Source organism: Schistocerca piceifrons, chromosome 1 (assembly GCF_021461385.2).
Source record: "Schistocerca piceifrons isolate TAMUIC-IGC-003096 chromosome 1, iqSchPice1.1, whole genome shotgun sequence".
Lineage (NCBI taxonomy): Eukaryota > Metazoa > Arthropoda > Insecta > Orthoptera > Acrididae > Schistocerca > Schistocerca piceifrons.
In genome coordinates, this window is record NC_060138.1 from 560,110,115 (window position 1) to 560,182,203 (window position 72,089).

Consider the following 72,089-nt stretch of genomic DNA (forward strand, 5'->3'; position numbering starts at 1 on the left):
GTAAAATTCGGAGGCAGTGGTGTTACGGTGTGGTCCTGTTTTTCGTGGAGGGGGCTTGCACCCCTTGTTGTCTTGCGTGGCACTACCACAGCACAGGCCTACATTGATGTTATAAGCACCTTCTTGCTTCCCACAGTCGAAGAGCAATTCGTGGATGGCGATTGCATCTTTCAACATGATCGAGAACCAGTTCCTAACGCATGGCCTTAGGCGGAGAGGTTATACGACAATAACATTTGTGCCATGGAGTGGCCTGCACAGAGACCTGACCTGAATCCTATAGAACATCTTTGAGATGTTTTGGAACGCCGACTTCGTGACAGGCCTCACCGACCGATATCGAACTAGAGTGCAGCACTCCGTCAAGAATGGGCTGCCATTCCCAAGAAGCCTTCCCGCTCCTGTCTGAACGTATGCCGGCGAGAGTGGAAGCCGTCATCAAGGCTAAGGGTGGGCCAACACCATACTGAATTCCAGCATTACTGATGGATGACGCCCCGAACTTGTAAGTCATTTTCAGCCAAGTGTCCGGATACTTTTGATCATATAGTGTATGTAGTAATAGGGTTGCCATCGATCTTTGTATACAGCTTAGTTCAGGTGGAGCCACTCAACTGGTTTTGTCCATAGCCTTGCTGTCTCATTTTACCCGGGTATGTCATTACAGCCTGAATTCCTCTGCGTCATGCCTCTGAACTAGCGTCACCTAAATGCCAAGAGTATGCCATCTTTCCACCTTTGAAAATACCAGGTCACATAGAGAAAATGTATCTCCCTTTCGAAATCGATCTTTAATGCCATTAGTACTTCCAGAACCTCACTCAAATTCAGTCCAATTCATTAATCGTTCTTCTGAAGATTTTTGAGCACAAAGATATTCCTCTTCCTTTTTCTCAGATTTACTCAATTAATAATTGTCCTTCTATTCATTTAAATGATCTTTAGCGCATTTGTCATGATAGACATTAAGCAGACAGACCTTAAGCACAAATACTATTGAAACAAATAATTTCTCGACACAGGTTTAAATATTCGTTAATGGCATCTTCTGTATAGTTTTACTTGTGTTCATAACACATTTTCACACGATTGACGCAATAAGAATAAGTCTGATTACTGTAACGTATATCTTTCAAATTAATACAATTAGGCATATAGCTGATACTGATTTGAAATCACACAAAACGTTTTCATTTTCTCTTTTACAGTGTAATCAACATATTTTTAACAACGATCAAAGGCCGCTATCCCAATGACGACGTCTTGTAGCTTGGCATGGTCGTCAGCTTGAGGCGAACAGGCACTAGCCTCCAAAGATGCCACACCTTGCTCTATCAAGGCTGCTGTCGTCGCTCCAGTGTCCTCGAACTTACGTAACAGAATGAGCAACAACGCACAGTGCACACTCTTTTTAACAAAAACCCTACACATTACAGACGTAGCTATTCTTAAAATTAATATCAATATATCTTAACTGTATCCTCATTAACATCAATATCACGTAATTTAAATACACAGTGTACGTACAACTAACCATACATCGTAACGCGGACTGAAGAAAGCTACTGCTGACATCCAGGATGTGCTATATTCCTTTATGAATATCAGCACAGAGTCTATCTCCTCGACTTAAGGAATCACATCCTGCAGAGTAGTAAACTGGTAAGTCGTATAAGACAAAGTGTACATTGGTGAAGTATCGAACATATAACAAAACCAACTAGCGCTCCATGTAAGACATTCTTGAAAGCTATTTAGACGACTTTGATTTGACTTCCGTTCCTCCACCGTGTCTGAGCACTATCTGTAATTACTTATTTCAATGCACTAAGAGGATTTTCCTACTTTCTGGACTCCTGCTTTTACTTCATCCTGATTCATGGTTTATGATTTCTATTTATCTACTTTTCTGCCAAACTCTCTATGCATCACCTCAGTTTTCCCAATGATTTGCATAACATATTCCAGGCGCTTCAGTCCGGAGCCGCGCTGCTGCTACGGTCGCAGGTTCGAATCCTGCCTCGGGCATGGATGTGGGTGATGTCTTAGGTTAGTTAGGTTTAAGTAGTTCTAAGTCTAGGGGACTGATGACCTCAGATGTTAAGTCCCATAGTGCTTAGAGCCGTTTGACCCATTTTTCGACCGAGCGAGGTGGCGCAGTGGTTAGACACTGGACTCGCATTCGGGAGGACGACGGTTCAATCCCGCGTATGGTCATCCTGATTTAGGTTTTCCGTGATTTCCCTAAACCGCTTCAGGCAAATGCCGGGATGGTTCCTTTCAAAGGGCATGGCCGACTTCCTTCCCCGTCCTTCCCTAATCCGATGAGACCGATGACCTCGCTGTCTGGTCTCCTTCCCCAAAAACAACCAACCAACCCATTTTTCGCATTACATATTCTTGCTGTTGTACTGCTACCATTATCATTACATACGCGACCATTTTCCAAATGAGCACATTCTATAATCGCTTGTAAGGAATCCAGTAACATGTTAGTCACTGAAGATCGCATACAACATAAATAACGTATCAGGTGGTTGAAATATATGTTTTTGTGCGTAAACATCACAGAGACAATTAAATTTCTTTCAGCTATGGCGCTTCTCTAACCGGTCATTATGAGTACCAAGCTGAATGAGACTGCTCAACATTCAACTAAAAATCGGAAAATGAAATGAAATTAGTAAGAGAATAAGCTGTTGCTTGAATAAATTAAGGAAAGTCTTTGCTATATCGTGCTGCAGACTTAATTTTATTTTCTGGTATTCCATACAACACAGAGTAGTTGAACCGAGATTTGTGCCTCAAGTCAACAGTTCCAAATATGTGTTTGAGCTCACCAGAGCTGAAGACACGAGGAGGTAAAGGAAATGGATATTTAAGACAAAATATGTATGCGAAATTTCGAGATTAAACGTTTGTAGATGATTATTGTCACTAAAATAGGGTTTTATTTTATTGAGCTTTATTATTTGTCACGTCAGGTATTTAAAATTTTTTATTATAACTTTTAAACAGTTCGCAACAAATTTATAACAGTCTCTGGTACATTTCCAACATCACAAATACGTTTCAGAATCAGTTATTTCTTTGTTCACAGTCAACTTTCTAAATATCTGTAATGGAGGAGAATGCCCTTTTCCACTTTCAGTAAAGCGTGATGCGCTACTCTTGTTACATCCTTCAATTATTTATCAGGCAACAGAATGTCTAAGATCACCCGCAAGTTGATGAAGTCCGACCATATTCTTTCAGCACACTACTATTTTCTAGCTGCAACGTAAACGGAGTATTGGTGGTCAGATATTGACACACTCATGATCTCGCTACGAATCGTCAAAATATACAGAATTCTGTGCGGCCAACAGAAAATTCTCTCATTCTGCAGCTAATCTATTTTCTTAAAATGCAGGGAGTAATTGCAATCTGTGGTGTCAATGTTGATCTAGAGCATTGCCTCTTCCGCAATTACGGCCAAGCAGCTTCTGTTAAATAAGCTAAGTTCTATACCGTCTTTCCTTCAGCTTAAATAATAGTTCCCCTATGTTACTTCATTTATATCCTGTGGAACAGTTGACTCTTGGACTGCATTACGTTAAGCCACAATCAATGATTCTTTGTGAAACGTATTTCGTGTTTCCTATCTCGGTGAAATACGAGGAACTGTTTCTAAACACCATCAGAACCCTGGTACTTTATTGCTGATCATTTTTAGAATGGTCCAGAAATCAAGTAGTGCTATTTCTATTCTATGTTCCACACCAAAGCCCCTCTAAGTGCACCAGACTACAGTGGACACAGAGGGCTGGTTCGCAGGAGGCCTCAGAGCCTGTTACGGTGGAAATGGACCACGCTGACGTCATCAGAGGCACTTAGTGTGTGGCGAGGGCGTCAGGTGCACCACGACTCAAAGGCCGGGCGCACACACACTCTCTGATGACCCATTTGTAGCACCGGCCGCTAGTCACAGTCCGTGTGGGTGCGAGAGGGAGCCATATAGCAGAGCACTTACCTGTTAAACGCTGCCACACCGCATCGACTATTTTGTCGATTATTGAAAAACGCGAGTATTTATCAATATCAGTACATGCCCCTCCCTACCTCCTTCTCCTGTTCCAGTAGCGAGTGATACGTATGGAGGGTTACCGTCACTCAACCAATGCGCATGTTCGGATCCCTCTGATTCCACTCTCACAATTATTTCGTAACACCCACGTGGCGGAAAGTTATACTCTACATCGCTCATCCTGAAGCACACGCCGACAACAGTAACGCGCTTCGTGGTGCACGAAGACTCCCTTCGCTCGTCTCATTTGGCTGAGTGTCATTTTAGTGGTGGTTAAACTGAGTTGTAAGGTTCTGTGCAGCTCACCTATTATGTGATACAAAATGCCTCACCGCATGTGCCGCATCCTAATGGAGGACACTCCTGGTTAAGAAGATGCCCTCAACTGCAATGTACACATTCGTTGTCTTTCTCCATTCATGCAGCCACTTATTTTTTATAGATTTGTCACGTATCTTCGTCAAAATAAATGTGTGTGTAGTACAGTCGTCAATGAGGCTGTCATACAAGCCGATACGCGTCATAACCTAAAGTTAGATGTCACTGTGTTGTAGCTTCCAAACACATGAATATGAAATACAAGTACTGATATTATCATGTTGTCTTTATTAATTGGCATAAACTACATCCGTCACAGCTGAATTACTCCTTGAAGTTCATACTGTGGCCACAGCCTCGCATTTCATTGTTTATTGCGATCCACTCGTCGGCGCGACCCCCATGCTTTTGGAGAGATTTATGATCGGTCACCGATGTTGAATTCTCTCTCTCCTCTGTTTTCTTTCTTGTCCATTAATCATCAGTATGAAAGGAAACCCCACTGTCGGGCACTGAAGTACACGCAACAGTCGACCGCCCGCCCTTTTCATCCTCAGTCATTCACCATAGCAAGCAGTATGGAAGGGCATGGGGTCAGTTCTGACCGTTGTCGACTTCCGACCTTGGATCCTCCATCTCTCAGTCAAACAATTCCGCAGTCAGCATCATGAAACGGAGTGCACCGCGGCACAGTACTCCCACAAAGGACGGGGTCCGTCGCGTTGTCACTCGACTACAGAGTGAGACTAATCATCAACGGAAACAGAGATATAGTTCTTCATTTAACATGCACACCGTACACTGAACGTTTAAGGGAAGTTGGTGGAATGCTTTCGGTGTAATGTCCCTACCACGACGAAATCACAAGAATACTGACGTTCACTTTGGACAAGGAGACCCTGGAAAGTGGCAGCGTCCATTAGAAACGACATTCGTGTTTATCAACCTAATTAGGCCTATAGCGTAACATCCTTTGACGCAGGTACATTAAAAGTGGAGAGTAAGTTCATCTGACAACAATTAGTCTTATTAAATGGTGAAATAAAAGAATTTACCTCCAGTAATTTATGAACACCTCAAGTCGTCTTACACAACGGATAGACACATACTCTGCCGGAAAAAGATTTATTACCCCTGGAAAGAGGACGTCGATTACGATCCGTGGGCGGCGTATGGCACCTGAGGGATAGTACAAACAATACAGTAATAATAGTTTCAACATCGTTCGCCAACAAATACCGTAGTGGCACAGCCACCAGAATGCCATCTCTGTCTATCCTTTAATAAGAAATGCTGACAGCTAGAAGGCTCAGTGCGGTGGAAAGTGTGAGGCAAGATGACAACTACCCATAGAGAAGCCTATAGCCAACTGAGAGCTTGAAGTGGGTCAATTTGTGGCCTTCCGATTTCGGTGTGGTCCTTTCGAAAGATCGCCACACAAATTGGATCTGCTGCGTCAGTTGTGCAAAGATGCTGGTGTCAGTGGACACGTAAACATTCTCATAGCTGTAGACGGTGCACAGACGCCCGCCAAAATTGTCGAACTGTAAGGGGAGCAGTGGCATATTTTACAGGTACCACAGCTCAGATAAGAAACACTTGTTAGCCCAGACATGACAACACAAACTGTTGCGGACCGGTTATTAGCAGAGAGATTACAGGCACACATCTGTAGTCCGTGTTCCACTAACGCCACAGCATTGACGTGAACGGACCGACTGGTGTCCAAGAGGCTCACTTGGAAGATGGAATGGAACTGTGGCCTTCAGCGATGAAAGCACATTCTGCCTACAGGCAAGTGATGGTTGTTTGCACGTACGACGTAGACCTGGTGAGCGCCGTCTCGTAGACTGCATTTGTCAAAGACGAACTGGCCCCATCGCAGGTCTTATGGTCTGAGGTTGGACAGGCTACAACTCTCGTTCGCCCTCGGTGTTTCTGGAGACAATGCTAAGCAGACCTCGGTACGTGCAGAATGTTGTTAGACCCATCATTTTGGCGTTATAGCAACAGGAAAGAGACATGTTGTTCGAACCTGATAATCCGCTCCCATACACTGTAACTCAAGGTGCTTTGCAAGACATGCGGCAGCTTCCATTGCCAGCACGATTTCCGGATTTGTTTAAAATCGAGCACTTGAGGGATATGATGGAACGAGAAATGACTCGCCCGATTCACTAAACAGCTACTCCTAAAGAACTGCCAAACGTGCGACGGTACTCACCGTCTGTACGATCGACTGGATGCAGAATCAGTGCGTTCATTCCTGCCTGTCGATGCTACACCACGTTCGGATATGTATGTTTCAGCATGGGTCGACGGAACCTGTGCTATTGACCTCTAAATGTAATCATTTGATGTCCTCCATATGCACTATTGCAACAGTATATATTGAGTGGATTTGAAAACTCTAAAGGAGTATTCTAATTTTCTTCCCAGCAGTGTGCTTTCGACACATACAGCTGGGAAAACATTTGGACCATGGTATCAGTAAGTCGCACTTAAACCTATGATCAAACCACCCGATAGACACACGCTATACAAATCTTGTCTTTTCTTCTTCACAAGCACCACAAGTTGCTGTGCAGACTGCAGTACTTCTCTCTGTCATGAATTGTGCTTAGCGAATGTTTATCAGGTTTCCGCTGAATGAAAAAGAAATTAACTGCCATTCCTACATCTACGTATACCGTTGAGCCAAGACATTATGACCATGCTTAATATGGCGTTGAACCAGTTTTTGGGTGCTACAGTGCAGCGATATTATTTGTCATGCATTCGACAAGTTCATTGGTAGGTTTTCAGGGGTATGACGCATCTGATGGTAACACATACGCCACGCAATTCCCGCAAATAGCGGGGCAGTCGTTTGAGTGTGCGGAGCTGGTGTCAGACAGCGGTCGTGTTCTATCGGGTTCAGAACAGACAGATTTGGTTGCCAACACACCAACGTGAGTTCACAAACCACTTTAGTACGATTCTGTTCGTATGACAAGATCAGTTATCTTGCTGGGGTACACCGATTCTGCGAAGGAGACATAAAGCAAGAAAGATTGTAGGTAGTCTGCATTAATATTCACGTAGCCCATAGCTGTCCTTGAATTACTACCAGATGTCCCATTGAGAACCAGATGATAATTCCCTGTTCCAGATACAGTCCATATCAACCTACGTCTGTCAGGCCGTCCATGTTGCGAGCAGCCTATCCCTCGGACTGTGTGTTATCCGGACACACTGATCTGGCGTTAAAAAAAATTGATTAGTTTAACTAGGTGACTTCTTTTTATTGATAAACAGCCCAGTTTCTATTATCCGAAGCACAACGCAATTGAAGTATATGGTTGTGTTGGATCAACGTGTGATCATGTACAGGTCGTTTGATCCGGAACACCATGTTCCACAGTACGCGAAGAACGACGTATTTCGACACATTGCTTGCTCCAGTATTTTGCTCTGTCCTAAGAGTTGCCGCACATCCGCCCCAGTTCTACCTTACAAAGCAGACAGTACTACAATCATTATATTATGTAATAACTCATTGACGTCCCACATCTTGTCACGAATTCGTAGTTTCAGAGTGCTTCAATAACTTTCCATACATGCTCACAACAGTAGTATATTAACAGCCGACCAGCTTCGCTTCTTCCGAGTGCCTCTTTAAGTGCCAGGCCATAGCAATCCACCCCTTGTCAGAGTTTTATAGTGGTCAGGGGATTCCCCTGTTCGCGATACTTTTTTTGAGTCTTCAGTCTTCCGAGTTGTTTGATGCGGAACACCACGAATTCATATCCTCTGCGACGTCTTCATCTTAGAGTAAGACTTGCAACCTACGTCCTCAATTATGTGCTGGATGTATTCCAGTCTCTGTCTTCCTCAACAGTTTTTGCCCTCTATATCTCCTTCTAGTACAATGGAAGAAATTCCATGATGTCTTAGCAGATGTCCTATCATTCTCTCCCTTCTCATTGGCACTGTTTTCCACACATTCCTTTCCTCTCCGATTCTGCGCAGATTCCTCTCATTCCGTACCTTGTCAGTCCATCTAATTTTCAAAATTCGCCTGTAGCACCACACATGAAATGCATCGATTCTCTTCTGTTCCGGTTTTCCCACAGCCCATGTTTCAGTAGTGTACAAGGCGGTGCTCCAAACGTACAATCTGAGGAATTTCCTCGTCTAATTAAGTCCTATGTTTTATGCCGGTAGGCTTCTCTTGTCTTAGAATGCCCTCTTTGTCAGTGATAGTCTGCTTTTGATGTCCTCCTTTTTCCACCCGTCATAGGTTATTTTGCTGTTTAACGAGCAGAATACCTTAACTTCAACTACTTCGTGACCATCGGCCATGATGTTAAGTTTCTAGCGGCTGTCATTTCTACTGCTTTTCATTACTTCCGTCTTTCTTAGATTAACTCTCAACCCATATTCTGTTCTCTATAGACTGTTCATTCCATTCAGCACATCATGCAATTCCTCTTGACTTTTACTCAGCATATGATCATTGATATCCCTTCACCTTGAGTTTAAATTCCACTCCTGAACCTTCCTTTCATTTCCATCATTGCGTCTTCTGATGTACAGATTGAACATTAGGGGCGAAAGGCTGTATTACTATCTTGCACTTTTTTAATTTTTCCCTTTCGTCCACCCTTATTATACACTCTTCGTTTTTGTACATATTGTATTTAACCGTTCCTTCCGATAGCTTACTCCAATTTTTCTCAGAATTTCGAACATCTTACACCTTTTTACACTGTCGAACGCTTTTAACAGGTCGACAAATCCTATGAATGGTCTTGATTTTTCTTTAGTCTTGCTTCCATCATCGACCGCAAAGTTGTAATTGCCTCTCTGGTGCCTTTACCTTTCCTAAAGCCAAATTGATCGTCATCTAACACATCCTCAATTTTCCTTTCCATTCTTCCGTGTATTATTCTTGTTAGCAACTTGATGCTGCCTTGGTTTTTCTTGCGGTCTTCAGAATTGTGTGGATGATATTTCTCCGGAAGTCAGATGGTATGTCGCTAGACTCCTATATTCCGCACACCAACGTGAACAGCCATTTAGAAATTCTGGTGCAACGTCACCTATCCCTTCTGCCTTATTTAAATTTAAGTCCTCCAAAACTCTCTTGAATTCTGATTCTAATACTGGATCCCCTGTTGTTGTTGTGGTCTTCAGTCCTGAGACTGGTTTGATGCAGCTCTCCATGCTACTCTATCCTGTGCAAGCTTTTTCATCTCCCAGTACCTACTGCAACCTACATCCTTCTGAATCTGCTTAGTGTATTCATCTCTTGGTCTCCCTCTACGATTTTTACCCTCCACGCTGCCCTCCAATACTAAATTGGTGATCCCTTGATGCCTCAGAACATGTCCTACCAACCGATCCCTTCTTCTGGTCAAGTTGTGCCACAAACTTCTCTTCTCCCCAATCCTATTCAATACTTCCTCATTAGTTATGTGATCTACCTATCTAATCTTCAGCATTCTTCTGTAGCACCACATTTCGAAAGCTTCTATTATCTTCTTGTCCAAACTATTTATCGTCCATGTTTCACTTCCATACATGGCTACACTCCATACGAAGACTTTCAGAAATGACATCCTGACACTTAAATCAATACAGGATGTTAACAAATTTCTCTTCTTCAGAAACGCTTTCCTTGCCATTACCAGCCTACATCTTATATCCTCTCTACTTCGACCATCATCAGTTATGTTGCTCCCCAAACAGCAAAACTCCTTTACTACTTTAAGTGTCTCATTTCCTAATCTAATTCCCTCAGCATCACCCGACTTAATTAGACTACATTCCATTATCCTTGTTTTGCTTTTGTTGATGTTCATCTTATATCCTCCTTTCAAGACACTGTCCATTCCATTACAGTAAAGCTGCATGCCCTCGGGAAAAATTACGGCTGTAGTTTCCCCTTGCTTTCAGCCGTTCGCAGTACCAGCACAGCAAGGCCGTTTTGGTTATTGTTACAAGGCCAGATCAGTCAATCGTCCAGACTGTTGCCCTTGCAACTACTGAAAAGGCTGCTGCCCCTCTTCAGGAACCACGCGTTTGTCTGGCCTCTCAACAGATACCCCTCCGTTGTGGTTGCACCTACGGTACGGCTATCTGTATCGCTGAGGCACGCAAGCCTCCCCACCAACTGGATCCCCTATCTTCTCTAAATCGTCTCTTGTTTCTTCTTTTTTCGCATCAAAAAAACCTTCTTCCACTTAGAGGCCTTCAATGAACTCTTTCTACCTCTCCGCTATCTCCTCTGCAGTTAACAGTGGAATTCCCGTTGTGCTTTTGGCGTTAAAACCCTCCCTTTTAATTTCAACAAGGGTTATTTTGTCTTTCCTATGTGGTGAGTCAGTTCTTCCGACAGTTGTATCTTTTTAGATTTCTTCATATATTTCTTATAGCCATTTCGTCTTAGCTTTCTGGCACTTCATATTGTTGTCATTCCTCAGCAATTGCCGGCCGTTGTGGACGAGCGGTTCTAGGCGCTTCAGTCCGGAACCGCGTTGCTGCTACGGTCGCAGATTCGAATCCTGCCTCGGGCATGGATTTGTGTGATGTCCTTAGGTTAGTTAGGTTTAAGTAGTTCTAAGTGTAGGGGACTAATGACCTCAGATGTTAAGTCCCATAGTGCTTTGAGCCATTTCAACCATTTTGAGCCCGCAGCTCATGTATCCATGAACATTTTTATACTTGATTCTTTCATCGAACTTTTTTTTTTTTTTTGTTATTCAGTCTTTTTCTCATGGGCACCTCCCCTTTGCCAGTTCCTCCCGGAAATCCGAATGGAGGACTGCCAATGACCAAGTACCAAAATGTAATCGTGAGGATCTTTTGACTGCATTGACGTAGAAGATTAAATTTTTTCTACCCTCGTGGCATAAGAGACGTTAGTATGTGAATTGACTTTCAGTATCCATCAAGACATTTCTTCAATCACAAGCCACATGTCCTGAGATGCACGTCATGTGTCTTTGGTGGAGTGGTTTTCATTGCCTTCTGGATCGTGACGCCTTTGATCATTGCTGATTATTCTGCCTGTAGGGGCAGTTTCTTATCCCAAGGACTGGGGGAGTGACCTGAACCTTCGTCCGCTCCTCCGCGCTTTTTGTCAAGGCTGTTGGCAGGATGAGGGTGACATCATATGCCGGAAGTCTTCGGCTGCCGTCGCTTATTACTAATCAAAATTTAAGGGGTTATGGATTTTGAACCCTTGACCGAGACCATCTGTAATTATCAAATGGCCCTGAGCACTATGGGACTTTACTTCTGAGGTCATCAGTCCCCTAGAACTTAGAACTACTTAAACCTAACTAACCTAAGGACATCACACACATCCATGCCCGAGGCAGGATTCGAACCTGCAACCGTAGCGGTCGCGCGGTTCCAGACTGTAGCGCTAGAACCGCTCGGCCACTCCGGCCGGCTGTAATTATCGATCAAAGACTCTATTCCGAGACCACGAGTGCTATTCTGCTGCCCGTATCGTCGCTATAATAGTTCTCAGTTTTTTTTTTTTAGTATTTCGTACCTCAATCGGTAGAAACGGAACACTTGGAGGATAATTTTGTTGTCGTCTGTCCGAGTATTAAGACGAATAGACGTACTATACTGAAAGTTAGTTCACATACTAAAGTCTTCTGTGCCGCGACGATGGAAAAAATTTAAGGCTCTATGTCAACGCAGTCAAATGGTTCAAATGGCTCTGAGCACCATGGGACTTAATATCTGAGGTCATCAGTCTCCTAGAACTTAGAACTACTTAAACGTAACTAACCTAAGGACATCACACACATCCATGCCCGAGGCAGGATTCGAACCTTCAACCGTTGCGGTCGCGGGGTCCAGACTGTAGTGCCTAGAACCGCTTGGCCACCGCGGCCTGCCAATACAGTCAAAAGATCTTCATGAATACCTGTTTGGTACTTTCCGTTGACCCACAATCATGAAATTTGGCAGAAAGGAAGGTTACCCTGTGTATATAAACGAATAACTCTGAATGTTGTTAATTTATAATTTTATCACAAGAGAAATACAATTTATTTGTCGGTTGTTATTTGGTTGTCTGTCCGTTAAGACCTCCTTCACTCAGGAGCGGTTAGAGTGATCAAGCCGAAATTTAGATCAAATACCAAAATTTATGTCCCCTCTCAATGCAAAATATTTGTAAGTTAATCTGATAAAAATATACGGTCAGCTACGTCACATATTTAGGTACTCGCAAACTCATTCATCGAAACGTGCAGGGTATTTCCTATCGACTTAGAATCATTACATTTGAGAAAAAGCAAGCTTTCGCAGCACAGGTGAAGGAAAAAATCCCAATATGTTAATTTGTAATTCTATCGCAAGTGAAAAATATTATTTTGGCCATGATATCCGAATGTCCGTGCATTAAGTTCCATTTTCCTCAGGAACAAGTAGACATACCAAGTTGAAACTTATGTCACCTTATGTCACTTACTAAAGTCTATGGTTCTTCGACGTTCTAAAAATTTGAGCTCCTTCGTCAGTCTGGTCAAAGCATACGGCCATTAATCTCACAGATTTCGATATCTTGACGTTATCGATATTAATAATAGGCAAAAATCGTCAAAATTATCGTTTCCCTGGATGGATGGAAGATCTATAGGCTATACATAATAAAGTTTGTACGTAACCGTACTACTCGCACTTACACACATTTTTTTTCTTTTTTCTTTCCCTTTGATGGTCTCGCCTCGGGAAAACTCTGCTTCTCAGTCAAAGGAGTTTAAAGGAGACAAGGACGGAACTAAAAATTTTAAAGCTCCAAACTATAGAAAATGTTATGAAATATATTGACAGACGGTTTTCATTAATATTGTTTTGCGATCTGTTTTTCAAGTGATTTGGGTAATGCGTGCAGCGGAAAGTGTAGGATTCTCTTTCGGAAAAAAAGATGGAATTCACGAAATGAATAGCTTGGATGACGGCCAGACTATGGTCAAGAGATGGTGAGAAAAGATGGTTAAAGAGGGGACACTGAAATCGAATGGGGGTGAGCAGGTTCAATCTGTTAGGATGGAAGGATGTCGGTGTAGGTGTCGTTGACAGGGGTATGGAATCAGATTTCTGCTTGGAGATCACATGGCACATGTAAAAGTGTAGAGTAGGTGGGATGATGCGGTTTAGATTAGACATACTTCCGCCAGAGCCACTATGAGGACACGTCCATGATGTAGAACACGTCAGAAAAAAATGTTCAAATGTGTGTGAAATCTTATGGGACTTAACTGCTAAGGTCATCAGTCCGTAAGCTTACCCACTACTTAGCCTAAAGTATCCTAAGGACAAACACACACACCCATGCCCGAGGGCGGACTCGAACCTCCGCCGGGACCAGCCGCACAGTCCATGACTCCAGCGCCTGAGACCGCTCGGCTAATCCCGCGCGGCCAACACGTCAGCAAAACAAGAATAAACAACAAATATTTACGAAGAAAAACATATATACTAATATATTACTACAGATCCCAAGTGAAATGGTCCTCGTGGATGTGGAATAAATCAGAAAATATTAAATATATCGTTATTTAAAAAATATTAGCAAACATGTCAGGAAACTTCTAAATGTTTAATTCACTTGTAATTAATTTTAATGGTTAAAGCGCAGGTTGTCAATATAGTTGCGACAAAAATAATTTTTAACCTATAGTAACTATTTCGTTCGTTCGCTGATATGTAGTAGTGAGATATGAATCTCGATTATAGTAACCTGATTATTGGACATCCAAGGACTGTAAACGAGAAGTGATGTGTGTTTGATGTGTAGTCGTAATGCACTTAGAACGTTGCCTCTGTTACTGGTGGCGAACCTGCTTCATGGTTCTGAGATAGGTTTTTTTCTTCAGTTTTAAGTTTTATATTGTGTTTTGCTAGAGCTGGTCTTGACGTAAATATTGTTCACAATTAATTTTATTTAGGCTTTATTTAAGGTGTTGTACGGAGGTTTGCTGACAATGTTGTGATGCTGGAGACGGTGGACGGAGCTTCTACTATTTAAGCGGTGTAAATTACATGTCATGTAGCAGTAGTTATAAGACCCCTACAGTGGCATCTGCTCCTCGCCAGCTCCTGTGTGTATAGCTTTATTTCACGTATTTGTTGATGTACTATGTTTCTGTTTGTGCTTGTAGTTAACATTCCTTTAATTACATTCATGTTACCCTCTTCGCCGAGTGAGCGGTCTGGTGATGTCCAGAACAGTTGGGACTGTTTTATTATAAAGAAGGATCCGAAAAACTGCCGAATTTTCAAATCTCAGTTTCTGTTTACTTGATGACTAGTTTCGCGTTGGGACCTATTTTAAAATCATCCAGATCAAATCAGTGTTTCCAAAAATGTAAGAACCGTGCAAAGATAAGAACATATCTTCACATGCTTGTTATATTTTGAGTGATACCATTTTGACAATATGGAAGACTTGAAAATGGGTCCCGACCCGAAACCATTCATCAAATAAAATTAAAGTCTTCCCCATGTATTAATTGAAGAAAGTTGCTGCCCAAAGTTGCTGCCCAGCAATTACTCCAGCATGCTGGAAGTTCGTAAACTTAGAGAGTTTGGCACCCACCCGAAGTTTTACCGACAGTCATTCTTTCCGTCGACCTTTGGTACATGGTATAGGAATGGTGAATAGTGACAGTGGTGCACAGTGGTTCCTTACGCAGTATAGATATAGGAGCAAATATAAATACTATCCTCTCTGGGTTATCAGTCAGTAATATGTTACACAGGTAAAACCCTTCAGGAAAAATGAATCTTCACTTGAATCTCTTAGCTTCTTAGTGCCAGGTCTGAATAACGCGAACCAATTTTCGCCGATGGCTGTCAAACTGTACTGCCAGATATAAAAATTGGAGGAATTAGAATTACGAGGTAGATTTTGGTTTGATGATGGCACATGCCACCTGTGGGATAGTAGACGTACTGATTATATAGCATAGTGGCATAGCTACCAGATCGACATCTGTGTCTACTCTTTAACAGGGAGTGCTGACAGGCAAAAGTGTGGTGCAAACGTGCGAACCTAGCAGGCAACTACGTCACGTAGACGCGCTCGTGCTTCCTACAGCCACCTGAGTGAGTTTGAAAGGGCGAGATGGTCCTTCCGGTGAATTGCAATACTAGTTGCACGTGCTAAGTGAGTTGCGCAACGATACTGGTAGCACTGGTCACGTGAACAGTCTCACACCGGCAGACGGAGTTCTGGACGTCCACACAGCATAGACGCTCGCCAGGATCGTCGTATTGTAAGGGGAGCAGTGGCAGATCATACACCTACCACAGCACAGGTAAGACGTGCCAACGCGAAATGTTGGGAACCGGTTATTAGCAGTGAGACTAAGGACGCGCACGCCTCTGGCCCATCTTCCATTCACACAACAGCATCGACGCACACGGCTCGAGTGGTGTAGTCAGAGGCTCACTTGGAAGATGCGATGATGCGACGTCGTCTTCAGCGATGAAAGCAGATCCTGCGCGCACGCAAGTGATGCTCGTTTGTGCGTACGACGTAGGCCTGTTTAGAGTTGGCTCGGAGTGCATTCGTCCAAGACACGCTGGACCTTCGCCAATCCTTATGGTCTGGGGGTTTCAATGAGCTACAATCCTCGTCGATGGAGCTAACCAGTGCTCGGTAGATGCAGAATGTTTTGAGAACCGTTCTTCTCCCATTGTTGCTACGGGAGCGTAATGCATTATTCCAACGGTATAATGCTCGCTCACAAACTGCCGGTGAAACCGACCGGGTCCTGCTGATTGTGCAGCAACTTCCCTGACACCACGATCTCCGTGCCCGTGTGGGATATGAGGGGACCAGAAGTTACTCGTGTGAATTGTCAACCAACAGCCCCCACAAAACTACGTAAATAGGATGAACACGCATGGCATAACGTATCCGTGGACAGTATTCGGCGTAGTCGACTGAGGACGCAACACCACGTACTGTGTGGGTGTTTCACTTTGGTCGATACCTGCTACTTTACAACCGTTTGTACGATTGATTTGTAAGTGGAATCATTTCATGTACTTCATGTGAACTACTGAAACAATAAATCTTGAATGAATTGGGCTCCTCTAAAATGGTTTCCAGATTTTGTTTCGGGCAGTGTATACTGGCCTGTCACGATCACTTGCTACAGCGGTGAACGTTAATTAGGGAAGCAGAGGCTGTTAGAACGACATCCACTCCGGGCTGCATTATCGGACTAGCCCTGGAGCGTCGCGGCTCCTTGTCGGCCCACAGCCTGCCACTAACCAGAGCCTGCTGCCTGTTGCGGCACGCTCTGCTATCGACTGCGGCCAGCAGGGCCTCGCACGCCCGCAGCAGCGGCCTGAGGTCAATTACAGGGCGATCTCTGCTACCACTGTAGTTGCGAACTGCCCCGCCCGTGTGTGCCACCCGAGCTAGGTGATGGCAGCCCCAAGCACAGCTGTGCCATCTGTGGTGTTGATGGTACAACGGCTACTTAAACCGAACCAATTCTATCTATAATGATAGGAAAATATCCTCCGCAAGGTCAGTGCCAGCGTGTTACAGGTATGAACAACGCATTTTCGAATTTATTATTTCTAATCTGCGCCTAATACGATAAAATTACCTTCACCATGAGAATTTGACACGCAATTAAACGGTCTTGCACCTCCAGCGCCGTAACTTAACATTAATGGAGTAAACAGTGGTAAAGCTGGTGTACGACTATAGTCAGTTGCCTTTGAAAATCGTTGTATCAGACTGACGAAACATCTAATATTAGGTATACATTAAATTCGCATGCATCTGGAATGTTGTAACTGAATATTACTATAAACCAAGTCAAAACATCCACTTTCTTAACTTGCTCAAACCGCAGCCGGTCCTTGCCCTCACTCAGTTCAGCCTTCCACACTTTCCTGTCATCTGCATCTTCATCTCCCAGCCACAGTATCCGCATGTCTCCTATGATATTATCCTTCCATCTCATTCTTGGCCGTCCCAGTGGTCTCTTTCCTTCAGCTTCTCCATCTATTACAGCCTTTATTACCGTATTCTCCCCTCTCCTCTTCACATCTCCGTCTCATCCTAGTCTCTTAACTTTCACATTCGCTGCGATGTCAGGGAATGTGTATAATTGCTGAGTTCTCTGTTTTTCCTTATTCCCCCCCTGTTCATTTTGTTTCATTGGTCCATACATTTTTATGAGTAGTTTATTTTCAAAAGTGATGAGTTTTTCTTCTCTCTTTTCTTTGTCAGGGTCCATCTCTCACTTGCATAGCACACTATTGGCTTGATGATGGTCTGATATATTCTTATTTTTGCCTCCCTAGATAGTAACTTCTATATTATGACATTGTGCATAGCTCCTAGACATCTTCCCCCCAGCTTGAATTCTCTTGTTCTATAAGGTTTTGCTGGTTGATGTTGACACCGAGGTACGTGAATGTGTCTGTTTTCTGTACTGTTAGATTACCGTTTTTTAGACGGTTTGGTTCTAAATGAGCTTTTCCTCCTACTACGATGAACTTCGTTTTACTTTCATTTATGCTTACACCTACTTTCTTAGCTTCTTCCATTAGCACAGTCCCCATTTTCTCCAGGACTCCCATGTTCTTTCCTATCAGCACAATATCAGCTGCACAAGCCAGGACATTAATCTTTTTTCGTATGGTGAGTCCTGCAATTTCACGTGTTACTCCCCTCAGGATGTTGTTCAGGGCCTAACTGAACAGGGATGGTTATATAATATCTTCTTGTCTCACTCCTGTTTTTACTTCAAATGCTTCAGAGAACTCCCCCTGTACTTTCACTCTACGCTTCGGTTCCATCACACTCGTTTTAGTTAGCTTCATCAGCTTTTCAGGTATCCGACACTCTGCCCTCATCCTCCACATTTCCTCACTTACAATGCCGTCATATACTTTGTTGAAATGTATAAATAGGCAAAAGGTATCATGATTGTACTCCCATTTCTTATCTAACATTTGTCTTAGTGCGAATACTTGGTCGATTGTTGATTTACCTTTTCTGAACCATGCTTGTGCTGTGTCTGATAATTCCTCAGTGTATGGGTTGAGCCTGTGTATTATAATTCTTGATATTACTTCATAGCATGTGCGTAGGAGAGATATCCCTCTATAGTTCTGTGTTAGCATTTAGTCTCCTTTCTTGTATATGGGACATAGAGCAGCAGCAAAATATCCACATTAGAAGAAAATAAAATTTCTACCCCCCTTCTCTATAATGTGGCAGTATACGCATGCTGTCAGTATTTTGCTGATTCGTAAGTTGGTAGCATTTTTGTTCTGTATATTGGTATATATGACGCTGTTTATTAATCGACTATCATTTTTTATTTGTAGTTCACTGTCACTGTCTGAGTTTACATATAGTCATTTTGTCATATAGAGATAGTAAGTGGAGCTGTGGACGCTAGAAAATGGAATTTCAAGTGGAGAAACATGTACATTTGAGACATATTCTTCTGTATGAGTACAACAAGTGGAAGCAGCTGCGGAGGAAGTCAGATACATTAGTGCCGTATATAAGGATAATGGCAATGGGCAGTGCACGGAAAGAAAATGGTTTTCTCGTTTCAAATAAGAACATTTTGAGATCTGTGACTCTCCGCGTTCAGTAAGACCTTCCGGGTTTGATGTGGATCTTTTGAACGCATTAACCCACAGTGATCGACGTCAGAGTACTCGATAACTGGCAAATGTGTTGAATTATGACGTTTCCACCACCGCGCAACATTTGCACGCAGTGGGGAAAATTGCAAAATCAGTTGTCTCCGTACCGCATGCTCTAAGTCAAAATCACAAAAATCAGCAGGTGTCCACATGTGTATCTCTGCTTTCTTGTCATCAAGTGGCTCATGAGCAAGGCAGACCATTCCTACCCCGCACTGCTACGGCAGGCGAGAAATGGTGTCTTTACGCTAAGATGCGGAAAAAGACAGGAATGGTTGAGCTCAAATAAGCCAGGATCTGTACGTATAGCCGGCCGTTGTGGCCGAGCGGTTCTAAGCGCTTCAGTCCGGAACCGCGCAACCGCTACGGTTGCAGGTTCGAATCCTGCCTCCGGCATGGATGTCTGAGATGTCCTTAGGTTAGTTAGGTTTAAAGTAGTTCTAAGTTATAGGGGACTGATGACCTCAGATGTTAAGTCCCATTGTGCTCAGAGCCATTTGAACCATTTGAATCTGTACGTATAAAGACATTGACACATCCATAAAACATAATCTTATGCATCTGAAGGAACAGCGACCCTGAGGCGTATTACGATTACCTTCGACGAGGTGTAACCATCACTGGTGACATTTATTGTCAACAACTGAGACGTCTTGCAGAAGAAACCCTAGAATAGCTACCAGGAAGGACACGTGAAGCAAGCATTCTTATACAAAACGTTATACGTAGGTGAGTTGAGGAGTCATTCCGCATCAACTTCATTCACCTCATCTTGTGCCATTTCTATTTTCACCTTCTTCGCTCTCTGTAGACTACATTCAGGGAACATTTCGGATGTAAATATTCCTCTAATATGGCTCGACGAGTTCTTCGCCTCAAAACCATATAATTTATGTAATGGCAGAATCGAAAGGTTATTACAGCGTTTCAGGCTGTTTTTTTTTTCTTTTTTTCATCAGTCTTCTGATTGATTTGATGCGGGCCACCAAGAATTCCTCTCCTGTGAATATCTTCCCAAAATTAATGCCTATGTTTGATGCTAGTAGACTTACGTTGGCGTGGTTTGCCCCTTTTTTCAGTGCTAGTCTACTTTTTATATCCTCCTTGCCCCACGAGTCATGGATTATTTTTCTGCCTAGATTTCAAAATTCCTTACCCTCATCTACTTCGTGATCACCAATTCTGCATTTTCTTGCTATTCCCACTTCTGCTACTTATCGTTACTTTCGTATTTCTTCAGTTTAGTCGCAGTTCATATCCTGTACTCATTAGATCGTTCATTCCATTCTCCTTCACTTTCACTGAGGATAGAAATCTCATCAACGAATCTTGTCACCGATATCCTTTCACATAGAATATTAATTTTACTCTTGAAGCTTTCTATTACTTCCGTAATTGCTTCTTCGATGTATAGATTGAATAGTAGGAGCGAAAGGCTGCATCCTCGTCTTTATCCCTTTTAACCTGGGCTATTCGTTCTCAATGTTCCAGTTCTATTGTTCCCTCTTGCTTCTTGCACATATTGTATATTACTCGTCTGTCCTTATTGTTTACCCATAATTTCCTCAAAAACTCGAATATGTTGCACCACTGGACACTGTCCAACGTGCAGGGTCCTTGATCGCCGATTTGTTGATGATGATGATGATTGGATTGATTTTCATGTGTATTATTCTCGTCAGCAACTTGTATCCATGAATTTTTAAGCTGCTTCTGCCATAATTCTTGCACTTGTCGGCTCTTGAAATTTTCGTAATTGTGTGGTTGACGTTTTCCAAAAGTCAGATGGTATATTGGCAGACACATATACTCTACATATCAACTTCTATACTTGTTTTGTTGCGATCACTCCCAATGATTCTAGAAACCCTGATGGGATATTATCTATCGCTTCTGCCTTATTCGATCTTAAGTCTTCCAAAGCTCTATAATATTCTGATTCTAGTGGTGGATCCTCTATCTCATCTCTATCGACTCTTGGTTCTTCTTGTACCACATCGTCAGACAAGTCTGTATCCTCATAACGGCCTTCTATGCTCTCTTTCACCTGTCCGCTCTCTCCAGTTAACTTAACAATAGATATTCCATTTCACTCTAATATTGCCACATTCGCTTCTAATTCCATCGAAGGTTGTTTTGACTTATCTATAAGCTGAGTCAGTGCTCCCGAGAAACATTTAATTTTTTTTCAGTTACTTAATGTTCTTCATACAGCCATTTGTCCGTAGTTCCTCTGCACTTCCTGTTTTTTTCATTCCTGAGTAACTTGTATTTTTGTTCCCTCAATTTGCCTGAACGTTTTGTGGTCCCATCTTTCATCGATCAACTGACGTACTTCTATTGTTACCCATGGTTTCTTCGGAGCTCCCTTCTTTGTACCTATTCGTCTCTTTCCTTCCAGTTTCTTTTTAGAGATGTCCTTTCCCTTTCAATCATGATGTAATCTAACTGAATTTTTACCGTATCTCCCGGCCTTGTCGAAGAATATCTCTTCCTCTTGTGGTTCTTGAATAGAGTGTTCGCTGTTTCTAGATGAAATTTGTTGGATAACTCAATTGGTCTTTCTCCTCTCTGATTCCTAATACCAAGCTCATATTCACCTGCAACCCTTTTCTCTACTCCTTTCCTTACAACCACTTTCCAGTCCCCCATGACTATTGGACTTTCATCTACCTTTACTTAATAAATTAACCGTTCAATATCCTCATACACTCTTTTTCTCCCTGTATCTTCGGGCTTCGACATCGCCGTGTATACCTGAACTGTCGTTTTCGATGTTGGTATGTCGTCAATACTGATAACAATAACCCTATCACTGAACTGTTAAAGGCGCTGCAGTGTGGAACCGCAAGACCGCTACGGTCGCAGGTTCGAATCCTGCCTCGGGCATGGATGTTTGTGATGTCCTTAGGTTAGTTAGGTTTAACTAGTTCTAAGTTCTAGGGGACTAATGACCTCAGCAGTTGAGTCCCATAGTGCTCAGAGCCATTTTGAACTGAATTGTTCACGATAACTCATTCTCCTAGGGTTACCTTCCTATTCATAGAGAATCCTACTCCCGTTTTCCCATTTTCTGATATTATCCTGTACTAATCTAACTATAAATTCTTCTGTTGATTCAATATCACTTCACTGACCTACACTACATCTAAATTGAGTTTTAGGATTACTATCTTACCTGCCATGTTCAAACTCCTTACTTTCCACGATCCAACTCGTTGACCGTTATCCTTTCGTTGGTTATTCTATCTTTTCCTCATGGTCACCTTCCTCTTGCGAATCTCCTGCCGGATATCCGAATTTGTTGTTGCAGTGGTAAATGGCCTTCCTTGTTGGTGGCTTCTTACCGTACTATGCTCTGAGCAGCCGCTGAAAAGCTGTAGCACACTTGTTTTTGTCGAACTCCAATACGTAGAAAGCTCGCTCCGCACTTGAACTACCAATTTTTGCAACTAGCGCTGACTATCGGCAAATTACCAAACTGCGCTGTGGCGGTATACATGAGAAAAAACCTTTCACTGTTTTTCTTCAAACTTACGTATGTATAATATCAGTACATTGTTTGGTTCTTGTGCTATAAATAATTAAAAGTGTTCCCGGAGTTCATGAACACCCTCTATTATTGATGACTAGTCTCTTCTATGTTGATTCATGATGTTTATTAAACTTAAGGAAAAATATTACGCTGTTGTGCACTATCCCAATATATAAACATACACTGCTGCGACAGGACGGCATTACAACATAAATTTGGCAAGTGTGTAATCTATTAACCCTGAATATTTGCAATAAATGTACGTAGATGTCTTAGTAGTCGGACACATGGCCTGGGAAACCTGTACATAATACAACTGAATCCAAATACTTTTGCTGTTTAATGGCTGTCGTGCGTTAGTCACTCGCATTCGGGAGGAAAACGGTTCAATCTTGCGTCCGGCCATCCTAATTAGGATTTCCCGGATTTCTCTAAATTGATTCAGGCAAATACCGGGATGGTTCCTCTGAAAAGGGCACGGCCGACTTCCTTCCCCATCCTTCCCTAACCCGATGAGACCGATGGCCTTGCTGTTTGGTCTCCTCCCCAAAAACAACCCCCTGTGCGTTAGACACGATGACGGGAAATACTTTGCATGGCACTCGTAGTTAACTGTTCCTATGGCTTCATAAATAACGACTGCTACGTCGGTAGTCACTGAAGAATTTTGTAGCTGACTGTAGAACAGACGGAACTGGAGTAGCCTCGGTAGGAAACTGCTGGAACTGTTTTCCACCATGGTGGAGCCGTGACGGAGCTGAGCGCCTTTCGGCGGCGCGTCATGTTTTACTCCTCATCGCACGGATGGATCTCCATCCGCGTCTTTACTTGGCAGAACTGAAGCAGTCTGAGGCTGACAGTGCCCTCTGTCGGATGACAGCACTGCGGGCAGGAGGGTAACACGCACCGGTTGACGTGGCGGGGCGACCTTAAAGCTCTGTGTAAAGGAGAGTATGGCCATCCTTTTTCCCTGGATCTGCCGCCGTCCGCAGTTCAGGTTAAGCTGAAACCGCGTCACGTGACATCAGCAGCCTTTGTGGGCCCAAGTGTTACATGTGAAGCATAGTAAGTGCTGTGTATCTTCGAACTTTTAAGTAGAATAATGCCTCAGTGCTGTTCTATTGGCTGTTCGTTTCGATGCGAAAAGGGAGGAAAATTGTACAGAATTCCTTCCGAAGGGAGAGATGCAACAAGAATATTGGTCGCAATGGGAAAGGTGCAGGAACTCGAATTAACCATTCAGTAATTTTATTCTTTTCTCGCCTGTTGTCTTTGTCTCCTTTTTGCATTTCTGTTACTTAGTTTCCAACCCATTGGAATAGCACAAAGAAGTCAGAAGAGCTAATAGAATGGTGTAATGGTAACATAATTACTAAATAGAAATCTTAGAGATAAGACTGCCACTGTTAGCACATAAAACGAAAAATAGTGAGTGGTAACGTACAAAGTTATCATGACCGCTAAAAAATTTGACCTGATTGACTGTACAATGTGGTTTAAAGTATACTTTGTTCCACACAATGTAATGCACAATTTCTTTTTTTTTTTTTGCACTAGACAAGTTTTACTAGTTAACCATAAATGTTATCAGGACACTATTATTACCATCGCAGCGTGGACGCTAATATACACTGTATTAATATGAATACTTTTGTTACTGTTTCCTAGAGCCTTCTTTTAATTGTAGGCCTAGTTTCATTCGAACAGATTTTATAAATATTGTATTCACTTGCACCTTCGTAATCAAGCTCCTAATGTCACACAACAATTTGCCGAAAAATTTTATAGGATGGATCTCAAAAAAATATAAAGCATGTGTAATCATATAGGCACTTTTATAAATTCTATTTACTAAGGTACTGCATATATATATTTGAATCCAATGCTTTATTTCGCATAACAAATAAGATATTGGACGAATTTTCGTAGTACCGAGTAGCAGGAACAAGAAGCAGATATAGAGCTTTAAATTAGTTATGTATTTTTCTTTGCACTTGTGAACTAATATTGGTTTCGTTTTGTCCTGCTAACTATTGGATAGGACCAATTTAACGCTAATTACGAAAACAGGTCTTTCTAACTCGATACCGCAACAAGAACTGAGAAATCTGATTTCGCTATTAATAAAGGATAGCAGGGCAAAAACTGTGTTTTATGCTCGCCACAACAAATGCTTTTCGACTGATTTAGTTTAAATTTGTTTTGATTTTTTGTTGCTAAATATCTGACACGTTTCGTTTGAAGCCACTGATCAGTTTTAGCAATGGATTAGATGGCTGAGTGCACTTCTTGCATAAACACGGCTAAATATGCTGCAGCAGTCAACCTATCACCAGCGGCGCAGTGGGCCCAAATTGGAGGCCACTGGCAAGTTGGCCGTACTTTCTCTATACAGAGCTTTTTACCTAGCCTGCTTCGTGGGCGCCATCTAGAATCCGCCATTCAGCACACGAAGGCGACTGACGAGTACCTGCCTGTGTGATGGTGGACTATCGTGGTACTGCTGTTTACCTCTTACGGTGAACACAGCTCATCCCAAAAACCAGTAAAAACGAAATGTGGGGCTGCGAGTAGAAGTTGTATACGTGACGCTTCACAAGAAAATGATCTGAATGCACATTTGGAAACCTAAAATTTGGATCTCTTGTAAGTTCAATCTATTTCCTCCACTGTGAAGCACGCTGTGGTGATATAATTTTAGCTCTAAGCCAATATCTGGATTGCATTTAGAATACAACTAGCATAAGTGAAACAGCTGACCGAAGGAGAATTGCTGCTATTTTTAAGGTACGTATTTTCTGAAAGTACAGCAATAGCCTAATGTGTATTTCGAAATCTTAAACATGGCTGCGAAACAGCAACTGTGTAAATCTGAAGAGGTTGAAAAATCAGCCAACCAGTTGCAAATAAAGTTTTACTAGCCCTTGACCATTGTTTCGATATTTGTAAGAATATCTTCTTCAGAAGTAATGGCCTTGTTTTGTCACATGATGGCACAACAGACTAGATGAAGCCGAGGGTTTTTGTCGTAGGCAAATTTGATAAAATAAGAATTAGTGCAAGCCACGATTTCCAAAATGGAACATCCCTTGCGTTTTGGTACGACAACCATTACGCGTTCAAAGTTTGTTGATTCCCGTCTTGGGGCCGTATTCACGTCGGAAGCCATTTCACATGGATCACCTGAATGCAAATGACAGCTCCATTTGTACACTGCCTTTTTTACAGTGCGTACGCGGTACTACTATCATTCGTGTATGTGCATATCGCTGTACCATTACTTTTGTCGTTTCAGTGTATATTCACATCTATTGTACACATTCACGCTTATTTTGAGAACTAGCTACATCCCGTACGGTTCTAAAGCCTTTTGTATATTTAGTTCCATGTAATTCTGGTGTGATCGATTTGATCTGGTGTAGGTCCATTTGAAAATGAGGTACACCCTAAAGTAGCTAACAGTGCTTAACAAAGTATTATTTTATCCAGTCAAAGCCACCGTCACACAAAATGCACGGTGGCTGCTGAAGCCCAGAGCATACAGTTACACGAGACGAGGAACATAACCTGTACGTTAAGGTACTACCTGCGAGACATTACGTTTTTGATATAACGAGAACGGGTCGGTGCCATAGCCATGAGGTCATAAGCCACGGCCCCTTATCAATGACGTCATCATCATAATGTGACAAACCCACTCCCTTCCATCCTCTGCTCCCCCTCTCCGGCAATCAGACTTACAATTTTATCTGCCATTAAAACGAAACAGGCATGTACAGTGTAATATTAAAATGAGGCCTCCACTCAGAACGTAGTTGTGAAATTACATAAGCTTCATTTCGAGTTGCTAAAATAGCGCCAATTTAAGAGATATGCAGAAAAAAATTACATAACATTTACAGGTGCCACGGTCGAAGAAATTTACGTATAAGAGCATCACTTTTCAAAGATCTTTGCCTCTGGATTGTGAGCATACATACACATTCATTCCTCAAATTATGTATTATTTGTGCATATTATCTCTTCTACAAAATAACCGAAAACGTATGGAAAGATTTTGTTGTCTTTCTTTCTCTAAAAACACACACACAAAAACACGCCCGCGAGCGCGCACGCATACGCAAATCCATGCACAAAACACAATAATACTGATGCTATATCATATACTTGAAATTATGCCCTACCTAAATCGGTTTGTATTTCCACCACTTCTGTTTCCACATATCACACATGTGAAACTTACTGTTCATCCCTTTGGCACCTCTGTGTTAATTTTTGGAAAGTTGTTATAATTACTGAATTATAACGTCTTGCATCATTTCAGTCTATTGCAAAGAACTTTGTTTAGTGAAATGTTTAATCGTTTACGATAAAAAGTTTTACTGAACCCTCCACACCCTGTCACACTGTAGCCTCAGCAGCGAAGTTTACAACCTTTTAAGCTTAATTCGTTTTCATATTTAAATTTTTTGGCAGCACAGTAAATAGTATTAACGGAAAAGGAAAATGAGCAAACAATAAAAAAATGGATTTAAATTTTATTAATACTATAAAAGAAATATTTATTCTACAGTAAATATTCGAAATATAAGTAATCCAAATCGTCAGTCACTTTTTCTTCGCCTCCTTCGTTATCAGCCGAAAAGTATTGCTGCATTGCACCAGAAGTGGCACTTTAATATAACTTTCAGATTTATAGTTTCGATAAAATTTTTGACCAGTTCATTCGTAATGTATCTCTCATACTTCAAAATCATATGTAGTCAAGACATGAGGGCACATTTTTCTAAAGGTGATTTTAATTTCGTTAATCTGAAGTGCTTTTTCCATATGAATATGTAAGCTTATTAAACATTTTACTTGAAGATCACTTACTGCACTTGAAAGACTTAAAAGTTCGTTAATATCTCAAATTATAAAACATGGGAGAATCAAGGAGCTTTCATTGTTTGGAAGGTGTTACCAAAGAGCTTTCATTGTATGGAATGATTTCAAGTGCAAGGCATCGGAAGTGTAATTCGCTTCAAAACTGAAAATTTACGTGTTGCCCTTTGCCAATGTATTCAAAATGTCTCATTGTCTGTATCTTGGAACAGAATAACTGGACTCTACGCATTACATTCCTTCACCTGGCTTGGTGTGAGACCCTGCTGAAAGTTACTATGGAGGAACTGCAGCGTGTAACCGCATCAAACAACTCCACTAAGTTGAAAGATACATTAGCGGCGGTATTGCCCAATACTCTTGTAGATATGTTTGCAAAGAGCAGATTCATGGCAAATTATGATGAGAAAAGTAACAAATCTTAAATGATTTATTGTGGTATGAAAAATCTATACAGATGAGCAGTCTTACAGTATCTACAGTGACTAATTTTCAATGGTTTCTTTCAGAGGTTTTTGACGGGGAATACGTCCAGGCGATTCCAAGATAGAGTCCATTTCAGAAAGGGAACTCGGATACCACGACAGTGTTTACGATTTTCATTCTGATTTGCCCTCAGGTCCGGAGAAAATGTACAACCACTTGATAATTAAAAACCAGAGAAATAAATATGAAATTTTGACCTTTTATCGTAACAATAACTACTCCATGCATTACAGTACCTGCAAGAACGTAAACTAGTTTTAAAAAATATTCATGAATTTATATAATTTAAGCAAGCTCTGTGGATGAAGCCATATACGGAGAAACAGCCAAGTTAAATGTAATACTAAAATGAGGCACCCACTCGGAGCGCAGCTTCATTTCAAATTGCTAAAATGGCGCCAAATTCAAAGATATGTAGAAATGTCTCATTGTCTGTATCTTAAAACATAACAGCTGGACACTACGTACTACATTCCTTCACCTGGCTTGGTGTGAGACTCTGCTGAAAGTTACTATGGAGGAACTGAGTTGAAAAAGAAATTTTCAAACTGATGGGTAATAGCATGTTTAGGAAAACCTTGCAAAATATGTGACATATGCGGGACATAAGACTAGCAACGTCCTAGAGAGGCAGCTTTGCTGCAGCTGCAGAAATTGCCAAATCAAATTTTTGAAAACTGTAGGTTGGTCATGAAGTCCCATGCTCTCTGACAGAGCGTAGCGGAAAGACACGTGAGACCCGCACCGCCGTACTAGGCAAGGTCCTAGTGGAGGTGGTTTGCCGTTGCCTTCCTCCGACAGTAATGGGGATGAATGATGATGACGAAATGACGACACAACAACACCCAGTCATCTCGAGACAGGTAAAAAATACCTGACCCCGCCGGGAATCGAAATCAGGACCCCGTGCTCGGGAAGCGAGAACGCTACCGCGTTTAGTTGCCATTGAACTTAATGTAGTCTTTGACAAATCTGTTGCGGTAGATAGCGATTTTGGATATTTCGAAAACACTTGTTTTCAGCTTTCGTTATGGATGCTTATTAAACAAGTTGTCCTTAAATTATGTGTAATTATGCTACAGACATCGACAGCTCAAGCTATCATATTAAAGATAAAACATCTACGGGGGTATCAAGAGCGTTGTGTATAGAAGGTTTGGTATTTCGGGATTCCCTGCTGGCAACAGGTACGTTATTCTGCTGGTGAATAAAGAAGTGGTTGTTTTAAGTGAAGATGAAAATAATGGCGAACTGTTAGAGAATTTGTTGTTCTACGAGCAGGAATGTATGCTCTCGAAACTGTGGCTGGATGTTTAATTCGCAGAGATAAATATATAAAACAGTTGTCTGTTAATAGGTCATCCTTGATAATTACGGACGATATCTGATGGATTTGGAAGAAAAACGAACGTGCAGTTTGTAATTCATTCAAGGCAACATGTTGTTTCTACTGTTAAGAAACACTTACTGGGTTTATATGCTTAGTGACAATAACTGTTATACTTCTCAGGATAGGATAAAGCGTGAGACCATTACCAAATGAAAAATTATGGTAATTGATTTTACTGTAAATACCTGAAAATATAAATAATGAGAATACATGTAAAATTTTTAAATAGCTGAAAAAACCGCAAACACTTCAAAGACGTAAATCGCAGTTTATAATTTCATTTCCGTATCCCCTTTATGACTAAACTCATGTTCTCATTATTGATGTATACTTTCTGATGAAAATTTAACGTCTCATCGTTATTGCTCAGAAATGATCATGTAAAAGCATTGTAAGTAAAATAATTGGCTGTCAAACATTATATGTGAATACGCTGTATGCATTTGAGACATGCACCCCCCCCCCCCCCACCCTCTCTCTCTCTTTTTATCTCTGTGTTTCTCACTTGCAGGAAGTGACGACACTAACATCCATGACTTGCTTTTCAAATGTCTTATATATCTATGTTGCTAGCTTGTGTGTGTGTGTGTGTGTGTGTGTGTGTGTGTGTGTGTGTGTGTGTGTGTGTGTGTGTTCACGCCATTCACGCGAAATTTCACTTACAGATTCTGCTAGGTTACCTTATATTCATGTATAATGTATATATATATATATATATATATATATATATATATATTCAGTTGAAACAACCTCTTGTATATACTTTCATCAAACGGCAAAATAAGGAGAAACAGGATATTTCAGGAGAAGCAATGAATACAGCTACATAAATCAATTAATAATGAACTCAGTAGGAAGTGGAGAGAAACTGAACGGAAACAGTTGTAGAAGAATGTAGAGGAATCAGAAAAAGAATGGTTTTCGAAAGGACAGACTGAACACGTACAAAAGTCGAATCTGCTTACAGAGGTATTAAAACCACAGTAGACAACATTAAGAGTGCAAAAGAACTTCCAGTGTTAAATGTAGAAGAGAGTGCGTACTACCCAACATACAGACACGAAATAATTTTAAATGACTGGGCGTTCAAGTATCGTTCTATCCTTCGTCCTTTCACTCTCGCAAACAGCAATAAAATAACTCACACATAACCCCCAATGGCAGACACAGAAACCTCACTGATATCATTAATCTGCAAACATCACAGTTCACTCCAGCTACATTTAGAATACTACTTTTCTGCACTCAACCTACTTCACAAAAAGAATTGCCACAAATGTTTCTGGCCCACTGACAAAATGTGTATTAGGGCAAGCAGTCTGTCCCGTCTCTGTGTACAGATTTCAACTTCAGTTTTGACGCAGCGAAGACTACTCTGCCTTCATGTAGCTCATACTCACTGCTTTTGTCAAGTTTCTATATTGCGACTCCCTCACGAGTCGCTGTAGGTGACTGGTATTCTGCAAGTGCCCCTAAGAAGCAGTATATCCTTCACCGACAGAAGACGCCTCTGCGCTTTCTGTTCCTCTGACCTTTCCACACCGAGTCCCCCCTCTTCCCGTTTATTTCTGGCCTGTGCAGGGCTTTCGTCGCTTGTGACAGCCCTAGTAGTGGCCTCCTTTATTCGTGTTGCCCTTCAAAGTTCGTTTCTGTAATACCTGACATTGTGTTTATCATGGCCTGCTTTTGTCTCAGTGGGAACTTCTACATGTTTTGAAAATGGCTGTGCTCAGCAACCGTAATTAATTACAATGTTACAAACTTACAGCCAAACGGTTGCAAACTGAATTTAAAATTCTTTAATAGCTTTCAGCGCCAATTAGGGGCGCCTTCTTCAGAAGGAACTCTTACCTTACCTAACAATACCACAGGAAGGTACATTAATAGCAGGTAGACATACAACAAATACGTAATTTTTACTAGTTAAAAACACTCCTGGAAATGGAAAAAAGAACACATTGACACCGGTGTGTCAGACCCACCATACTTGCTCCGGACACTGCGAGAGGGCTGTACAAGCAATGATCACACGCACGGCACAGCGGACACACCAGGAACCGCGGTGTTGGCCGTCGAATGGCGCTAGCTGCGCAGCATTTGTGCACCGCCGCCGTCAGTGTCAGCCAGTTTGCCGTGGCATACGGAGCTCCATCGCAGTCTTTTACACTGGTAGCATGCCGCGACAGCGTGGACGTGAACCGTATGTGCAGTTGACGGACTTTGAGCGAGGGCGTATAGTGGGCATGCGGAAGGCCGGGTGGACGTACCGCCGAATTGCTCAACACGTGGGGCGTGAGGTCTCCACAGTACATCGATGTTGTCGCCAGTGGTCGGCGGAAGGTGCACGTGCCTGTCGACCTGGGACCGGACCGCAGCGACGCACGGATGCACGCCAAGACCGTAGGATCCTACGCAGTGCCGTAGGGGACCGCACCGCCACTTCCCACCAAATTAGGGACACTGTTGCTCCTGGGGTATCGGCGAGGACCATTCGCAACCGTCTCCATGAAGCTGGGCTACGGTCCCGCACACCGTTAGGCCGTCTTCCGCTCACGCCCCAACATCGTGCAGCCCGCCTCCAGTGGTGTCGCGACAGGCGTGAATGGAGGGACGAATGGAGACGTGTCGTCTTCAGCAATGAGAGTCGCTTCTGCCTTGGTGCCAATGATGGTCGTATGCGTGTTTGGCGCCGTGCAGGTGAGCGCCACAATCAGGACTGCATACGACCGAGGCACACAGGGCCAACACCCGGCATCATGGTGTGGGGAGCGATCTCCTACACTGGCCGTACACCACTGGTGATCGTCGAGGGGACACTGAATAGTGCACGGTACATCCAAACCGTCATCGAACCCATCGTTCTACCATTCCTAGACCGGCAAGGGAACTTGCTGTTCCAACAGGACAATGCACGTCCGCATGTATCCCGTGCCACCCAACGTGCTCTAGAAGGTGTACGTCAACTACCCTGGCCAGCAAGATCTCCGGATCTGTCCCCCATTGAGCATATTTGGGACTGGATGAAGCGTCGTCTCACGCGGTCTGCACGTCCAGCACGAACGCTGGTCCAACTGAGGCGCCAGGTGGAAATGGCATGGCAAGCCGTTCCACAGGACTACACCCAGCATCTCTACGATCGTCTCCATGGGAGAATAGCAGCCTGCATTGCTGCGAAAGGTGGATATACACTGTACTAGTGCCGACATTGTGCATGCTCTGTTGCCTGTGTCTATGTGCCTGTGGTTCTGTCAGTGTGATCATGTGATGTATCTGACCCCAGGAATGTGTCAATAAAGTTTCACCTTCCTGGGACAATGAATTCACGGTGTTCTTATTTCAATTTCCAGGAGTGTAGTTAAATTGCATAAAAATACTCACATGTGGTTAAAAGGAAAATATGAGTGGCATCGAACTAGTCAAGACGATGAAGCCACAACTAAAAGATTTTCCGCCTGCCTTCCTAACGGTTATAGTCAAAATTTTAAAACAGTGTGTAAATATTCCTCAACTGTGCGAGCAGGCCGTGCGAAATACCGACGTGGACATGATACAGATCGCCCTATATGGTAGCAGAATTTATAAAAGCTTAACGACATCTACACGAAATTAATTTATCTATGCCTACGTCTGCAGCTCGTGCGGTAGCGTTCTCGCTTCCCGCGCCCGTGTTCCGGGGTTCGATTCCCAGCGGGGTCAGGGATTTTCTCTGTCTCGTGATGACTGGATGTTGTGTGATGTCCTTAGGTTAGTTAGGTTTAAGTAGTTTAAGTTCTAGGGGACTGATGACAAAACATGTTAAGGCCCATTGTGCTCAGAGCCATTTGAACCATTTTTTCTATGCCTACCTGCTATTGATGTACATTCCTATGATATAGTTATGTAAGGTAACAGTTTCTTCTGAAGAAGGCGCCCCTAGTTGGCGTTGAAAATTAGATAAAGAATTTTAAATTCTGTTTCCAACCGGCTTGCTGGAAGTTTGTAACATTGTAACTTCTACATGCTTACTGTGTGTTACTGGCAGTTTTGAAACTCGTTAGCCCGCATCTCGTGGTCGTGCAGTAGCGTTCTCGCTTCCCACGCCCGGGTTCCCGGGTTCGATTCCCGGCGGGGTCAGGGATTTTCTCTGCCTCGTGATGGCTGGGTGTTGTGTGCTGTCCTTAGGTTAGTTAGGTTTAAGTAGCTCTAAGTTCTAGGGGACTGATGACCTTAGATGTTAAGTCCCATAGTCCTCAGAGCCATTTGAACCATTTTTAAAACTCGTTATGAAAGTTCTTAATTTTGGGTAGGTCCACAAATCTCCTCTGTCCCGTTCTTATCATTAGTTATACTTAGAGATTCGGGAACTCGTAACTAGGGCTGTCTATCTTCGTCACCATCTGCTACTTTCAGTGTAAATTGTGTCTCCCGTGCTTTGTATCCCGTAGTTCGTATAAGATCTCTTTTGTATTACTCTTAGTATAAGAAGCTACCGCTTTTGCAGTACTAACATTGATGTCCATTGCGTCGACAGTTATCGCGACTGCCGATATACAATGATCACTCTCAGTCGTGGCGGGAAAATCAATTACAGCAGCTTATTCTGTTAGTATGGCACTAAGTATAAACCCAATCAACTCTTAGACGACAAGCGCTATTGTTTCCCAACTATTACTCGGACATGCAACATTTTACTTAGTTTCTTTTGCTGTGACTGAGATGGTGCAGTAGTGAGACACCGATATCGAATTTGAGAAGACGGCGGTTCAAATCCCCCTCTAGCAATACACATTCGGGTTTGTCATGGTAAATCGGTTGAAGCCCATCACGTGATGGTTCTTTTGAGATCACACCAACGCTTTTCCAGTCCGAATTTCTCCACAGCAGGTCGACAGGATGCTGAATTACAATTATTCTTCTTTGGCTACGAATCAAACGCTGAGAAAAATCTCACTCGCAATCGAATCACATTCATTTTCCTTTTTGTAGCGCTAGTTCATCAGGAAACCACATTGGCAATACGTGGACATCACAAGCAGCTTCATCCCCAGTCATTGTCTCAGTATACGAAAATTAGTCGTTATAATGACCTCGGGCAATTAGTTTGCTACTTCGGGAAGGCGAAGAGAGTGTCATCTAAATTCAAACCACCTACGTCGCTCGCATGGACGAACCCCACGCTTTCGTGAGCTCTCGCTTCTTACCGTTTCGCGTTTCACAAGAGTAACACAGGTGTGACTTCATTCTTTGCCATTCTGAATTGTTTCATCACACTGAAAGTGTCCGCGGCACCTAAACACTCTATGGTGAATTATTGCCGTACACTTCCATCTACCAAGCACGGATTCTTGCAGTGTTCTTTTCCTTGAACTCCAGAAAATAGAGTACCAGACGATACTCAGTTACAGAAGTATATAATAACAAATTCAGTAAAGATCACAGCAAAGGTTACTAAAACAATCGCATTAAAACACTGAGTAGTCCCCTCTGACGGCAAAGTGGGCGTGTATTCTCGCGTATTGGAAAGGTGCGGAATGGTATCCCGGGGAGAGTGTCCAAAGGACCTTGCACCTTTTCCTGAAATTCGGCAATCGTTCTTACAGGCTCTGGAGAACGAGCCAGTTTTCACTTCAACATGTCCCGTACACGTTCAGTTTGCGAGGGATATGTTGCTGTTGCTGGCCAGGGCAGTTTGCCATATACCTTAAAGAGCACGTCGCGTCACCACAATTGTATGCAGACGTGCATTGTTCTGCTGGAAAAGCACATCACCTTATTGTGGAACAGACGGCAGTAACACGAGGATGACAACCTGTGCAATGTAACAAGCTCTGATTAGGTTACACCAAGGGCTGAGACCTTTGTGTCGTAGGAAAATGCACTCCGTATTAGGCCGTTCATCACATTTGTGTCGTACACGTATACGCCCATCAGTCACACACAGAACATACTCTCATCAGAGTGGCGTTCCACCCTCCAGTCGACTCTTTCATCACACCACTGTAGCCGTGCTTGGCTGTGTTGTGGCGTCGGCGATAGCGCGATAGCGTAGCTACAGTCAAATGGGATGTTAGTGCTGCTCCCAGCAGACGGATCAAAGTGGTCCTTGGCAGCACATCAGCTGCAACATGTGGCCGGATTTCTTCCCTGCATCATGTTCGGTCGGCCGCTGGCGCTCTGACAAAGCGTTCATCTTGCACTACACGGCAGTCCAGATACATGTAAGTGGAAATGTTCCCCGTAACACATCTGGAAGCAGCGACACACCAAGGATACTTTGTGCTCATAATGCGCAACAACCTGTCGCTATATGCTTCCAGCAGTTTATTTGACTACGTTCAAACGGCTGAAGTAGTTCAAATTGAATATATACTCACTATTAAATTTTTTTAGTGTCTTCAGCTTCGAATGGCGTAATATATACAAAAGATAAACTTTTTACTTCTGTTTCTCTTCTTGTTGTAGGCTCCGGTCCTTTTGTCTAGGGTTACATTCTTGCCGCTGAATTTTGGTTTAACGCTGTGGGTTCCTGATGACTAAATAACTGATGGAGATTTGCCTGTATATTTCTTGAAATTTATTCTTTGTCGCATTATTAAAATATCACTCCGTCATTACACTTCTACTTCATATTCGAAGTTAGATTATTAGTGTCCATCAGAGGTTACTACTCCCTACATTCTGCCGCTCACAATATTCTTAAGAGTGAGCAAAGCGAAAGAGTTTACAAACTTCCTTGACAAAACAAGAATCTGCACCAAGTAATTTCATTATTTAATGAGTGCATCAAGAAATAAATTTAGTAATTCGTGCTAGATCGTGCAATTAATAATATGAATTTCAAGTATATCAGAAGATTCGTGATTTCAAATACTTTTTAAAGAAGAATAATTTTAACTGTACATACGCAGTACTAACAAATTAATTTCTTTTTATACATTTTTGCGTGAAATATAATATATCGTATACGAAATCAAATAAAATACTTTCAGTGAAACACATTAAGATGTTTACCTACACAAAAATAGAAAGTATAAATGGTATCGGTTATTTCTATAAAAAAGGTTATGTCAGAAAAAGGCATCCCATTACAACACACTGATTACCTCTTAACGAAGCACAGTTACTGCCAGCAGAACCAACAGAGGGCACACAGATGGGCCTTCAGGGCACCATCTGATCGCCAGTGACCATGAGAAATGAATCACTAACACGGTAACCCCTACAATGGACCCAGTTGTTGAGTACGTTAGTTTTACTTTCTCATTTGTTTTTTATTTATTTATTTATTGTTGTTGCATCTGTACCTTATCACAGAAAAAAGTTCAATACCTAACTTTATTTTTTAGAGGTGATGAAACTTTGTTATTCCTAAGTGTCAAAGGGGTATGGTGTAGGTTGAGACATGTACAAGAACTGTGGTGCGAAGTTCTTGGAACAGATCTCACGTATTCTTTCTCTTTCTATTAACAGTGTTAACTTCTCTTTTTGTTATCTGTCCCTTTCATTACAGACAACCACTTCTCTGTGGCGGGGACGACCTCCACTACATGCATGGTTGCAGGGCAAATTTGAAGCACACAAACCCGCACCCGTGCGGTACCCAACTATGAAGTTCAGTGGCCTCCTATTTGATTACATCGGGCGTCTGCGTCAAATATGTGATGCCACTTCGTGATTTTAGTAACATCATCGGAACGAAGTGACTATATGAATGAACTTTTGTTCCAAGATGTGCAATTTCATCTCTCCGTTAAGGGATCATTTGCACGGAAAAGCGACAAGACAAATTTTTCGCAAAGTATTTGTATAGATTGCAGCCATGTATGGAAGTGAAACATAGACGATAAATAGTTTGGACAAGAAGAGAGTAGAAGCTTTCGAAATGTGGTGCTACAGAAGAATGCTGGAGATTACATGGGTAGGTCACATAACTAATGGGGAGGTATTGAACAGAACTGGGGAGAAGAGAAATCTGTGGCACAAGTTGACTAGAAGAAGGGATCAGTTGGTAGGACATGTTCTGAGGCATCAATGGATCACCAATTTAGTATTGGAGGGCTGCGTGGAGGGTAAAGTCGTAGAGGGAGACCAAGAGAAAATACACTAAGCAGATTCAGAATGATATAGGTTGCAGTAGGGTCCGGGAAATGAAGAAGCTTGCACAGGATAGTGTATCATGGAGAGGTGCATCAAACCAGTCTCTGAACTGAAGACGAAAATAACAACAACAAATTTTTCGCGCTGTCAAAGACATGATATGAAGCGCTACCGATAATCAATATGTAGTTGCGGTGAAAAATCAGAAAATTTTTTAATATTGTGTTTAAGCTCTGACTTCTCTCGCGCTACTCATACTTGCGAGGTAATCTGTTCTAGTACGGACGCATTTTGTCAATGCTCCGTAACTCCAGACATTATGTTACGTACTGAACATAGGCAGATTTAAAGAGGCGCGTCGACGTACTCTTTATATAATATACTGCCAAGCAACCATAATTATTTATATGTAATTGTCTATTTATAATTTTTGTGCTTATGTGATTTCTTAAACATATACACATCAAAATAGGTTTTACATCACCTCGGTTTCGAGAGTTCCGGAACCTGTACAGGAAATGGGAATAGGGATCAACATAAACACCATTTGTGCCCTTTTTATTGATCATGAAAAAAACTACATATGGCTTGTTGTACCACCATACAGCGAGACCTTCAGTGGTGGTGGTCCAGATTGCTGTACACACCAGTACGTCTAATACCCAGTAGCACGTCCTCTTGCATTGATGCATGCCTGTATTCGTCGTGGCATACTATTCACAGGTTCATAAAGGTACTGTTGGTCCAGATTGTCCCACTCCTCAACGCGATTTGACGTAGATCCCTGAGAATGGTTGGTGGGTCAAGTCGTCCATAAAGAGCCCTTTCCAATCTATCCCGTGCATGTTCTGTAGGATTCGTGCCTGGAGAACATGCTGACCACTCTAGTCGAGCGACGTCGTTATCCTGAAGGATGTAATTCACAAGATGTGCACGATGGGGGCGTGAATTGTCGTTCATGAAGACGAATGCCTCGCCAATATGCTGCCGATATGGTTGCACTATCGGTCAGAGGATGTCATTCACGTATCTTACAGCCGTTACTGTGCCCGTCATGATCACCAGCGGCGTACGTCGGCCCCACATAATGCTACCCGCAAACAACAGGGAACCTCCACCTTGCTGCACTCTCTGGACAGTGTGTCTAAGGCTTTCAGCCTAACCGGTTGCCTCCAAACACGTCTCCGACGATAGTCTGATTGAAGGCATATGCGGCACTCATCGGAAAAGAGAATGTGATGCAAATCGTGAGCGGTCCTTTGGATATGATGTTCAGCCCATCTGTATTGCGCTGCATGGTGTTGTGGTTGCAAAGATGGACCTCACCTTCGACGTTGCGATTGAAGTTGAGCGTCATGCAGACCATTGCGCACAGTTTGACTCATAAGACGACGTCCTGTGGCTGCACTAAAACCATTATTCAACATGGTGGCGTTGCTGTCAGGGTACCTCCGAGCTATAATCCGTAGGTAGCGGTAATCCACTGCAATAGTAGCGCTTGGGCGACCCTAGATAGGCATGTCATCAACGGTTCCTATCTCTTTGTATCCCCTTCATGTCCGAACAACATCGCTTTGGTTCACTGCGACACGCCTGGACTCTTCCCTTGTTGAGAACCCATCCTGCAGACGCGATCGTCTACGCATGGCGCAACTACAGACAACGCGAGCCGTGTACCTCCTTCCTGGTGGAATGACTGAAACTGATCGACTGTCGGACCTCCTCCGTCGGATAGGCGGTGCTCATGCATGGTTGTTTACATCTTTGGGCGGGTTTAGTGACATATCTGAACAATCAAAGGGACTGTCTGTGATACAAAGTCCACATCAACGTCTACCTTCAGGAGATCAGGGAACTGGGGTATGTATACCTTTTTTTGATGTGTGTATGCATGCAATCTGATTGAAAATTACGAAGTCATGGTTTAAATGAACCATAAGTCATTCTTCACGACAATTTTACAGCAAGAAGTTCGATATTTGGTTTTGGTAACTTGCAAAGTGCTTGATAACGCAAAAATACTTAGCAAACTCACGACCTCTGCCACCAGTGCCATTGTTCGCACGCCAGACAATTTGTGAGGAAATAATATTGTTTAATCTTAATACTTTGAAATACATATTATTAATTATCTGATCTGTATTCTCATCCTCACACGCAGAAGCATATTATTATTTAAATTATTTATATTGGCGACTGAATGTTAGTACTTTGTTACATGTATTATACTACCTGTTTTCTTTTCCATAACAATCAAAATCAACCGGAGGAACAACTATCAACCATTATATGGAAAACAATAAAGAAATCTCGGATATGACTTACCCTAAACTGCTATCTGCGGATCCAAATTCCAGATTGCGGTAAGTATTCTAACTTTATGAACGATTGGCTATTTATGCAAAAAGGACAATTTTTCACTGCCAATGCAGAAGAAAGTTAATATTTTCAATGAAAACACAGCACGTGCTGTCTGTTTTTGAACATTTTGCTGAAGTCATGTATCAGTCATCAGTAACACTGCAGTGGAAATTCCATTATACGTCCACCAAACTCACGTCAGCAAAAATTAGGATATTCCCATCCACTCACTTTAGAGTCAATATTGCTCCAAACGGTATTCAATCATCTGCACAAGTGCAAGCGATATTAAGTGACGTGTGCTAACAGATATGTGAAAATATGATCTAGTAGTGCAAGTCCATGACAAAATAAGCCACGAATTCATTAGTGATTCATTTTTTTGACAAGACTGACCAATAGTTCGTTATGTTGAGAACTGTAATATTTGTAAACATGACTGTGGGTCGTCACATGTAACTGAGCCTATTTTGATGGAAACAAACTTGCATAAAAAATAAAACATGTAAAGAATTGCAGAACATGAACTGTGATCTCCGATCCCTTAATTTGTGTTTAATTCCATGCATTTTGTAAATATTTTAATTTTTCATGTATTAGATTTACAGTCTGCCTTTGGCAGAGCATCAGACCAGAAGCGTCAGTATTTTCCGTATGCGGAGCACAAGTTCGCCTTGTTTACAGTCTGACGGCTGTTGCTTAAGTGCCGGCTTACCGCATGCGGTACATGATGAACCGTTACGATAAATCTACACTCTGATTTACTTTCTGCAACGATTATGCCCGAACCAAAGCGGAGCGTTTTCTGCGAGAGGAAGTGAAGTTCCCGACGACCAATATTAACGGGATATATTTGTCGATCGTGAGCAGCACGGTCAATGTTAAAATCATTAACGTCACGTCGAGCGAACGCACCCTAGGTCAGACCAAGAAGGGGCTCCTGTTTCTGTCATGCTGATGGCAATGTGGGGGCGGTAACCGTCGGCCACGAGGGCTTTGGTATGCGTATGATACGCATTTAGGAATTTCCATTCGAACTTCCTGCAGAGGAATTCGTCGCGGCACTCCGACATGCGGCACAGTCCACAGTCATATTTCGGAGAAATGAAATCTGTTCCGGACACATCCTGTCCTAAATGGCGTCAGACAGGTCACCAATGATCTCCGAAGCCACGTCTCATCATACTTATAGACCGGCGGATGCCATGCAATCATTATATATGACGGCCAGCCTCGGACCTGTTCCGAGTCCGGCAAATAAGGCCGCCTTACATCCGAATGCCTACAACAACGTATTACGCAACTTCCAGCTGCCGTAGGACCACCCTCGTCGCAGCCTACGGCGCTACCGGTGACCTATTCCGGTGCTCTAGCTTCTCCCACAGCTTCGCAAAGTCGCCCAGACGACACTAACGACGCCACAACGATCCCGACCATACCCAGATGGAGAGCGCCTGCCGGCCATCGACCCCGCTCCGACGGTGCCGACGCGACCGGCCGCTACCCAACCCTCGTTAACACAATGGAGATCGACTCCCTCATCGTCCCTACGGCGGCCTTCTTGTCAGAGCGACGCGACTCCCTTCCATCGTCGGACACGGAGGGTCTCATAAGGAAAAAACGTTCTCCGAAACGTCGCAAGAGAAAGCACCGCACCGTTTCCGGCCAAGAGGTGACGTTGCAGGTCGAGAATGACGCAACCGACGACCCGCACGACGCCCCCGTATCCGCTACTGCGGACGAAGACGTTAGGAGCGCGGAGACATCCACTGGTGTGCCTGCGCCCGTCTCCCCGATGCCCCACACGGACGCTGACCACATAATGGGCATAGCAGCACAGCCAAAATACACTATCGACCACGACATCATCTTCTGCAGGCAAAATGGACGATACATCGGTGCTCGCCTCAATGGCCTGTCACGAGGAGGTGGTTGAGGAGCAGGACTCGTTACGGGACCCTGCACCGTCGGCGTCGATCCACTAATCATACTCTCCCGAGAATCCCCTGCGAGCGAGCGGGTTAACGTTGAAATTCGATGCCCACGCCATTGCGCCGACACCAGAGTGGACCAGCCCTCAGCAGTCCGCCACCAGGCCGACCGGATAGCAACTATCAACACCAACCTCATCCATTCAAAGGCGAAAATCCACCTTATGTAGGAGATGTTCTAGGTTTCTAATATTGATTTCGCCCTTCTGCAGGAAGTTTACTTGGCCAGTCTCCCAGATATCAATGACTATGCTGTCCACGCCACTGGAAGTGATTCTGTGAGCCGTGGAGTGACCATCTACGCTCGCCAAAGGACTTCTGTCACCGACGTTGCCTTCCTTCCATCAGCTCGGGACATGGCGCTCACTGCTATGGGGGGGGGGGGGGACGTATCATTAACGTCTACACTCCTTCAGGTACCGACCAACGACATAAATGGGCCCAGTTCTAATCAGAGTAAATCGCCCAGCTGTTTTCAGAGCGATACGACCACTGCCTACTAGGAGGTGATTTTAACTGGGTTCTGCACCCAACAGATCAGTTTCCACAATATACTACATGCCAGGAGCTACATATGGTGGTGCGGGACCTCGTGTTTCGCGATACCTAGGACGTTAAGCATGGCAACCGTCCTGGCCATACTTTTCTTACCAGTCATTCCGCAAGCCGTCTATGCAGGATATATGCCTCACAGACTCGTTGATCTGCGATATGGGTCGCCGAACGCTGGCCACTGTCCTTTTCTGACCATTGCGCTTACTGCCTCCTTCCGCCGCGATCTGTGTGGCGCAACTGTGCGCCAAGGAAACTAAATACTTCCCATCTGCATGACCTGACTTGTTGCCAACAAGTCACTGAGACATCTACAGCCTGCGAACGACGCCTTCCCTTTTACCGTTCCACACTGACATGGTGGATGGACTGTGCCAAACCACTGAAACAGAGGACACTGATGTGATACGGGAAGGACTTAGACGACTGGCATCGCAACATTTTTGACTTTTATTATGCGATTTTCAGAGATCTGACCACTTAGCCGCCAACCACAGACAACTAGTAGGAATGGCAAAGAAGTAAGGCGAGGACAATAGCGCTAGCAAGCCGGAAATTGCAAGGGGTGGTGATATGGACGTGGCGCCACTATCATGCCGATTTGTAAATTCCATTCATGCATCATATAGTGTCCGACGAACCACGGCGTCGTCGGCTGATAATCAACACTCTGACCACGCCTCACGGCCTGCAAGGTGACCAATCAGAATGGGATCGTTCACGAGTTCGTCGAACCCTGGCGTCGTACTTACAGGGAAGAAGATGCTGATACTGAAGGAGATGAGTCCATTTTGCATTACGTCACGTGCACCCTCCCACACATGGAGGCAGATACTTTGACAATTGCTGTGAGACGAGACGAAGTCGACAACGCAGTCGACAAGGGTACAGTCAACAGATCGGCCGGCATTGACGGCTTACTGATTGAGTTTTACCGCGCCTTCTGGGACCTCATGGCACCGGAAGACTATGTATCAAGAACTGATGACATCTGACCAAGCAATCCCACCTGTCTTTGTTTAGGGCACCGTCATTCCAGTCCACAAACCAGCCCGTGGTTAGACGGTCATGAGCTACAGACCACTCATCCTACTCAATGCCTATTAGAAGATTTTCGCACGCTTTCTGGCAATGCACCTTCGAACAATACTCTCGCAAGAGCAAACAATGCCTGGGAGACTGGTTAACATACAGACTGCCACAGGGGAATGCAGCGATTTATTTGCGATGGCGGCGGTTTGCAGACTCCGTGCAACGGTAGTCGATATAAACTTCGATAGCGCCTTAAGAAAATAGCGACATTGTTTCCTGTTTTCGGCGGCAGCCTGGATGGTTATCCCCCTCTGTTCCTCGACGTCCTCCGGCGTCTTTACAACAGTGCCAATTCACGTGTCCTAGTGAATGGACGTTCCATACGGCAAAGATGCCCCGTCTCTGCCCTCCTGTACGCCATTGCCTTTGAGCGCCTCATCGGAGCTTGATAATCAAGCTCTGGTGTCACTCTTCGCCAACACTATTTCCACTGTCGGGCATACGCTGATGACCTACTACTCGCCATTCGCTCCAGCTCTGAGCTTTGAGGGCCTCCAGGAAGGTGATGTGGCACCCCTTCCGCTGGTGCGGACGTTCCGGTACCTGGGCATTATCTTAACCTCACGTCCGGCCTTGGTAGCTGAGTGATCATCGCGACGGAAAGTTATCAATAACGGCCCGGGTTCGATTCCCGGCTGGGTCGGAGATTTTCTCCGCTCAGGGACTGGGTGTTGTATTGTCCTTATCATTATCATTTGATCCCCTGGACACGCAAGTCGCCGAAGTGGCGTCATATCGAAAGACTTGCGCGAGGCGAACGTTGTACCCGACGGGAGGCCCTTGCCACACCGCATTTCCATTTTTTACCCCCACAGGCTCACGCACAGTCACAACGAATTTCAGTTGCCGGTTCCACGTTATCTGCAACGACGTTCGCGAGAATCTCTTGCACCACCACGACACACTTCAACGTTAAATGAAACAACAAGTTTACTGTTACCAATAACCGTTTTATTTGTTTCCACGACGCGTTTCGAAGGTTTAAACGTCCATCATCGGGTGGATTACATTGGTTGGTATTACATTTGTGTGTGTGTTGTGTTACGATTTTTGGAGGAACTTGTGGTACTGCCTCCAGTGGTCACAGGTTCCTTTTGCTGTCGTAACACTTCACATGTATACTGCCACATTTGTAAACAAATATGGCGTCTGGGATCAGACGGTGACTGGTAACAGTAAACTTGTTGTTTCATTTAATGTCAATAACAGTCACGGTAACGCCTAACCTAAAATGTTCACACTTCAACGTGTTGAGTTTCTTAATCGTTATGTGGCATCAATATTGGTCCACATTGCGCAAGTTCTTCCTCTGCCGACGGCGATTGGACGCAACCTTCAGGCGGCCTTTGGCTATTGTCTTACAGCTTCTTCCATATTTAAAGTCCGTTATGAGGCACTTACTCTGCCCTTACGGGATGGAGGTCTCGGCCTCGTCAGTGTCTGTATGCGAGCTGCGGCCTTGCTAGAGGCCCTCCTGCCTGTTTCCACCTCACCATCGATGACTGTCAGCCACTTCGTGCCTCATTTGTCACACATTTAGATCTTTATTGTCGACTACAGTTAACACATACCAGTGTCCTAGATATGCGCCCACCCAGGACTAAGTAATTTTACAGCCCACTATTGCGCCGTGTTCCCCGAACGTCATGGAGACCAAACATACCTCCATCCAGTGGACTACAATCCACCAGCCTTTCCTCCCTCTGAGTGTCCGGGCACTGCGATATCACATATTCAACAGGAAATTTGCCACGAAACAGTGACTCAGCAACACTAGTTTGTCAAATTCACCTCTTCGCTCTTTTGCCAGCAACTGGACACTGATGATCGCCGTCTCACATGCGCCTCTTCGCAAGATGTCTGGCGCTTCGTGCAGCAAATCATTGGCTGCTATCTCTGAGTGCCACCAGACATAGTCGAACCAGGAATGTTTCTATACCGGTGAACAAACATTTTCCCCCCGCCAAATGTCATGCAATTACGCGAGTGAAGGATTGGCCGGTCGCTTACCTCTTTCATGAGGGACCGAAATCCCGCCTCGACTTCTGGACCTGTTTACGAACAGCCCATGGAGCTCTCCAAAATACGCAACGTTACCGAACATTATTTGCTAACTATCTTCGAGGGTTCTTTGTTAGACCTCCGCTAAGTTGGAGGGTGTCGGGAGCTGAGGGCGCCTACCCCTCCCCCCCCCCCCTCTCCCGGCGGTACCTGAGTTTAAACCGCCTTTGATTGATTCTATCTCTGACCTCCGCGGATGGGAGAGCGCATCGTAGATTGCGCGGATTTTATTTCTTTTTCTCTTTTCCTGTTTCTTTTCTTTTTCTTCACCCAGCAAGGATATTTTTTCCTCTGTCGCTGATGTATGCTCCATATAATTTCATAATAATAGTCAATATTACAAAAAATTAAATGCAAATAAATAAGTAACAACAACGCCTTCCACTTCTGTTGGTTCCTGTATCTCCCAAATTCCTGTGCTCCACAGGCTCAGCGGTAGTGAGGGAGACAATGTGGCAGGGCCTCAGGTTTCGACCCCTGTCCACCCCCTGAGCCCCTCCTGTCCACCATACCCTTACAAAAATAAGAAAAGACAGTAGAGTGAACGTTTCAGTATGCCACAGGACTTAGGATCTAATCTTATTAATGATATTTCTTATTAATGATATATAATGATTACAATGACTTAGATATGAGATAATTTTAAGGATTTTCTCATTGTTTTTCCACGTCACGTTTCAATTGCAAACAAACCCCAGTTTGCACATTCTGCCATGTTTATCTCAGATGGATGGCGATTGACAATAAATTTCCTTCCATGAATTGATCGCCTGCAGGTTGAATACCTAAGTCTCACTATTTAGGGGGCCATTTGAGGGCTGATCTGCAGACGAAAGCGATAAATATAATTTTCTCGTGCTGTCTAAGACGTGATATGAAGTGCTATCGATAAACAGTATGTAGTTGCGGTAAAAAACAGCAAATGTTTTAATATTGTACTTCAGCTTTGACTCCTCTCGCGCTACTCCAGTGGTGAGATAATCTGTTTCAGTACAGACACATTGTTTCATTGCTCCGTAACTCCAGACATTTTGTTACACACTATACATAGGCAAATTTAAAGAGGCACTTCGACATACTCATTTATATTGATATACTACCAAGGAACAATTAATATTTACATGTAAGTGTCTATTCGTAATTTATGTGCATATGTGATTTCTTGAAAATGTATATTTTGTTAATCTCTATGCCTTTTTTTTTCCTTTTAGTAGTTTAACAATGATGTGAGCTTCTGCGACTTGCCAGAGGTTTGCGTGTGATGAAAAATTATAAAGACCTACCATAAAAGAACCATAAGTGAATCTTCACAACAATTTTACTGCAAGAAGCCCGATATTTTGTTTTGGGAACTTGCAAGGCACACGGTAATGCAAACCTTCTTCGCAAATGCACGACCTCAGCCACCAACGCCATTGTTCGCACACCAGACAACGTGTGAGGAAATAGTGTCGTGTAGTCTTAACACTTTGAAATGTTATTAATTATCTGACCTGTATTCTCATCCTCACACGCAGAAGCATATTATTATTTATATTATTTATACTTCATCCGAGATGCCAACATTGTCAGATTTGCTGCATACGTCATCATGGACTGGGCGATGTGTGTTGGATAATGACCCTTGAATATCGCCCTTTTTCCTTTAGTCTCTTGGCTAATATCCCAGTTTATACTTTTAATTTGGCGATAGTCACACTTTCCGCACAAGTAACTGCACGTTGTCCTGCGATTGTCTTATGATCAGAGCGTTTCTGCATTTCACTTAATACTGCAAGAACTGTGCTGATATGATTTAATATATACTTTGTCATTTCTCCGATATGTCGACAGCGAACATTCCACGTCGACTGCGCTCATGGGAACATGCAAGAATGCGTTCTGAATTTGCACTCCGAGCAATACAGGCTTCTTCTGCTGCTGCAACTACTTATTCCACTGTTCTTAGTCACTTTGCTTCCTTAACACTGCATCACGTCTGAACTGCAACGTGATAAAGTCGTAACAGTCTTTGCTGTTGCCGACCGCACCTGTCCATTACCGCTAAGAAAAATAGTTTTAACAGAACTTCTCGATACTCATCGCTAGACATACATGCCAAATAGAAACACTGAGAGTGTGATCTGTATCTTTGTGGGTGGACTAGTTGATCGAGATTTCCATAAAATGACTAATGTGACAACAAGTTCTCACTATTGTAACCCATAAGTCTAATGTTATACACTACTGGAAATGGAAAAAAGAACACATTGACACCGGTGTGTCAGACCCACCATACTTGCTCCGGACACTGCGAGAGGGCTGTACAAGCAATGATCACACGCACGACACAGCGGACACGCCAGGAACCGCGGTGTTGGCCGTCGAATGGCGCTAGCTGCGCAGCATTTGTGCACCGCCGCCGTCAGTGTCAGCCAGTTTGCCGTGGCATACGGAGCTCCATCGCAGTCTTTAACACTGGTAGCATGCCGCGACAGCGTGGACGTGAACCGTATGTGCAGTTGACGGACTTTGAGCGAGGGCGTATAGTGGGCATGCGGGAGGCCGGGTGGACGTACCGCCGAATTGCTCAACACGTGGGGCGTGAGGTCTCCACAGTACATCGATGTTGTCGCCAGTGGTCGGCGGAAGGTGCACGTGCCCGTCGATCTGGGACCGGACCGCAGCGACGCACGGATGCACGCCAAGACCGTAGGATCCTACGCAGTGCCGTAGGGGACCGCACCGCCACTTCCCAGCAAATTAGGGACACTGTTGCTCCTGGGGTATCGGCGAGGACCATTCGCAACCGTCTCCATGAAGCTGGGCTACGGTCCCGCACACCGTTAGGCCGTCTTCCGCTCACGCCCCAACATCGTGCAGCCCGCCTCCAGTGGTGTCGCGACAGGCGTGAATGGAGGGACGAATGGAGACGTGTCGTCTTCAGCGATGAGAGTCGCTTCTGCCTTGGTGCCAATGATGGTCGTATGCGTGTTTGGCGCCGTGCAGGTGAGCGCCACAATCAGGACTGCATACGACCGAGGCACACAGGGCCAACACCCGGCATCATGGTGTGGGGAGCGATCTCCTACACTGGCCGTACACCACTGGTGATCGTCGAGGGGACACTGAATAGTGCACGGTACATCCAAACCGTCATCGAACCCATCATTCTACCATTCCTAGACCGGCAAGGGAACTTGCTGTTCCAACAGGACAATGCACGTCCGCATGTATCCCGTGCCACCCAACGTGCTCTAGAAGGTGTAAGTCAACTACCCTGGCCAGCAAGATCTCCGGATCTGTCCCCCATTGAGCATGTTTGGTACTGGATGAAGCGTCGTCTCACGCGGTCTGCACGTCCAGCACGAACGCCCGTCCAACTGAGGCGCCAGGTGGAAATGGCATGGCAAGCCGTTCCACAGGACTACATCCAGCATCTCTACGATCGTCTGCATGGGAGAATAGCAGCCTGCATTGCTGCGAAAGGTGGATATACACTGTACTAGTGCCGACATTGGGCATGCTCTGTTGCCTGTGTCTATGTGCCTGTGGTTATGTCAGTGTGATCATGTGATGTACCTGACCCCAGGAATGTGTCAATAAAGTTTCCCCTTCCTGGGACAATGAATTCACGGTGTTCTTATTTCAATTTCCAGGAGTGTAGTTCCAGTACTGTTGATCCATCAGTTTTCACTGAAGCTTCCATGTTCGAAGATGAAAGTGCAATACGATTCCAATCGTGAAATATCCGTCACAGCCAAATCTATACTGCGTCAAATTGACTTGAAAATAGCTACAATTTATATAGAAATCTGCCAACGATGGCAGGCATATCGAACATGTCATAACCTAAATCTGATTATCTGTAGTGACGTTTACATGACGTTTACACGTTTAATAAAGTGTGTGCACGCTGTAGTTTGTGATTAATTTTCGTTTTTTCATTTCTTATAGTTCAATAATTGTCACCCTATACATTGTTATGCGAATATTAAGAATATTAAGAACTCAGTAGAAATGAATGAAAGCACTCTTTATATGTCGTCAGAGATCTTCTTGTCGTGCACAGGAAGTTGGACGTCACATGCCCTGAGGACGGCGTGACTACAGCGCCAAACAGAGCTGGCCTAGCAACAAGCATTGGAGCGAACGAGAAAAGACAGTGTGCGTCACTCAGGGAGCTGTTTCGGTGCATTTCGGTGACGTTCGGAGACGGCATTTGGATGAATTCACTCATGGAAGAACCTTCAAGGAACTGGAGGAAGGCTGACATGTGATGAATGTAACCCAGGAGTTGGTACTGCTAACAGCATCGTTTCACGAGCGTGCGTGCTGAGCGTTCCGAAACACTGGCAGTGCAGCATCAGATAACCGCCATTATGCAGAAGGCAACACGGGACCCATATCGAACAGCATATTCTATTGCAACCACATTTAACATGACTGTAAATCACGAAAACTCACCCACCACCATGCCACGGCGACTGCAGCTGGGCAGCCTTTCTGCCTGACGACCAGTACGTTGTGTTCCATTGACGCCCTTATATCAACGACAGCTTCTGCGACGATTCCAAGAGCGTAAGGATTGGACCAACGAGGGTTTGGTTCGTCTTCTCTTTTCGGATGAGAGCAAGTTCCAGCAGAGTCGTGATTCTGGACAAGCCCACATATGGCGAGATGTGTGGAAACGTAGTGCAACTTTTCGCTATCTCTGCTTTGTTCTTGCTAGCGTAACAACTAACATATGAGATAAAATTTGTTACTATGAAAGGAGACTTGAAATACTTTTTAGGGATGCTGTGCTGTGACTTTCTTTGGCTCATTAATTTTCAACAAAACAAAATTTATTATATTCTTATTATTCTGGATCTGGCTTCCTATTAAAGGAAATTTGTTTCGTTACTGTAACTCGCTATAATGTTCAACATATCTTCCTTACTTTACAGCTATTGAAAAGGTTACTGAAAATTATTTCGTTATCAATACTGATGTTACAGTACGCAATGTTTGTTCAACATCAAAATTTAGCAGTGGATTTTTGTTAACAGAAAAACACCAATAATTACCACGACTATCACGAGAAAATGAGACTATTATCAGAGAAAAAGATGTTTTTACTATAATGTTCGCCAGACCAGACCTACGCACAGCAAGATTTCTTTTATGTCATGAAGGTAAATTATCTTTTTGCACTGTTAAAAATATATTATACGCAGCCAGCGTACACCTGTAAAACACATCATAAAATCTGCTGCTCTGCCCTGCAGTCCCGAAAGCTGAAAGAAATAATTTTCGTTCACTATTACCTGTCCGCTTCTTTGCGGTTTGATTGGTTTTATTTAATGCAGTTTGAATGCACCGCAGTAGCTTCTCATTCGTTCGTAGCGCAGCACTGCACCACAAATATTATTTAAATAGCTGAAAATGTCTTAAAAGGATGGGATAAAATACCAGGCAAGCTTATTACAAGTCATAATGCAAGTTTTCACTAAGTAACTATATTCAAAACATTTAGACAGATTAAATTCTTACACACCTTTAGAAATCAATACCTAGTGGCGCCCTTCTCTCAATCTTGACAAAAGAATGCTACACAAGCATACAATACAGCGTCACAGGCTCTTCCTACTCACGTATCTCCAAGAAGACGTTAGAGAAATTAATGCTCGGTCACTACTATTTATACTCGTTGTGACATATTCTCATCTTTGTTTGATATTTAACAAGTATCGTCTGTCGCCGTTTAAGTACTCGCCGACACAGATATTATCTTTAAAAAAAAGTCGGTACATAATTCTACACAAGTATAAAACATGACACATAATGGTTTCTCTTTATTACATAAAGTTAACACAGTCATTGTCCATGCTGAAATAAAATTACAATTATCCAGTTCAACTATTTGTTTCATTTTCTTACCACATATGTGTTTTGCCAGGAGACGGTACAAACTAGTAACACTGTCGTACATGATCGTTATTGTAGGCCAACCGCTGTGATGTGGGGAGTGATACTGTTGCATGGGCCTACTTACCTCCAAATGTTTGAACACTGTACTGTCACTGGTCAACGTTATTGTGACACTGTACACCTTTCCCGTGTGTGTCTTTTCAGGATTGCATTCGCCCTATCTTCATTTTCAAGGATGAAAGTGCGCAACCGCCCTAGAAATGTGCAGGTGGAGGAGGTCTTGGAACGAGAAGGTATTCGACATATGGACTGGCCCGCCCTTTCCAACGACTTAAATCACATCTGGCATTGGTGGGGTGATGTACCGCTACATCCCAGGACCGGACACCGTCTCAAGTATACTTACGGTGTCCTCAACCAATGTGATGAAAAGAGTGCCAGAAAGTCTTAACGCCTAATTTTACTGATATTTACGCCCGGCAAGCGCGTGAATAGAGCACTTATTTGGCGGAGCGGACACAAGAAGTAATGATGGTAATATGAGGGAACGGAATCCATTCTTTCGTAAAATAGTCCTCTGAGCTCTGATTATTTAGCAGCATCCGACTCACCTCCTTGTTAATACAGGATTGCGGAGTCGCTTTTTGAATCGGTTGAAATTGATGTCTTCGTGGAGCGTTCATCGAGACAAAAAGGTGAATGTAATCTCAGGCATTATATTTCGTGTTCTCACATTAAAATATTGCTGCAGAATATCTTTACCGTAGTGAAATTTAATTACAAGAAACAGTTGAATTAAGGAAAGTATTTCCTCTTTTAAACTCAATAATCTTTGTTTTGACGAAAAGCGTGCAATGTCTGTACCGAACTGAAAGCTTTTCGTTTTTACTTTAAAGCGGATTAAATTAATTTATGTACTGCCACTTCTTTACTAAGTATGATGCGAGCCTTCAGAGCGTTCGTTGATGACGGGACGCAATGAAATTATAATGAAATTATTCCTACGGCAGGACGTCTGCCAAGAATGGTCGTTGAATCTACCGTTCTTTTTGTTTATCCAGCGCAATGAAAACCTTGAAATTAAACCTTACTTTTACTTCTGGATGAAGGTCACTACATACATGAAAGAAAAATGTACAGTTAGCATAAATTACAACATATTTAAAATTTACAACTTACAATGCGAAATGGCCGCCGTAACACGCGTTTCCTTAAAGGCTACAACAAAGAGTGCTTGTAATAACGCTGGTCTTTCTGGTTTCTTGTACCAGCCAGTAAATGAACAATTACACTGCTACATTAATTCTATACATTTATCTTATACAGTTCGTTTGTACCGTTATTATATCGTTTCATTACAAATTACCGTTCTTACAGTGATTTACACGAATATTTTAAGAGTCCCCGCGTGATATTTTCAATAGTTTGAAGTTTTACAACCTTCAAGTTTTACAACCTTCGTCTCTTCGTTTTGCGTCCGACTTGTCGTCGCTCGATTTAATATTTTGTACTGCGTATCCGTACAGTGAGTTGAACAGACGTATTGCTTCAAGTCCCACATGCACCACAGAGTATCTAACAGTTGTCAGCTGCAATGTTGGTGGAATGGAACGTCCTAACGCAAGAATCCTTTACCAGTCTTGTGGCTAGTATGAAAACACATTGCACAGTGTGATTACATCTCCTTTTGAGAACCATGTCCCGCCTTTTGTAATGCCCACGGAACTATCGAAAATAGATATAATTATTGTTTGAATTGAAGTGTCATTTCTGTTCGTCTCATTGCGCGCTTGTTTATCAGTTACTTTGTGTATTATCCTGTAGCAATACATTTTATAATTCGTCCAACATTTATCGAGCTATGTTACTTGCCAGTGACATATTATGCCAAAGTTACTTTCGTCCTTACGATAATATTATCTTGGAACTCTTCCATTTGGTCTGTGTTTGCATAGAAAAACAGTAATATCACAAATTGAGTCCGCCTTGATGCAAAACACCGTGTAATTTGTTTATTTCTTTATTATCCCAGACTAGTTTCGGCGACAAATATCACCATCATCAGTGGTTTTTTTTAAATCTAAAACATACAGAAAATGATATGGTTGTACAAACACAGTAAAAGATTATTACCTTTCTTACAAATCGTCCTTTGAAATATAGTTCCATATTGATACTTTTATACTATCTGATTTATTGTATGTTACAGCATGTTAGAAGCTACACTCCTGGAAATTGAAATAAGAACACCGTGAATTCATTGTCCCAGGAAGGGGAAACTTTATTGACACATTCCAGGGGTCAGATACATCACATGATCACACTGACAGAACCACAGGCACATAGACACAGGCAACAGAGCATACACAATGTCGGCACTAGTACAGTGTATATCCACCTTTCGCAGCAATGCAGGCTGCTATTCTCCCATGGAGACGATCGTAGAGATGCTGGATGTAGTCCTTTGGAACGGCTTGCCATGCCATTTCCACCTGGCGCCTCAGTTGGACCAGCGTTCGTGCTGGACGTGCACACCGCGTGAGACGACGCTTCATCCAGTCCCAAACATGCTCAATGGGGGACAGATCCGGAGATGTTGCTGGCCAGGGTAGTTGACTTACACCTTCTAGAGCACGTTGGGTGGCACGGGATACATGCGGACGTGCATTGTCCTGTTGGAACAGCAAGTTCCCTTGCCGGTCTAGGAATGGTAGAACGATGGGTTCGATGACGGTTTGGATGTACCGTGCACTATTCAATGTCCCCTCGACGATCACCAGTGGTGTACGGCCAGTGTAGGAGATCGCTCCCCACACCATGATGCCGGGTGTTGGCCCTGTGTGCCTCGGTCGTATGCAGTCCTGACTGTGGCGCTCACCTGCACGGCACCAAACACGCATACGACCATCATTGGCACCAAGGCAGAAGCGACTCTCATCGCTGAAGACGACACGTCTCCATTCGTCCCTCCATTCACGCCTGTCGCGCCACCACTGGAGGCGGGCTGCACGATGTTGGGGCGTGAGCGGAAGACGGCCTAACGGTGTGCGGGACCGTAGCCCAGCTTTATGGAGACGGTTGCGAATGGTCCTCGCCGATACCCCAGGAGCAACAGTGTCCCTAATTTGCTGGGAAGTGGCGGTGCGGTCCCCTACGGCACTGCGTAGGATCCAACGGTCTTGGCGTGCATCCGTGCGTCGCTGTGGTCCGGTCCCAGGTCGACGGGCACGTGCACCTTCCGCCGACCACTGGCGACAACATCGATGTACTGTGGAGACCTCACGCCCCACGTGTTGAGCAATTCGACGGTACGTCCACCCGGCCTCCCGCATGCCCACTATACGCCCTCGCTCAAAGTCCGTCAACTGCACATACGGTTCACGTCCACGCTGTCGCGGCATGCTACCAGTGTTGAAGACTGCGATGGAGCCCCGTATGCCACGGCAAACTGGCTGACACTGACGGCGGCGGTGCACAAATGCTGCGCAGCTAGCGCCATTCGACGGCCAACACCGCGGTTCCTGGTGTGTCCACTGTGCCGTGTGTGTGATCATTGCTTGTACAGCCCTCTCGCAGTGTCCGGAGCAAGTATGGTGGGTCTGACACACCGGTGTCAATGTGTTCTTTTTTCCATTTCCAGGAGTGTATTATTGGCGCTGTTTGTGACATATTTTCTGTGCTCTTTTTTGTGTTGCCGTCTTTTTACTTAGCGAACATCACGTCTTCTGCAACCATGTGAGCGGCTGCAGATGACATGATGTTCGCTATGTGATATTACTGTCCGTCCTTACGTATTGTATACGAGTGTAGTTTGTCAACACGTTACTTGAACCATATCTCTGACATCCATCCACAATTTAGCCAAACGGTGTCCACGGATCAGATGAAGAAGTCTGACAAACGTCAAGTTACAGTAAGACACTGGAAACTAAACGAAAACGAACGACAATTTGGTAGCGTAATCGAGTATTCTGTTGATTCAGAAAATCATAAAGATTCATAGTGTCAATTCTGGCTACAGGGGTAACAGGTTTTGCTCCAGCAGCTGTAAACGAGTTATACATTACGTTGTACGAGGGTAGCATTTTAGTTACAGTGTCCTATATGTATGTGAGTGAACCGTCGTGTTTGTGTCACAATTTCCCTTAGATGCAGCTTCTTTATTTCATAATGTTGTTCAGTTTTGGCTTGAAATAGCTGCCAGATTGTCAGCTGCACTGTGATCATCTTAATATTACTACTTCATTATGTTACCTGATAGATAAAAAGATAACTACTACAACAATTTGTTCTGCACTTTTTTATTAACCTCCTCTCGTCCTCGAATATAGTGGCAATACAGTACAGATTAATCGATGTCTCATGTGTACATTTTTCGTAGCTCAATGTTGGCTGTCAGTCATGTATCAATATCAATTCAATTGAATGCCTTTCAGAATCGCAGAGTTTGTCGTTTGCTGCATTGCTACGTTGCGATAGGTATACAAGTGATACCCTTGCCTGACAGGAAAGGGAGGAAGAACTGTTAGAGCACTACAACAGCGATTCGGTCTGTTAGTGATATCCGCGAGAGAAATAAAACACGGCCATTTAGAGAAGTTAAATGAAATATTTGCTACTAAAACGGATAATCCTACTTCTGTCAGAGAAATCGTCAACAGAAATTGTCCACTGATATGAAATCTCCCTGATGTTGCAGAGCTAGAGCATAAACGTATGTGTCAGTACAATATTTCGGAATGTAGAGTTTTAACCTGTCACATACATTTACATTGTTACACAAATAACACTCCCTTTTATTGCAGTTTTGTGGAAATGGAAGATCATAGCAAGACAGCTATGACTGTAAAATGACTTACTAACACGACCATAACCTGGTGAAATATCCGACGTATGCGATATGTTTAAGAACGCAGAGGCCTTAGCTGCGAGACTTTGCGTTACGGCATGGAATTCAACTTCCAAACCGTACTGGCTGCTGTACTTCCAAATGGTATAAAGAGCACATGTGAAAGTGATCGTGCAAACCGAGTGCAGAAAAATTGACTCACCCTGCTGTGGAACATGGATTGTGGGTTCATGAACTAGTTAGTAGTGAAAAACTGAAATATAGTAGCGAGATGCAACTATTACGTTATCAATTTGTTTTCCCATCGCGCTTACCTAAATTCTGTAGTGAACGTTGTGAACGTATGTCAAATGCTTGCTTCGGACATAAACAGGGCATATGTTTTTACACTCTTCTGTTTGTATGTCGAAATCTGTGGGACTTTATGCATTAGCTATGTACTTATAATTGCGTAGGCTTCTGTGGCCAGTCAGCCGACATAAAAGTGCTCTGGCTATGGTACCGCGTCATATTGTATGAAAGTACTGCCGGAGTAAAGCAGCATTTCGGCCATGGTTGCAACGGCCTTCTTCTGGGTCTATTCAGAAAAAGGCCGCTGCAACCCAGAAAACTTTTATGTCGACTAGATATCTACTTGTGCGTGATCAACATAGTAGTGTTTATTTCCATTTATACATGTCATTAATGGTGAGAAAAACGTAAAAAAATTTATGATACTCTCTCTTGTGAATTACAAATGGCATATACTTTTGGTTTTTGTTTATTACGTAAATTTTTTATTATGGTCCATCTTCTGGGAAGTTTGAGGGATACAGATTTACTCTTACAAAGCCATTTGTAAAGCGTGGTGATTTATCGAATTAATTATGGACCACAGTACACGTCTTAAACTGATTAACTAAAATTCTATTTTGGAAGGTTTTTGTATCATCCTTTCTCTCCTTTTTCATCTATAAGTGGATCTGGTCTAATGGAGCTACCGTAAACTGGAAACTGGCTTCTTAAATGAAACCAATATTCAAGGAGAGAGAGGGCAGGGTACAGATGTAAAAACGCAACATAAAACTTAGGAGTCACAGTAACTGGGGGCTTTTCCGTATTATTATAATGCTGATTACATGTTACCGATTATTTGATGTTTATTGTACCGGCCGCTGTGGCAGAGCTGCTCTAGACACTTCAGTCTGGAACCGCGAGACCGATACGGTCGCAGGTTCGAATCCTGCCTCGGGCATGGATGTGTGTGATGCCCTAAGGTTAGTTAAGCTTAAGAAGTTCTAAGTTCTAGGGGACTGATGACCTCAGATGTTAAGTCCCATGGTTCTTATAGCCATTTGAACCATTTCCATGTTTAATATTAATGACAATATGTTTATTAGTGCCATTCGTTATGTAAACATACCACAAGTCTGCATAAAATAAGTATATTTTGACAGATATCAGTAAATGTCAGTGGGAATATAGCCTAATAAAGCTCACTATAATCCAAATAGATCTTGCCAACTGGTTAAATGTTAATAATTTCCTTGGCTACCAACGTGACTCCTCACTTATAAAATTGACATTTTGTTTCGTTTATGCTTTAGTATACAAAGGGAGGTGCGGTTGTATAATTAGAAGATGAAATTTGTGTGCGTCTTTTAATGCAAACAATTTGATTTTCCAAAATAAAATTTTCACTCAGGAGCCGAGTGTGCGCTGATATGAAACTTCCTGGCAGATTAAAACTGTGTGCCGGACCAAGACTCGAACTCGGGCCTTTGCCTCTCATCGGCCAGTGCTCTATCACCACCCCAAGCACGACTCACGAAGCGTCCTCAGATCTTTATTTCCGCCAGTTCCTCGTCTCCTACCTTCCAAACTTCACAGAAGGTCTCGCAGGAGGAAAAACCAACTTGTCATGCAAAAATCTTGTTTTACTTGGTGGCAGCTTCGAAAACTAAATTATTGTAAGGAAGTTCTTATTAACCCTACATGTTAAGACCTGTATCCTTAAAGTTAAAAAAATAAAACGATGTTTAGGTCGTACATATTAATCTGATTAAAATCCATTTGTTTATTCTGTCTGCAATACGTAGTTTGACCATAAGGGAATTAAGCTGACCACTGATAACAGAGGGACAAAACCCCATTCACAAGCTCTGCACAGAGACATAGAATGCTGCTTTCCGCATTGAGTGAGAAGCCTATAAATCTTGTAATAATCCACAATAGTGTATCTGCAAGACTTATAGGTCACTTCGCACTTCGGTGTGGTATTGAATCTTGTGATTCGACAGACTTCAGGTGCAAAATGTAGTCCAAATTGCCTACACTCAGGGGCAATAACGTCGCATTATAAGATGGTGGATAGCCCCACCCACTTATCAATGATGACATTACAATGTACCAAGCCCCGATCCCTCCCCTCCCTCTTCGCCGACCGTTTTTCCCCTTCCGACTCCCACTCTAGCCACTTTGACATAAATACGAACCTCGTTTTCGATACTTTTCAAGGCAACCCCACTACCAGCACTTCGCTATTTTCCTAGATCACCATATTCAAGACTTATCTAATATCACTGAAAATAGGAGGTTATTTTCGTGACACGGTAACGAACAAGGAAACATTTACGTACAGAAAACTACTCCTTGTTATGTTCGTTTGGTGTTTTTATTATTATATCCAGTTTATACTACCTTATAATTTACTGTGAATCCGAATAATCAAATATTTCTCCATTCAGTAATTCATTAAATATAAAGAAAATACGTTCACAGATTCCAGCACGTATCGAATTTTATACTTACGACTTATCTCCTTTATGGCTTTAAAAGATAGCTCTATTCCTTCTTGCAATCATTTTACCCAAGGGAATTCCAGGTTTCTAATTCACGCTATACTGTTTTGTCAAAGCATTCCACTTCTTGTCAACTCTTCTCCATAACATGCTCACGGAATCTGCGTTTATAATATCTGTGAACGAATGCCTGCTAATTGGCTTTCCATTCTGCAAATGGCTTTCCTTTCGCAAGACGCACAATGTGAAGTTCAGCACATTCAAATACAATGTACCCATCGTCTTTAAGCAGATCTAGTTGGGATTTTGTATTTATACATGATTATCTGTCTATAGTTTAATATAGTAAATGGACATGCATTCATTGATTTCTGCAAGTATTCCAAAATGCAGCCGCTTTCCGTTGGAATTTACCTATTCGTAACAAAATATTTATAAACATTTTTCAAAATTTGTTTTATGGAGTTTATAAGTAAATCGTTTCTGACAGAAATAAGTCCTATAGTGAAAAATAAATTATTCAGCAGTTTCGTGTGTTACAATAACTCATTTTTAGCATTAATTGCACATAAAGGAGTATTTCTTTACAATAGCATGGTTTTTGAAGTCTGACCCATACATTTATTGTTTTTCTTAAGACCTGTGGAATATTACTAATGGTTTGAATATATACTATTTGGAAATACTTATCAATATTTGTGTTTGCTGATATTATGCAGAACAATACACTGGAACGAAAAAATGTCTGTGTTTCTTATTTCCACTTTTTTTTATAAACTAATGATAAAAACTGTAGGGGTCAGAACATAGTTCATACTTTTTTTCGTTTTTGATTGTATTGTAACATTACTGACACAAAACAACTTTTGTGTATTCTTCATGCTACAGTGCACAAGTTGCAGAGCAGTGTTAAACACAGCACTGCAACTGTTCTATAAGCTGATAATTTGCGACCAATATGAGGAGAAGCAGTTGGTGCAGAGTAAACTGAAGCATGTTGCAGATACTGTTCTTGTCATTTAATACGCTCAAACAATATTTCATAGTGAGAACCGCACCATACAACCGATAGTTATATATTTCAGCTTCTAGAACGGGAATGTCATTTTCTTTGGGCAAGAAATATCTAAAAGTGTCCATTACTTGCAAATCTGGAAACAATGTAAGATCGATAAGATTGTTACTGTTATCTTTGTTCACTCTTGGGCTTGGGAATTGACATGTAAATTCGTTATGTATAATAATCTTTTTGAACACAGTGCAAAAGACTGAGACTTTTGAAGTCCATATCTGTTCCCACATCCTCATGTCAGCTACCTTGGAGACGTCGCCTTCATATCAGATTGTGGAGGATATCGAGTACTGGGAAATATCAGGTGCTACGGGAGATGTCAACAGTTACGTGTGTCCTTTACTGAGGAAAACTGTATTGATTCCATTATAATGTTTTAATGACATTAAAGAAAACATTACAACAAGGCGGAGAGAAAGAGAGAGACAGAGAGAGAGAGATGAAAGTGGGAGGGGTGTAAGAAAATATAAATCAGGGAGCTAACGGTGATGAGACATATTCAAATATTCAAAAATTATGTACGTCATACGTGAGACGAAATTGGATGGCAATGTGATACGATATTTACAGAGTTCTTTTGTTACGCCTTGTGTGTGTGTGTGTGTGAGTGTGTGTGTGTGTGTGTGTGTGTGTGTGTGTGTTTGTGTGCGCCTGTATGTAACGCCATTTTATGCAAAAATCTTTGAACATGACTCCGGTTAAAGTGAAGCTTAAGTAATTTGTTCGATGACACTGTATATCTTGGAATTTAGTGCCTATTCGAATGAATGGGTAACTTTACAGCTACATTATGACTGGCTGCCTCATTTTAATGCTACATGGACATTTGCTGGGAGCGGGGATCCGAGGAGGAGATTGGGAGAGCAGGACAGGAGAGAGGACACATAGATCAGGTAGTTCCACCATCTTGGAGTTTTTTATATTTTCTTTGTTTATTTTAATTTCCCAGTTGCACAACTAGGCTAGTTTCACCATCTTGGATTTTGACTGGATGTTTCATTTTATTGGTTGTTGCTACATGGTAATTAACTGTTTCATTATGACTACAGCTGAAGAAGCCTCAGACTGCCCACCGGTACAACCGACTGATATTACACTCTCAGACAATACTCGCCACTGGATGTGAGAACGGAAGGGCATTTGATCAACACACCACTCTTCCAGACGTAATCAGTTTTTGTGACCGGAGCCGTTACTTCTCCTTCAAGTACCTCCTCAATAGGCCGCAGAAGGGCTTTGTACATCCCGCTTGCCAACAGCTCTCAGTAGACAAGGATGGTCATCCATCCAAGTGTTAGCGAAGCCCGGCTGTGCTCAACTTCGGTGATCTGATAGGAACCGGTGTTAGCACCACATATGGCCATTAGGTGTTTCCTTATAATGGCCTTAAAATAGGCTGTATTGGTCTCAAAAGTGGACGGGAGCAGAGGGGTTATGGGGGGGGGGAGGTGCATGAGTTATCACATGGTCAGGCTTATATAAGGAAGGAACGACTTGAATGTCAAACTTGGCTATGTTTACACCGCAATAAATGAGTCAAAATCGCTGTCGCTGTCGCTGTCGCTGTCACTGGTATATCTGTGTTCACTAAATCTAACGGTATGTAAACAATATTTTTCCAGGGACGTTGCAGATTCAATGCGCTAAGAGCTGTCATTTAGATACATTCTAGCTTATGTGATTGCTATTGGACGTACTCTCTGTCTCAACATACAGAGCTTATCACTGGCTTGTGCAATATACTATACATATATTGCTCACTTACTCTCTATGGCCTATCGCGCTTGTCCTTATTTTCCATATTAAATAAGAATCAACTAGTAATTAGATAAGCAAACTATATGATTGTTCTCAAATGTGAGATAATTTGATATAAAAATCAAGAATATTAATATTATCACTTTATGTGCTTCACATAAATGTTTGGTGGAACTGGCATGTCTGCATTTGGTACAGAAGTTACGCGAGCGCTGCAAACTATCACAGAGCACTGTATAACATTAGGTAAATCTAATAATATTCGGACGCAAAATACCAACCAAGTACGAATCACCGCAAAAGCTGGAACTGGAGTAAGTCTTTTCCTTGGTATAAGGAAAGTACCGTAGTTTAATGTGTGCTATACCTTTTCATAACTTGGAGCATTGTGGAATTAAAAAAGGTTCACTTTATCTGGAAAATAGGAAATAGATGCTTGTGGTCCAGTGACAACTTACAGGGTAGAGGTTTAAGGTTTGAATGGCTCTGGAATCATGTAAGGCAAAGGAGGGTGCCAAAGGGTTCTGTTCTGAGTTCGTTGATTTTCGTGGTGTAAGTATCAATAGCCGGCCGCTGGACATGACAGACGACTCAAAAACTGTTCTCTTTGCAGAAGTCGCGAGTGGAGAGTAATATAAGTTATTTAGCTAACAGGGTACAGCACATCATCAGCACATAGCTCCCAAAGATATTACTAACGCTTAGCTGCCACAATACAAAATGCATAAAGTTTCTGAAATATATCTCTTGGAGTAATGGAAATTTTATTGTCCCTAGGTTGTTAAACTGTCGTTGAAGTCGACCACTTTAAATTATTTGGATTGAGCAAAGATGGGATTATTTCTTGGAAGTATCACGGAAATGGAATGCTGCTATTTTCAGTATAAGGATAATCTACTCCGACTCTAACATTTCATGGCGAAGACCTGTTTACTTTGTATGCTTTCACTCTACTATCTTGTGTGGAGATGTAATCTGGCTCAATTGTGCACACGCACGAAGAATATTTATAGTCCAGAAAACGGCGGTCACGCTGACCTGTGTCTTCAGTTTGTTAAGTTCGTGCAGGCCGTAATACAAGGCTCTGCGTAACTGAAGGACGAGGCAGATGAAATACCATTAAATATGGACTATACATATTAACTAAACGTGTAAATGGATGAAAGTGCAGAATCACGTTGGCCAAATATCTCCTAGCCGTGTACAGAAAAATGGACGTTGGTGAGAGGCACTGTAGACGCTTCCACTAACTTGGTGGACGTTCCGATCGTCGTTTGAATGTGTTCTTTTGTGAAGTGACAAAATACGCAAGCAGGAATTCTAAATTATTCGCATTTTGCAGTGTCGTTTAGATGGAGGATTTTTCCTTTGAAGAACTTCCTTCATCTGTAGGGGACATTTCAATATACACGGACGTGTATGAATTGGGAAACCCTCATGTCTGCTTTGTAATTTGCCGGTGTTAGGTTCTCAGGGTTCGTCAGACAGATACCTTCACGGAAGAAGATACAGACCATCGTGCGTTTTAGTAAATAAAGCTATCCACTTGACTGCTCCTTTTCTTCTCGTAGATCTCTAAGCAGTTGGATAAGTGTATCAAGATAACAAAATAGTTCAAATGATGTCCTTTTTCTGATAGAATCGTAGGGGAAGGCAGTACCATACTGCCATGAGCAGTATGGACAATGAGCGGCCGAAAGAAAAATTTTAAAATATCTGTCATTAGTTAAATCGAATTTTTGGCCATTTCGTATCTTCCTCTGGTCACGGAAAGGGTATAAAGTGTCAGTCACTCATTTGCAGATTGTGCGTTTTCAATACAGAAATGCACGAACTTTCAGTCGGCGAAATGAATATTTCTCTGTTTCCCGTTCATTATCAGTGTCCATTGTACAAATTAATGGATGACAGTTATCGTAAAGTTATGCAAGGCATGTTACTTACCAGCAGCACGCTGTTCTTTCTTGTTTAGCCCACATTCTACATGATGTACTGCCATGCAGTTCATCATCTTCCTACTACGTGAGTTTTGCAAGAAAAAGTTTTTGCCTAGAGTTTTAAACACGGCTGCTTTGTCAGCGACCGTTACAAAGTAATATTAAAGCAATAACAGCCCTGTTATTGGCGCTATTATTGCTTTAATTTCTCTTTGCTTAAGTGCAGCAAATAGCTCGGTTGGAAGAGAGGCCACTGAGCTAAGTAAAACTTAATATAAATGTGTTCCTTAAATATTGCAGATAATGGGTTGATTTCGTTGACTGTAACTAAACGGAGTGGTTCAGCTTGTTACGAGTCATTTCTAGTTAGTATTACTGGGCTGTGGGCTTTCAGGACTCGTCTGTCCGTGAGTCCCTTTAGAAATTGCAGCAAATGGTTTGGTCTATCTTTCGCAACACGACCCCCTTTTACTTTCCCGATCGCTGTGTACATGATGATATGCTTCATCTTTAGTGATCTGCTCGTTCGCCGTATACCTTCAGTTGGCTTGTAGAATGTAAAAGTCATAAGCGTACATGACCGCTCGAAGGGAGCCAATGTTGCGACGCCACCAAATGACAGTCAGATCGTTAGCATTATTAACTAAACAGAACAATGATGAATGGAGCAACGAGGTGTAGCGATACTGGTTTCTGTGCTGTACCAGTGAAGAACGGACCGCATACATCACATAACGTAAAGCACGACGTTCGGTATCCTGTAAGGTAACTGTAATGTATTTTCATAGTAATATTATTTGGTGGAGAACAAACTACCTTAAGTTATTTTTAAGATAAAAAGCCTAAACGTTAAATGATCAATTATTTCTTATTATTTCTCAACGCACGAATGGAATACAGCTATTTTGAACCATATTTATAGCAGAAATTTTAACCAACTATTGTATATTCTAAATAAATATTTATATTGAAAGCAATGTAAAAACTGAGGAATGATACTTCAAATTTTAAATTAGTTCGTCGAGATATATTTCCAAAACAGTGTATGGTTTTATTTTAATAAAACCATTAATGGAATCTTAATTAAAGCTGTTTAACTTCAAGTGGCTGAAAATCATCATAGTAAAATTAAAGGGAAAGTATTTGCTTTCATACTTGAGTACAGCACACAAACGAGACATTCAGTTAATACAGTAGAGCGCAATATTAAGTAATATCGCTCGTTACCCAGCAACACAGACAGTCAATAACTAATTTACGACGATTTAGGACATTAATTTTAACCAGTAGAATTAGCCATTTAACGCTCAATTCTTTCATACAGAGACGAAGCTGTAGTCTTTTAATTAGCTAAAGGAATGGCGGTGTACACGGAGCAGGACCCGGTAAAAGTAAAATTCAGATAAATTCATTCATTATGACGTAATAATTAATATTCGCTGCAGTAGTAACGATTCAAAAGGAAAATGGTACCATAATCGGTGAAACCGACATCAGCTGACAGCCTACAACCATCAGTAAAAAAAAAAGAGAGAGCAACTACCGTCGGAATAAAAAATAGTCTTTTAGTCTTTCAGGAGAGACAGAACAAAATGACATACTTCCACCCATAATTCAAGAAGACCGCTATCATTTGTTTTGAAATCCATTACACACTTTTAGTGATAACCCGCATTGGACTAGAGAATTAAATAAGCAAAGATTAATAAGAAACTCACAAATATGTCATTCGCCAATTGCCATTATAATAAAGCGCTGTGACAGGTAAATCAAGATCAATGTTTAGGAAGAATTTATCAATGGTCAGACAAGCTGTAGTACTTACCTTTTGGATTACGTACATAAAATTCCATCTTCAGTTTACCCAAACGCATATTGCTTCATGTCAGTTCTTTGTAGTCTGCGGAGAATTTCTTTCTAAGCATTGCCGTATGCTGCTTGGAAATTCGCTGAGAAATTAAAATGATGTGCCCGAGCGTTACTCGTAAACGGACTCTCGTCTTTCATGGCAATGTGCTTTGGGATTCGAGTGGCAGCCCGGGAAGGTATGGTATACCTCACACTACGCCGCAGAGTAAACGATTGAGTTTGGAGTTTTCAGTTATTTCTTGAAGTTGACTATCAGCATCTGCCGAATTTGTTTCCATGGCGTCCGCTTCTTTCCTTTTAGCTTTAACTATCTCAGTACAACAATGGAATTGGTGGGGATTGCTACCAGTTCTATGTCTACGCACACTTTACCCATGTTTGAGAGCCATCACTGAAAATAAACATCTTGAGGTTGCACTTCTGTCCGTGTTTGCTTACAAACAGATTTGTTTTCGGAGGGAGTTCGCCTTCAGCGAAACACAATTCTATATTTATTTCTGTTTCCCAGACATGTTTCGCTAAATTTCAGAATTATCAGGGGCTTTTATTTTCTTTCCTATTATCACATTCTGTGGTTTTCCTGGGCTTTTACCCTCTTTATTGCACTTTCTTGCACAGTTCTCAATTTTTCCTGGTTTACCTATTATTTTCACTGTGAGGATCCAATTCAGTGTCACTGCTTACAAACTATTCAAGATTCAAAGAATAATAAGTTTAATAAATTTGTGAATAACTAAACAGTGACAGTGGAAGTTACTTAATTCATTTCTTCACGGTAAAGGTAAATGAGGAAACAGAGAAAGTGACAAACTGTGGAAGATAGCAAGTGCAATAAAAAACATAAAAACGCAGGAAAACCACAGCGTGTCGCAATAAGAAAGAAAATAAAAGTTCAATGATGATGCTGAAATTTCAGCAAAACTGGCCTGTCAAATAGAAGAAAAGATGAAATTGAGTTTTTCTCAATGCTGATCCCCTCCAAAAGCAAACTGCAATGAAAGTCGACATCGTTTGTATCATCGATAGCGGACTCTCCATCTTGGTCGCAATGTATATAGGCGGTAGGATGGTAGTATAAGTCTAACCACCGTGAGACACAGACAAATGCTTTTCCAAAATGCGGTAGCCATGGACTGTAGCTTTGCTTTGTCACGTAGTGATATATATATATATATATATATATATATATATATATATATATATATATATATATATATATATATTCGTTTTGCGTGTGCACATTTTGGCAGCTGTTGTACTGGACGGCACAGACCATTTACTATCAACTCATCGTTGAAGGAAGTACTGATTAAACACTAGGATTTGTAGTCTGGATCTTTGTAACTGCAGCCTTCCTCTCCATATAGGGACTGGTTTCAACGATGACTTCAGCCTTACAAAACTAGTACAGTTGCCAGTTACCGTACTCGAGGCACGAGCACATAACATTGGCTGAAGGGATTCAACAGTACTTTCACTTCAACTCTGAACGAAGCGAAGGACGGAGAAAATTTCGCAGGGAAAATTTTTTCGTAGCGCCGGGACGCGGAGAGCGTCGTATATCCTTTTCCCCTGAGCCAGTTGTAAAGTTTCGTGCGAAAGGAATAGGGCTGCGTCACGGGCGAAATGTTTAGGTCCCTCGGAATCTCGGCAGTGTTGTAAGCCCTAAGGGGATTCGCTCAAGCGCGCACAGTGCAAACAACGTCACGGCATCTGATCTCGCCCAGGCTGTTCCCGCAAGCACAGCGAAAGATATGGGTTCTCAGCGCTCACTCTGCATTTTGTTTTCGGTAAAATAAGGCAGGCTTCCAGATGTACACACTTACACACTCAGTGGTAGAAAGTTATTTATTAACTTATCACCGGATGGAGAAACGGAAGTGTTACAACTTGCGTGCCACTAAATTAATTGAACCACAAACGTACATACGGGTTGTCATATATTTCGTGGGGAGCACAACATCCTAATATATCGTTAGACCACTTTGTAATAGTCTTTAAGGGCGTGTGAAGGAGTCCTCTCCCTCTCTCTCTCTCTCTCTCATTGCCTTGTAGTGTCAAAGGGAATTTAACAATATAAATTAGACCCAAAAATGGTTCAAATGGCTCTGAGCACTATGGGACTTAACATCTGTGGTCATCAGTCCCCTAGAACTTAGAACTACTTAAACGTAACTAACCTAAGGACGTCACACACATCCATGCCCGAGACAGGATTCGAACCTGCGACCGTAGTGGTTACGCAGTTCCAGACTGAAACGCCTAGAACCGCACGGCCACACCGGCCGGCAATTAGATCCAAACCAGCATTTCACTTCATTGTATGATATCTGCGTTGTACCGTTCCGTATTGGCATAACTAAATGAACTCATATATTGTATGAGTCTTAGGCTCATTGAAAGTTCATGTGTTAAGTCTGTCTGCAGCTGTGCTTCTATATTTGACGTATGTCATATAGTATGCTGAGTGCAGTTACATTCAAATTCCAACGTTTTAAGTGCAGATGTTTCTGGATTTTTTCTTCGGCGTATTGGAAGCATTTTACAAATTCTCTTCGATGAGTTTTGCACGTAATTGCTCTGAACATGTAAAATTTGATAGGACGATTAGTAGACCTAATCGTGACACAAATTGTTCCATCGTGGCACATGCTCAAATTCTTTTAGCCACATAGATATTATGCATTAAATGAAATCAAGGATCCTGATCAAACCACCATTTCAACACAATATACTAATTTACATCTATCACGGTAAGAGTAAGCGAGAATTGCTATAAAGACGTATCTTGGTAAAAACTTTAATGTATACTGTACGTACACGTACGCCTAATGATCGATGCATTCTGATGTATTTGAGAGAAAAAGCAGTACGATTTGGCTTTCCAAATCTTGCTCAATCACCACTTATACTACACCTAACGTGCGGGTATGGTATTGTATCCATACGAAAAATTTAATTACTTTTTACAGATTTGCTGCACAGTATGTTTATTTTGTGCTGTGCAAATATCTGAATGTTTTTAAAGGATAAAAAGGTCAAAACAAAATGACTGGTAAATTGATTGTACTCCATACCCCGCTGCAGTATGAACATTTGTCGGTAGCTGCGGAAGAGAAGTGTTCATAACTACAAATGTTGTCCCCTGTTTCCATACTGGTGACATACAGAAGTCAATCTGGAATCATGTCATTTGGAGATAGTTGATACTTTTCTACTGGCAGATTATTTCTGTGGGTAAAAATTTGATGACCGCAGCGTAGCCATCTCATCATATACATATGGAATAGTTTCACTCATGATGTAGTACAACAAATATGGTTTATGTATACAGAATGATACTTTGTTTGTTAATAGCTACTTTATTAGAGATGTATAAACACGGTTTTGTATTTATATTTACTTTTCGGGATCATATTTATGTAACTGCCGTCTTACAGATTTCTTGATCTATTTGACATACTGAAAGTGGTCAAAATAGTAGTCAGCCAATGAACTGAGACATTTCTGAGATATCAGGCCATCATAGTCTGTTTTCAGCTGTCCGTTCACATCTTCTCCTTCGAAGTACGCACTGCGTGATAAGGTGCTATATAAATTTATAACTTCTTGACAGGATGAAGGGTTTTACTCAAAAATGGAACTAGCAGTTTTTTATCTCTAACCAAAGTACGACCGTCGCAAACGGTTAACCCGACTACACTGGAATGAAACCCTTTGATAAACGTGAAACTAACCCTTGGGCCTTGTAGTAACTCCTGTTGACCTGTCTCATTAGGTGTGATTGTGAATGTATCAACTGTCTTGTACACTGGTAGTCTGCTCCTCCTGTAGTATCTTCTGCGGCGGTACGGCATGGCTGTGTGCTTCGTGCGGCTGCCTCGAGTCGAATGAGCATGCTGCTGCCTCAGAACAGGATGTACTTCCTAACAGTTGCTATTGTGAGAGGTACTGATAAACCACTTCAGGGATTGGAAGCCTACAATGAGAGAGACATAATTTCTTATCGCACTTTTGCAGTTGGAGTTGTACCTAATCGGGATTATGGCACATGTATTGTTACAACAGACAAGCCATTTTCTCTCTACACAAGGAATCCTAGGAGAATAAATGCAGATGATAAGTTGAATGTTTGGTGCAAATTGTCTGGTGTTTTAACTAAATATATTGTTGTACAAGGAGATATATGCAGCCGACATATGTTTTGTGTCTGTTACTCCGTTTTAACCGATATTGACCTATTCTCAAATTGATATGTGCTCTATTCCTGTATTTATTAGTGGTCATTCAGCGACTTGTATCACAGAATGACTTTTGGGAGTTTAGTTTAGGTAGTTATCATTTTATATAGTATTTAATCTCATTATTACACTACATTTTAATTTAAGCGGGAGAAAAGAGTGTGAACGTGCACGCTCGCTCGCATAAGCGATCGTTTAGTATCCATTTTAATAGTTTGACCAACTACCACTGTTGGTGTTTTCATTGCCAGATAGACTTCCCAGCCTGTAATTTATGTCAGTAGGCCATTAGTGGAAAGATTTCCTTGTCACTAAGCACTTACTTCACATTCTGGAAAGACATTGATAATCATACTGTCGACGGCTGTGAAACGAATACTATCATTACCACCATCATTATCATCATCATCATCATCGTCTCTGACGCTTTTTTTTTGCAATATGCCCATTTTCAGAGAATAAACTGATATTAACATTTATTAAGCGACGGTAGTTTGCTATTTGTTTTATGGAAACCTTATGTGTTGAATGAATAAATAAGATACTAGAAAAAATGGTTCCAATGGCTTTGAGCACTATGGGACTTAACTTCTGAGGTCATCAGTCCCCTAGAAGTTAAAACTATTTAAACCTAACTAACCTAATTGCATCACATACATCCATGCCCGAGGCAAGATTCGAACCTGCGACCGTAGGGGCCGCGCTGTTCCAGACTGTAACGCCTAGAACCGCTCGGCCACTCCGGCCTTCTAAGATACTAAACATGAGGAATGGAGACCGGGACCCTTACACTTACAAATAAGAGGAGAAGGGCAGGAATATCAATTAATGATGCTCAGGTATAGGACATTTACGCAAGAATTCGTTCACTTACTTTTCTTGATGTAATTTCTCTTGTTAGCACATAGATGCATGACAGAAATTAGTCATCAAGTCAAAAACATAACTATACGATGTATTCGTTGTTTATTTTGACGACGTCGTAAGCAACACATTGGGACCGCAGAAAATTCGCCTACATTTTACAAACGCTAGAAATGAGAGCGTTTAAAAATAATGCCACAGAATTTGTTACGTGAAATTTCTCATCGCTTTTTTACATAAACAAAGCTGTCAAAATTCTACGTCTTCGTTTTTCATTCTTACATATTTATCTCTCGACATAGTCACCCTGGCGAGAATACATATATCCCAACGAGAGGCCAGTCTGTTGATACGGTCAGTGTAGAACGTTTGACTTCGTTGATGGAGTCACAAATTCACCTCTGCTTGCACCGCTTCGTCACTATGAAAGTGATGTCGTCAAGGGATGAGGCCATATCGGGACTATATGGAGGATGATAGAGGATAGTGAAACCAGTGGCGTGGGACTGCCGCAGAAGCGTGCGAAATCTGGTATTGACATGCTGGAGGAGAGGGTGTTCCATGAGTGAAGCAAGTGTTCGAATTCGACACTCGATTACAGGACACTGCTTAACACCCACCGACATAGTTTACACACCTTCAAGTTACACGCTACTATTCGCAGTCCTATAGCGGCAGGAGGCAGCAAATATACAAACATGAAGAATGTTAATAACGTTCGTTATATTTAAAAAATGTTAAAAGTTTTCACACCAAAACTTCCGATAACTTCAGAGAATGCCCATACATTCCGTCACGTAATGAATTATTGGGTATGAGAAGCAGGTTAGTTCGACGAGTGCCATCTGTAATAGCATGGAAGGACTCATCACAAAGTCTGTGATAAATTCACTTAGCATTTCCTTTAAGTGAGTGGTCCACACAAATTGCTTGCGGAAACTGGGAATCATAAGATTTCTTATTAACGTTCCATTCTCATCAGTCAGTCTAGAGAATAAGTAGTTTTTAAGACTTTTTGAGTGGAATTCGAATGAAGAAAACAACGTAAATATTTTTGCACGTTACTTATTTGGTGCCGGCTCCTGTGGCAGTCAGCAAAAAAAAAAAAAAAGGTTCAAATGGCTCTGAGCACTATGGGACTTAACATCTGTGTTCATCAGTCCCCTAGAACTTAGAACTACTTACACCTAACCAACCTAAGGACATCACACACATCTATGCCCGAGGCAGGATTCGAACCTGCGACCGTAACAGTCGCGCGGTTCCGGACTGAGCGCCTTTCTAACCGCGAGACCACCGTGGCCGGCGG